We start from the raw sequence: 71,058 nt of genomic DNA on the forward strand, positions 1-71,058 counted from the left end.
GCCTTGCCGGAAACAGCTCTAACACAGGCATCTCTGGCACTTTGCCACCCCTACCTCATGAAGGCCAAACTGCCACAGCGTGAGCTCCTTGGTCATGAACAGCAGGGTGTTTCCCCAGCTAGACGCCATCTTATTGAGCGGCGAGAACTCTGACTCAGCACAGGAAGTTCTCTCTCACCCATCCAGAGAGCGGCAAAGACCAGGAACCATGCGGCAGCTACCCCAGCTCTGCCTTAACTACAGTCCTTGTCAGTGGCTCACCATGCAAGGGCCAGTAGAGCACAGTGCAGCCCCTGACCCTGAATAACCAGAACACAGGTCGGAGAATTGAAGAACTGCCTGACAATGGAAGATGTGTGCTCGCACAGACACAGTTTGTTAGAAAGTTCAAGTCTGATATGCATGAGGCCCTGGCACTGACAGTGGCATTCACACGGATAGGACGTGTTGAAGAGCCACAGTTACTAGAAGTTAAGTGACTGTTCTTTCTTGTGTGTGAGGCTGTTGCATGTCCCTACCTCTGCTGTGTGAGGGCTCTGGCTTCATTAGAGTCTGTTGGGGTTTTAGACAAATACTGTCTCTCTGCATTCATTCAGATCCCCTGATGTCACAGTATTTATTGTTATTATTTTGGCTGTTCTTGTTGTTCACGGCAATGTCTGATCCTTTGTAGAATCCTCAGGATCCTTTACATCAAAGAGACACTCAGAACTAGGAGCTGGATATTGCAATTCTTACTTGGAACACGGAAATCTGTCCCCTTAGTGGGAGCTGTGGTCCAAGGTCAGCCAGTCCTGTTCCAGTATGGCCAGCCTCTGGAGATCAGAAATCATGAGTCAATCCCCGCGAAAGCACGAGCTTCATCCAAAAAATCATAAGATTTTAAAAAAAGACTATATTGTGTTATCTGTTTTTGACTGTTGAACTCCCTCTGCCCATCCCCAATGGGGCTTGGTGGGGAGGGTTCCAGGTGTGGGGGGCTCCCAATGCAGGGGAGGGTTTGAGAGGTGGGGGTTTGGGTGTGGGTGTGGGGAGCTCAGTGGAGGGTTCTGGGTGCAGGAAGGTCTGTGTGCGGGGGGGCTCCTGATGCAGGGGGTGAGGCTCGGGGGGTGGAGGTCTGGAGAGCTTAGTGGGGGGGGGTCTGGATGCGGGGCACTCCTGATGCAGGGAGGGGCTCGGTGTGTGTGTGGGGGGGGGGGTTCTGGGTGTGCAGTGGGGGGAGGGGTCACTATATAGGGAGCTGTTCCCCCGTCCGCCCAATCCCCCTCCCCTGCTGAGCTTCACCCCTCCACACTCAGAACCCCCACCTCACTGAGCCACCCCCTGAACTCTGTCTCTTTACTCTTTCCCCCTTGCACCCCGCCCAGCCAGGACTAACATCCCTGGGCAGCCGGGGCATCCCCAGGCCCCCCTCAGTGATTTACCTCTCCCCTGGCTGCCCGAACAGACGCGTCTGAGCTGCCTGGGAGGGCTGAGTGAGCACTGGTGCAGCTTCTCTTTGCTTCCGCACAGAAAACATTTTTGGCAGAAAGTAAAGAGAATCTGCAGGGGGGCATTTTTCTGCTGAGCTGCAGAGACGCAGAATTCCCCCAGGACTAACAGAAAGGAAGGAGGGACTGGAGCTGCCCTGAGCTGCCGGGCTCTTTAGCTCCACTCCCTGCTCCCTTCCCATAAGAATGGCTTCAGGTTACTTCAGGGAGGAATTCTCCTTGCAGCAGGTCTGATTGGTTCCTTTGCCGCAGGAGGAGGGCAAGTGGGGCAGGCAGCCAATCAGAGGGCCCAAATTTGCTAGCAGGCAGGAGCGTCTCACTCACCTTATTGCCAGATTGGGTCCTACCTCACAGAAATCCCGTCACTGGGAGCAGATCACCAGAGCTGGCGGTGCTGTGACGGCTGCTCCCAGGCCATCCCCTTCAGAACAGGTGTCCTGGGTCCTGCAGCTTCCCCATCAGGAGCAGAGGAATCGGGTGACCATGTCATTTGGCTGATCCCAGGAGCAAGGCAGAAACAGCCAGGCAGTGTCTGTTGCCCAGTCAGTGGAGATCAGGGTCTGGGAAAGACCTGGAGCAGGTTTGTGCTCAGAGCCTAGCATCTGGAATGTGGCCGGCAGAGCTCCCTGCCTGAGGAAAGCTGGGGCAGGAACCAAAGGCAGGACTGGCAGGTGAGACAGTGGCTGGGAGATGAGAAGACAGGATCTGAAACCTGGACATGAGGGGTAGCTATGGAACCCTAGGAAAGGGGCCACACGGGCTGGTGAAGTCCTGCCCCAAGTATAGCAGGACAGGGCTAAAGAGATTGGGTGGGGAAGCCCTGCTGTGAGGGTGAAGAAGGGAATATGTTTCTGTGCTGTAGCTGCCCCAAGACAGGGGAACTTAACTGCCCCCTACCAGGTGTGGGGACTTTATGGAACTATCAGAGAGTAAACTGAGGCAGGGTGACAGCATGGGCCTGTGCCAGACTGCACCTTAGGACATTGCTGATCTGGGGTCGAAGTGTGGGAGAAGTCCTGAAACCTTCTAAATCCCACTCCCAGAACACACAAAATATGTATAGGTTCCTGCTACTGGGCTCTCATAACTCTCATGAGTCTAGGGTATGCCTTAAGCCAGAAAGCGTACTGGGCTTTGTTCTATATTGACAATGTGTGTGTGCTTACATTGGGGGAGGGGGAGGGTTGATAATATTTTTGCCTCTGTCTCTATGTGGCTAGTTACCTTAATCATTTCCTGCTGTTTGAATTTCCCATTTACTCCTGTACAATGATGTATTTTTGTATTTGCCTTGGTTTGCTCCCCCAGATAGAGAAGAACCTTTTCCAAAGGCTTTGTCAGTCTCGGTTTATTTCACAGTCAGAAAAACACCAGAGAAGAGATCAGTATAATTTCCCCATGAAGAGAGACCACAGTGTGGGGTCCGTGCTGTGTTCCAGGCCTGGCCCATCCAGGAGGAAGGCAGGAAGACTCCTCACATTTAAAGGTGCAGACCACAGGAAATATAATTGTAACATTTCCTCAACATTCACTGCAGAGGAGGGTCGGGGAGGCTCAGGCAATGCAGCATCATCCCCCTCATTGTGACATCTCAGACATTCCTATGCTTGAGCGCCTCTTGTTTGGATCTCTGGTGCTCTGGGGACTGTAGCTGAGGCTGCAGGGGGTGGATCCTCTCCCTGTGTCACCATTGCCCCATAATACTTTGCGGATTTCACTGCATAAGAAACTCCCACCAGGCAAAAAGCTCAGTACAAGACCTGAGCTGGATATTCTGGGTCCATTTCTTCTTTGGTGGTTCTAAACTCCTGGCAAGAATCTGTGGGGTGGAGGAATCTGGAAGGGGAAGTCCCAAGGACATTGCAGCTGTCAGCAGGGAGTCAATCCCAGTTCTCTCTTAGCCAGATCTTGATGCCCAGACTCTCCCAGGCTCTGTTGAGCCATGTAAGCTCTTCTTTGGACCAGCTGATGGTTCTGGGGATACGGGAAGGTCCCCATCCTTCCCTTCTTCCTTCAAGCTGGGGGAAGTGGTAATATGCCCAGATGGGAGCTTCTTGCCCCTCCAGACCTGCAATGATAATAACAAGACATCTCTCCTGCCCCACATCACACCTCACCAGCCCAAAACATTTAATGCTCTTTTCTGATCCCCATTATTCTTGTTGTCCCCCAGCCCCTATTTCTGCTCTCTGTTTGTTAATGAATCAAGGTATGATGGTGGAGAGGGGCACATATTGACAGTAGCTGTCCATTTGCTATTGACTGAGGCCTGAGTGACATGTTTCCAAACCCAGCTGGGAGTCTGAACCAACAGGGCCTTTCCTGAAGGAATGGGACCATCAGTCTCAGTAAAGTACAACTGAGAAGTTGAATATGGTCAAGGAACAGCCTCCCTCTCTCCACAAGAACAGGGGGCCACCACTAGAGGGTGATGTGGGAGAAGTGCCCTCAGTGCCTTCCCAGAGCATGTACTCTCATTGGTGCACTCCCTCTGCTCCTCCCTAGACCCCCTCTCAGCCTGACCTGGCTCTCAGCATCAAGTGTTATCACGAGATCCCTGGGGGCCCATTGCTAGCTGTTTAATGCCAGAGCCCCACCCCAAGCTCTCACTACCTGATGCAGCAATGATCTCACTGGCCTGGAATGGTCCTAACAAGGGGGCTGCCGGCACTTCACAAATATCACTTGCCTGTGAGCATCTTCAGCATAAACTTGGGGTTCCTACAACAGGCCTGGATGAGAACTGGGTGTCACAGTTCAGGGGCACCTGTATTCTCCCTCTATGGTCCACCAATCTCAGACATCCAGCTGTCACCTGAGTGGAAACCCATGTGTCTCTCCCTTCTGACCAGGGCATTTATAGGTTGCACAGTTTCCTGACTACACTGTGAATTCCTCAGCAAAACAGACTGCCTAAGCCTGCCTGTTTTGCCTTCTCTTCAGAGACTGTAAACAGCATAATTACCTCCAGTTAAGCTACCATACAGCCCTTTCTAAGCAAGCACATTTATTCTTAAAGTAAAAGCATTACAGAAAAAAACATATTAAAACAATAACAAATTAACATGCATGTTAATAAGCTTACCAGAGACCACCCCAACTCTAACATGAGCTCTGGCAGGTGAGCAGTCTTTCAAACACCACCAAGGTGTTTTCTGTGGTTATTAGTTCATAACCACTTAGACTCAGAAGAGGCACCCCCATGAATCTGTGAGTATCTCCTTTATCCAGTTTGGGTCTTTGAAGAGACCGTGAATAGTAATCAGCCATGTGTTGCATTAGTTTTTTTTTTTTTTTTTTTTTTTTGCAGCATCACATTGCTGACTCATTTTGAGGTTCTGATACCTCACAACTCCCAGATCCTTCTCAGCAGTGCTGCTGCCAAGACAGTTTTCCCCATTCTGTTTGTTTTTTCTTCCCTAAGTGTAGCACCTTACACCTGTCTTTGTTGAATTTCATTTTGTAGACTATAGCCCAGATCTCCAATTTATCATGGGTATGGAACAGCTAAGGTATTATGTATGTTAGCTGGGCTTCTGGGTAGTGTCCAGGCTCCAAAGCACAGAATATGGAAGGGAGAGAGGGAAGGATTCCCATGATGGAGTAACAATTTCCCCTGAAGAGAAGGGTTACTCCCTGCCTTTATGCCAAGCTCCTGGCCTGTTCCCATCTCTGCCCACCCCACCCCTAACCTCAGCTGCTCCAGCAAACTAAGGCAGCAAAGACCAGAGGCCACTCTTGCTCCTAGGACTGAGGAGTAGGCTGATAATCTACCTGGATGTGGGTGGTGTCCTTCCCCATGCCCATGATCAACACACTATGCAAGGCAGCCTGCAGGAGGCAAGTTTCCAGCTCCTGATCCAGGGTCAGCCAGAGTTCGTTGGCAGGAGAGAGGTGCCTGCTTTAGACTTCCGAGTATGGGGGTAGGACAGGCACTAACAGAAGCAGGAAACTGTCAACTTGTTGAATGCGGTGGATGAGACTTAAGTATATATGACACAAACACACATGTAGAGTCATAGATGTGCTTTATTTGTATAGCAAAGAGACATCTATGTAGAGCAGTTAATGAGATTAATGTGCATAACATAGGGACAAACATGACCTATTATTTTGGAAGCCATGAACACTATTTTTTATGCATTTGGAAATCGGACACAATAGATCAGCTGACACTTTCAAAGATACTTTTTGTTTTCACAGCAGACAAGCATTGGCAAGGAACAGAATAAACCACTGCCCACATCCCAAGCTGGACCCATAGAGCTGCATGTCTTAGGTACCCACGTGCCATGATCCTTGTAAAGAAACATTTTCCCTTTGCCTTGAGGTTTTTCTTGAGAAAATTAAGTTACCATAATTTTCAGTCCCCAAGGCAGGGTTCCTCTGGGATTTCAGCCCAGGACCTGTGCCTTTGTAATGAAGGCATACTTTTAGGCCATCTGACCACTTTGTGCTTTGGTTTTCTCACTCACGAGTAGGTCTTTGCCAATTAGGTGTGAACTATTATTTCAAAACTGAGCAGCACCCGAAGTTTCACAAGACTAAAGACCACAACTCCCAGCCTGGGAACTCCCCTAGAACACGTCCTGTCTATGAAGAGCTGGACCAGGTGCTCAACCCTGCCTCGAGCATGGAGTCTGCTTTCATGCTGGACCAGCTTCTGCATACGGATGGTGTTAATACTGGACTGGGGCAGAGGGGCTGGAGGAGACATCAGAAGCCATCTCACCCCGATGCTGCAGCACTGCACTCTGGATGCTATACTTCCAAGGTGATATTAAACTGAGCTACTTCTGCTTGGCTGGGCAGACCAGCGGGAAATTAACCCCATTGCCAGGCTGCTGCAGCGGACACCTGAGGTCTGGCTCCATCCCCAAAAATGACATTTTAGCCAGGCTGCTCTATAGCCCTTAAGGGAAGGGCAATCTGCTGCTGCTGGGGAGATCCGAGGCCTGGCTCTATCCCCCAGATTAATACCATTGCCCAGCTGCAGTACACACTGCTAGGAGGGCTGCTCTGCAACATCTGTTACTTGGGACCTGCTCCATCCCAGAATTAGTACCTGGCCAGGCTGTTCTATTGCCTGCAGGCAGGGACAATCAGCTGCTGCTGGGGACACGAGTCCTGGCTGAATCCCCCAACCAATGCTCTTTCTGGGTTGCTCTATAACCCTGCAGGGAGAGGAGTCCTTCTAGCTCTGCCAGAGAAACACCAAGACCTGGTTCCACCCACTACTGACATCACTGCTGACCTAAAACACAGCTCTGGATTTTTGATATTAATTTGCTTGAGCCATCAGGTGATCAGGCTGAGGCCGCAGGATCGTTTGGGGAGGAGATGACGGCACACACCAAGTGTCTAATTATAAAGCTTTATTAATAAAATAATGAAATAACAGTGGAGAGTGATGGGTGCTCCCCATGTCACTCAGAGGAAGGAAGAAAGCGTTAGTGCCCCAAGCCCTAACCCACTTTCATACTCACACACTTAATACCCGAGGGTGGCCAGGCCTGGGTGTAATGTAAGAAGAAGAGGGGGAAGGGTGGATGGGAGTTCTGCCCTGTGCGCACCCAGGTCATCCAGGGTCCACTGTTGATTCCGATTTGCCTCAGCTCTCGGGAGGGTTTTAAGGCCTGGGGTCTCTTGGGGGCATCTTCTTCAGAGATCTTTGTTCCCCATACTCTGTGTACCAGTCCAAACCGGCCTTCCATGGCTTCTTTAGCTTTTTTAAAACACACTGGTTTCAGGGCCGTGAGACAGTTCTATTTGTTCCTGGCTGGCCTTTGCCGTCTCGCTTTTTTTCGCGGCCCCTGCATTTTGTTTAATAATTTTTTTTTTATGGCTGGTTGTGGGGGTTGGATTTTTTATTTTTTTTTTTATTTTTTTTTGTCTTGGCAGGTAGTAGCTGGCCTTGGGCTGTAGTCAGTTTTTTATTTTCAGACTGAGCTTGCTAGCTGCAGTGTTGAGTTAACCCGTTCTCTGCTCTCTTCCTCCTTCCCCCTTTGGCCTCTCGCAGCCTGCAAAGGAATCTTCCACTCCACACTTACACCTTTGACCCTCCCCAAAATGCCCTGCAATGCTTGCAACAGCATTAGCAATATACAATGCTGATCTGCATCCCGCAGGGGACCTCCTGTGGGAGGAGGCCATTGGGGTGTGACGGTTGCCTCCTACTTCTGCAGAGTGACCATGAGGCCTAGCTCCAAACTCAGCATTAATCTCATTGTTGGGCTGCGAGATAGCACACCTGAGACCAGGCTCCAACCCCCAAATTAATGTAATTGCTGGGTGGCTCCATAGCTCTGCACTGTATTACTATCGCTTCTCGGGAGACCCTAAGGTCAGGATCCAACTCTAAAATTATGCATGTACCATGACTGTCAGTTGACTGTGAGTTGTAACATTTGTTCTCAGTATCTCCAGCTTAGGTTGTGATCATCACTGGTAGGGGTAATGGTACATCACAGAGCATCCTTCTAAAGCACTGAGGCTCAATGGTAGCAGAGTTTCTTAGGGCTTCCTGCTAAAAACTAGATGATTAGTGTTAGAGGAGATTCTAAAGGACCACGGTCATCATCATTATCAGATGTCCTTAAGACTTCTGCTTCATTTCCTTCTCCCTTTCAGCTTTGTGCCTTGTGTCATGCTGCCCCTGATGCCTTGAACCTTCTCCCTGTTCTCATACACTAATAGCCCTTCATCTCCTGCTTCAAATCCCTGCTGAAAACCCACTGCACCTCACCAATAACCCCCAACTTCTCTTATCCTGTTGCCCAATATCATCTTTTTATTTCACTTGTCCTGCTTAGATCCTCAGCTCTTCAGGGCAGGGAACTCACCTTATCTGTGTTTGTAAACACAGTATAAATTTAGGGCATTGTAGAAAGCATGTTTAATAATAACTCATTCTACGCAGCACAATATTTATTCATGTCCCTACAAGTCCCAAATGTATGCATGTTCTGTATGATCCTAATTCCAAATGACTCCAGCACAGGTTGGTAGGAGTTAAACCCACATCTACGAAAGTTGAGATTCTCCTGCAACCACATGGATCCAGGCAACACCAAATATTGCAAGACTTGCAATAACGTAACGCAAGCTGGTACTGCTAACTCCCTTGCACCCCTTTGGAAATTCCAGCTGAAGAGTAAAATTTTCATTCCAGGTTGAGAGAGAGACAGAGAGAGAGTATAGTGCAGTGATTTGCTAGGTAACATTCTGCATCTGAACTGAAACACAACATGGCTGCTGCCTCACAACTCCCGCTATATTAGAGAGTGGGTTTGTCTACACTGCAGTCTTAGGTGTGATCGCAGCTCTGGTAGGCAGGCCACACTAGCTTTAATCTAGCTAGCACAGCTAAAAAGAGCATGAAGACATGGAGGCATAGACCCCAGCACAGGCTAGTGATGTGAGGACATACTCAGGATCCCGGTCAGGCTGGTACAGCCCATGCTGATGCCTGTGCTGCCAGCCCTTTACTAGATCCCTCCAAACGCCAGACTCTCTTCCTCCAGTTGCACTCATCACAGTGCACCTCCCCACACATCTCTGTCTGGTAACACACACCAATCAGATTCCTTCAAGTCGAGGGTTGTGTTCATTTCCTGGATGGTCTTGTGGTACGTGCCCTGGGCTGGGGCTTAACAGAGATGGATTCAGTTGCTTGCTCTGTCACAGGTTCCTGTGTGACCACCTTGAGCAAGTTAGTTTATTTCTCTCTATCTCTGTTCCCTCTCTGTAAAATTGAGATAATACTTTTCCCCTCTTTTCCTGTGAGTACAATGGGTTTCTACTCCTTGATTGTGGCTCCCACGCACTCCTGTTAAATAAATAATAAGGAACTCTGCATTTTGGAACAACAAGGGGGTATTGACTGGAACTTGTTCCCTAAAAGAAGACAATATTTCCCCCCTTATCTGAACACACATATTCTTTGGCCTAGTGTCACCACAACACTTTTCTCCAATAAAAAATGGAGTTCTATTAGCTGTGTTATCAGTGCTCTTGTCTCACCAGCAGGTGGCACTGTGAAATATTAAAAAGAGTCCAGTTGGGCAGTGATAGTATCATTGAGTGCTTGGAGTTTAGACAGCCACTTACGGTGTTGCACACACCAGGGTAATTAAAGGGGTGTAAGTGTGGGGCTTGTATGGAAGGGGAGAAATAGGCAGATCAACCTGGACATGTTGCTTTTGCTGACTAGAATGAGAGGAGGTGACATACCTGATTTTTCTTTTGCAAGGATGTGGGACTAAAGATTATCAACTCTCGGCTACAGAAGCCAGTCATGTGCCAGAGTCATAATGTCCAAACACCCCTCTCTCTTTCTGTGGTGATGATGTCTGTGGAGGATCAGAGCCCCAGAGTAATGCAGGAAGGAGGGATGGGTGGGAGACATATAATTGATTGATTTCTAATCAATCTGTCTCTATTATTGTATGGGATGTGGATGTGATTTAGGCTATCAACTAGTGGGGAGTTGGGGGAGGGTTTATGCAGATATAATGACTTAGTTTAAGTCACAACACAGGAAATGTTATAGGGCAGGTAACACTGAATGCCAAACAGAATCCCCAGTGTTAAACTGATGGCTGGGTCCTTGCTGCTTCTTAACATTTAACCCCGACGTCCCTAACCAACAGAACTTGACCCTGGAGATAAACCCCAACCACTCTGTGTGACTTTTATCCTGTAAATACCCAGCTAATCAGTAGCATCTGAAGCTATAAATAGTTCACAAAATGTCCCTGTATAATATCTATAGCTATCTATCTATCTTATCCTGCAATCCGTGTCTTGGTTTGGTCACATACTTAGTTGAGGCAGAAGTAATGATCATGTATTCCTCATGGATATTAATACTCAGCACTCCCATCCCTGTTAAATCTTCAATCACTACCTAGCACTTGCTCCTATAAATACCTTACCCTGATCCTTAAAGGTGCCTAAACACCTTTAGGATTTAGGCCCTTGCTATTTCATAACATTTAACGCTAACGTCGCTACTGTGTAATTTTTATCCTGTAAATAGCCAGCTAGTGCCTCCCCATGTGCAGTACTGCCTTGCCATGGCAGTGCTGGGAACCTGCTGGACATGAGTGAGAGGGAGCTCAGTTTGTCTTCTCTCAAGACCTTTGCTTCTAACCCTCCCTTTCTCCTCCTCCCCTCCCCCGCCCTGACATTACTGTCCTGTAGGGTGACTACTGAGTTCCAGCCGAGATGGGGGTGACGGGAGCTCCTCCAATGCTCACCCCTTGAGCAGAGCAGCAGCACCTGTGTCACATACAGCCTGCACCACACCACTATGTCTGTCCTGCTCTCAGGTCAGATCTGTTCTTTTGAATAGTGAATTGTGGAATATAAATGCTGGGATGTGTTTGTGGTCTTTTCCCCCAAAAAACAGCTTTAAAAATGTTTTGAATTTTCAGATTGTATGTATTTGATTGGGTTTTGATTTGACTGGAATGCAAATACGGGCTTGATCGACTAGGGAAAAAAGGGGTACTTACTTAGATTTGGTCAGTTGTTTATTTTGCTTTAAATAGTGTGTTGTTTAATTTCTTTTGTGTGTGCAAATGGCTAATTTTAAAATGTAATACAGTACACTCTCTGATTTAAAGTAATTAGAGATTAGTATCATTTAACCAGTATTTTTCCCAAAGTTTGCATGTGTTTATTGTTATTCTTGTGATTTTTAGCATTATTAATTTATATATTTGTTGACTTAGATTTTTTTCTATTGATTTTCTGTGAATAAATGTTGCATCAGTGAGCTGCCGTATGCAAAGTTGAAAACTGATCTGTCTGTATATATTTTTATTCTTCTTTTCAGAATACCATAGATAAAACACATATTTAAGTGCATATTGTTAAAAAAAATAATTATGTATGGTAGGGCTCTACAGACTACCAAATCAGGAGGAGGCATTTCTAGAGAAAAATGGAAAAAATATCCAAAACTCAAGACTTAGCAGTAATGGGAGACTTTAGCTACGCAGGCATCTGTTGGAAAAGTAATACAGAAAAAACACAAAATGTCTAATAAGTTCTTGCAATCTGTTGGGGATAACTTCTTGTTTTGGAATGTGGAGAAATTAACTTGGAAGATGGGTGGCCATTTTACACTTGATTCTGATTTACAGAGAGGATTGATTGCCAATGTGAAGGGGGGTGCAACATGGGTGAAAGTGATTATTAAATGATAACTTTCATAATTCTAAGGAACAGAAGGAGTGAGAGCAGCAGTCAATGGACTTCAGAAAAACAGATTCAGTGAACAGGTAGATAAGGCCCCCTGAGAAGAAAATGTAAGGGAAAAAGGAGTTGAGGAGATCTGAAAGTTTTTTAAACAGACAATACCAACAGCAAAACTGCAAACTATCCCAATGAAAAAGAAAGGTAGAAAGAATAGAAAGAGGCCAATATGGCTGTATCAAAAGCTCTTTAATGACCTGAAAATCAAAAAGGAATCCTACAAAAAGTGGAAACATGAACACATTGTGTGGCAAGGCACCTTCTTGGTCTCACCAGCCTCAGCTGTTTTTAGCCTTGGCAAGATGGCTTGGGTAAAACAGTCCCTCTTAGCTGCACAGGGTCAGTCCATTCCTTCTCTCCGCTAGTCTTTTGGGCTTGTTTTTCTCCCTTATGGGAAGGAATGCAGCCTCCCCTCCTGGTGAGGCTTACTGTCTTGCTGCTCCTAACCTACTGGCAGCTTGACTCCTTCCCTCCCCCTCTCTCTCAACAGGGGAGGGTTTAAAAAGGTCTCAGGCAGCCCTTAGTTGGAATCAGCTGATCCCAGTTGATGGGGGGAGGGCCTTTTAACCTTCTGGGACTGTTTTCTACCCCTTCCTTTCAGCTGTCTGTCCTGAGTTTATCACAGTTGCTAAAGGTGAATAAAAAAACAACAACAAAAAATAACCACAAGCATGTAGGGAAAAAATCATAAAGGCTAAGGCAAAAGTGAGTTACACCTAGTAAGGGACAAAAGGGCAATAAGAGAGGTTTCATTAATACATTAGGAGCAAGAGAAAGACGAGGGGAAGCGTAGCTCCACAAAGGAGAGATCTTAATGGATGACACCAAGAAGGCTGAAGTATTTAATGTCCATTTTTGCTTCAGTCTTCACTGAAGAAGTTAATTGTGGCCTGGTGCTTAGCACAATATTAACAAAAAGGGGAAAGGAACACACACCAGAAGAAGGAAAGAACAGAATATTTAGATAAGTTAGATGTATTCAAGTCAGCAAAGCTTGACAAATTCACCTTAGGGCACTTAAGGAACTAGTTGAAGCAATCTTGGAACCATTAGCAATTATCTTCAAGAACCCATGGAGGATGGGTGAGGTCATAGAGAAGTGGAGAAGGGCAAATATAGTACCTAACTTTATAAAGGGGAACAAAGAAGATCCAGGGAATTACAGACCAGTCAGCCTAATTTCAATACCTGGAAAGATGGTGAAACAAATTATTAAACAACCAATTTGTAAGCACCTAGAGGACAATATGGTGATAAGTAATAGCCGACGTGGATTTGTCAAGAACAAATCATGTGAAACCAACCACAATGTTAGCAAACTAAGGAAATATGGTCAAGATGAAATTACAATGAAGACAGTGTCACGGAGTTACAGGGTCTGGTCTATGCCCAAGCCTGTCACCAGGCTTCTGGGAGTGACACTTTTAGGACCCACACAGTTCCATAGGGCAGGCCCCTGGCCTCCAAGACTGGGCCTTCAGCACCAGTGTTCCCTGCCTCTGTGGGTCCCTGCAGTGAATCCAGCCAAGACAAACTCCTCTGGGAGGCTTGTACTGTGCCCCTTCAAAGTGTGCAATGCTCTCAGTGAGTTTACAGCGATGCAGGCAGCCTTTTCAAAGCAAGGTAATCATTTATTAGTCATTTAGCACACAGAATTTTAAAGACCCTCGATTAACACAGAGAAGCCAAAGTTAATCCATAGTCCACCTTGGTCCAACTAGTGCCCTGATGGGCCAGCCAAACTGTGATGAACTCCATCTCTGTCTCTCTCTGTTTACCCCTTTGTCTCCCCAGGTCTGGCTCCTGAATCCCTTTCTTCCAGTCACCTGACACCTTCTCCAGCTCAGTTCCCAAATCCTAGCTGCTGGAGTTTTCTGCTGTTAGGTGTGGATTGTTCAGTTGTTGGAGCATCTCTTTGTCTTGCTGGACTCTGCTGATTTGGATCAGCTTGAGCCAGTTCTTTAGTGACTGTATTCATTCCCCCCAGTGAGGTGAAACACACAAACCTCCTGTCTATTGCACTGTTCCAGGAGTAGTGATAACCCTTTTTACCCTCTGGCTAGCAATGACATGAACAGAAGGAAACTGAAGCATGCCTAGGATTCATAAAAATAGTACAGAAAATCTCCACTTTGTCACAAAGGGTACACGACAGGTTGAAAGACCATACACAAAGTGTGGTTATCAATGGTTTGCTGTTGAACTGAGAGGGCGTATCTAGTGGGGTCCTATAAAAGTTTGTCATTTTCATTAATGAATTGGATATGGAGTGGAGAGTATGCTTATAAAATCTGCAGATGACACCAAGCTAGGAGGGGTTGCAAGCACTTTGGAGAACAGTGTTAGAATTCAAAATGACCTTGATAAATTGGAGTAGTGGTCTGAAGTCAACAAGATGCAATTCAGCTAAGACAAGTGCACAGTCCTACACTTAGTAAGGAAAATTTAAATACACAGGTACTAAATAGGGAATAATTGGCTAGGTGGTAGTACTGCTGAATTGAAATATGAGTCAACAATGTGGTGAAGTTGGAAAAAAAGGCTAATACCATTCTGGAGTGTCATGTGTGGTAAGGCGTGGAAGCTAACTGTTCTGCCCTACTTGGCACAGGTGAGGCCATAGTTGAAGCACTGTGTCCCGTTTGGGGTGCCACATTTTAAGAAACATGTGGACAATTTGGAGAGATTCCACAGGAGAGCAACAAAAAATGATAAAAGGTTTAGAAAACCTGATCTGTGAGGAAAGGTTAAAGAAACTGGGCATGTTTATTCTTGAGAAAAAAAGGTTGAGGGGAGACCTGAAAACCATCTTCAAATATGTTAAGGGCTGTTAGAAAGCAGGGGTGGGCAAACTTTTTGGCCTGAGGGCCACATCTGGGTATGGAAATTGTATGGCAGGCCATGAACGCTCACAAAATTAACAACGGAAAATTAACACTACTAAAACATCATAGTCACCTAAGACAACAACTAGCAGGCACATGGGCTTGCACGTTCCAGGCTCTAATGGCATGTGAGGCACAATTGGGTTGTGCAGCTGGAGTAATATGCAGGCCCTCACGCCTGTCATGCAGGTCCTGAACATGCAGGAGTGCCAGGTGGGCAGAGCAGGGCAAGCCCCTGACCCCGCTCCGCAGCTGGAGCGCCGGAGCAGGGCAATGGAGCTTGAAGGCTGGATTAAAAGGTCTGATGGGCTGGACGCGGCCTGTGGGCCATAGTTTGCCCACCCCTGTTATAAAGAGTATGGTGATCAATTTTTCTCCATGTCCACTGAAGGTAGGACAAGAAGCAATGGGCTTAATCTGCAGCAAGTGAGATTGAGGTTAGACCTTAGGGGAAACTTTCTAACTATAAGGATAATAAAGTACTGGAATAGGTTATTAAGGGAGATGGAATCTCTGTCATTGCAGGTTTTTAAGAACAGGTTGGACTGTTACCCCAGAATTTAATAGTACTGCCATCAGCAATTTTGCATGTTCAGCCACTGCCAGCTGAAAAGCAAACATCACATACTGTAACGATGCTGCCTCTGGCGGGACACAACTGAGACTGTCAATTCTGGACAAATTGCTTAGAGCAGGGCAATTACAGCCCAAGGCTGGGGTTTCTCCACTTCTAAGGCAAACCAAACCAGCCAGACAGGGAGGACTTTGGTTTTACCCCACTGGCTGACTACAAGTCACACAAGCAATTCCCTCAGACACTCCAGTTCCCCAGTACCACCACCAGCAGCCACTTCTTATGGGGATGAATGTTATGAAAACTAATGCCCCTGTAAAAGAAAAAAGGTTTTCTCAATCCCAAAGGACCAAGCCCCAGACCCAGGTCAATATACAAGTTAGATCTTACCCACAAATTACGCTGTTGCCAATCCTTTAGAATCTAAAATCTAAAGGTTTATTCATAAAAGAAAGAAATACAGATGAGAGGTAATATTGATTAAATGGAATCAGTTACATACAGCAATGGCAAAGTTCTTGGTTCAGGCTTGTAGCAGTGATGGAATAAACTGCAGGCTCAAATCAAGTCTCTGGAGTACATCCACAGCTGAGATGGGTCATTCAGTCCTTTGTTCAGAGCTTCAGTTTGTAGCAAAGTTCCTCCAGAAGTAAGAAGCAGGATTGGAGGGGTTTCCAGGACCTTTTATATTCTTTGCCCTGTGGAAGGACCCCCGCTTTGTTCTTACTGTGGAAAATCCCAGCAGCAAGATGGAGTTTGGAGTCACATGGGCAAGTCACATGTCCATGCATGACTCAGTTCTTTGCAGGCCCACACCATTGTTTACATATTAGTTTGAATGTTCCCAGGAAAGCTCAGATGTGGATTGGCATCTACCAAAGTTCATTGTCAGTTAAGTGTTTCTTGACTGGGCACTTACTGAGAATAGTCCCTTCTCAAGAAGCTGACCAAATGCTTCAGTGAGGCTACTTAGAATAAAAACACATTGATATACAAGTACATAGCCAATATTCATAACTTCAACTACAAAAATGATACACCTATACAGATAGCATAATCATAATCAGCACATCATAACCTTTCCATAGACACTTTACATGACAACTTTTGTACAATATTTGCTGCAAATATATAACAGTGTTTGCAACAATGATCTATACGGTTACAGGTTATGTGAGTAATATCACAAAGCCGCCTTACATTGACCTAATAATGTATGTGTCTACACTACCAGGTCCCTTCCACTGACCTAACTCACCTGTAATGTTCACTTAATTACTCTGCCCCTGCGAGAGACTTAATTCAGTGTTGATGAGTTGACAGAGAGGCAGTGAAGACGCAGTCTTATGTAAGTTGACTGAATTGGCCTCCAGGAGGTATCCCACAATGCTCCACTGTGACTTCTCTGGACATCATTATCAACTCCACTGCACAGAATCCAGATACCCAGGAAACAGCCCCTCCCCGTTAAAGCCCCAGAAACTTTGAATTCCCATTTCCTATTTGATCAGCATGGAGAGCTTGGCAGCCCAGGTGATCCTGGTGACTCAACGCCTCAAATGTGCTCCAGTCTGTAGTACCCAGGAGATGGTGGGACTTACTGGTCTGTGAGGAGAAGAGTCTGTGCAGGCACAGCTCCAATGCGGCACAATAAACTAGACATTTATGAAAAGATCACATGGGGCATGGGAGAGAAGGGCTACGGCAGGGATACGCAGCAGTGCCACGTGAAAATCAAGGAACTTTGGCAGGCATACCAGAAGACAAGGAAAGCAAACAGTCATTCTGGTTCTGCATCACAAACATGCTGCTCTACAATGAGCGGCATGTGATTCTTGGCGGCGACCCCACCACTACCCCCAAACACAGCATGGATACACCCCAGGAGTCTGAGTCTCGGGCTACCTCAGGCAACAATGAGGAGAACATTCTAGACGAGGAAGAGGAGGAGAATGGGAGACAAGCGAGCTGTGGGTCCATTCTCCCCAAGAGCCAGGAGCTATTTTTAACCCCAGAGTCCAGCTGTTTGCAGGACAGCATGGTGGCTGAGCATGATGCTGGGGAAGGCACCTCTGATAAGTATGCAATTCCAATCAAACTGTAGGGGTTACATGCTCTTATATTCTATGTTTAATGTAAAGAAAAAGTGAAGTGTAGTGAGTATCTGCTTTCCAATGGCTGCTCCAGCTACGCAGAGGGTGGCCCCCTGGAAAAGACCGTTTATGTGCACAGGGATGCCCAGGAATCCTCCATGGAGACTTCTAGGAAACTTTCATGGAGCACTCTGCAATCCTTTACAGAAGGTTTCTGAGGAGGGCTGCCTTATTTCTTCCACCACGGTAGGACACTTTCCCGCGCCACTCCAGTATTAACTCTCCTGGTATCATTGTGGTACACAGCATAGCAGCATAAGGACCAGGTCTGTACCCAGACGCTTGCAGAATCCACTCCCTTGCCACCCCTGTAACCCTCAGGAGACTGATATCACATAGGGTCACCTAGGGGAAATGGGGGAAGTTTCCATTACAAGTGCTCGTACTGCAAACAATAAAGCATGTGATCCACCACCCATAGTGATTTCAGGGTCCCTCAACCATGTTTTCCCTAACATGTGGGTGGTTTGGTTGGCAGGGATTGGCATTGACCTCAGATTCTGCACGTCTAGGGCATCTACTACCTCCGGCGTGGCTGTACTGCCCCCAGCCCCATCCCTGTCCCTTCCATGAAGCTGTCTGCATGACTGCATCTCCTGTCTGGGGTCTGTACAGCCCCACCAGAGGACAGGGCTGGGGGCAGTACAGTGGCACCGGAGGAGTTGCCAGTGTGGGGCGCTGGCTCCTGAGAGTGGCGGTTCCATGTTTTGCTCCTTTCGCCACTGCAGTTCCCAGGAGAGCCCTGCGGGTTCTGTGGATACCGATGTATATCTGTGTATATCCGCATCTGCAGGTATAAATTTGTATCCGCACAGGGCTGTAATTAGAAGGGGGGGAAAGAGGATGTGTGTGTGACACTCTACACCCCAGGGAAATGCCCTGTAACCCCCATATTCATCATTTGTATATAAATTGTGATATTTTATGCAGAGCATACCATATGAGGTATCGTGGGAAAGATTATGATCTGCTCAAAGCCACTGTTCCATCTAAATATGCATATCATTAATGCATTTGAAGTTATGAGAATTGTGTTGTATGATTGTCACAAATATCTGGTGTGGGTTTGGGAAGTGCCAGGCTACTAGCTCCCCAAAGACAATAACCAGGGGATAACCAACACCCAGGTGGGTGTCGAACAACCATCAAAAGCCATTGTCCAGCGAAAGAGCTACAGTGCAATGACTCAGCTGCGCAAGACCACACCAGGGGAATTGCTCAACCTTGCCTGGTGACTCAGCAATGTACCCTGACATGCCTGGACTTGTGTTCTCCAACCACAGGGTGGGACTAAGGATATAAAACAGAACACAGTGACCCTATACTTTGCCTTTTCTCCTCCCCCCACAAATGTAGTCAATAAACTTGTTTTACTGTTTATCTTTACCAGTGAGTTTGCCTGAAGTGTTTGGTAAATCTGCACAGGTTTACAGAGGCTGGTGTATATCCACTTTCCATTGATGAAGCGGTGAACCAATTAATAAACTTGCACTGCTCATCAGACAGTATATTCCTGAGGTACAAGGCTGGGAGGATTTGTCTGGTGCCTTTCTCTGTGTGATTCATGAGTGGGTCTGGGAGCATTCATGCAATCTACCTGGGTGTGGGGCTCCACATGCTGTTGTGCTGAGTGATAACAGCACCTGGAGGGGTTTGCTGCTTGTCACTAGCAAAGCATTGTAAGAGATAGCCCAGTGTGGAGAGTTCAGGGGGCACAGCGGTCCCACAGTCCCAGGCTGCACGCCAGGGATCCCATCACAGCATGATGACATGTTTAGAAAGACAATAAGGCCTCTGAGACAGCTGAGACAGGGCTAAGAGCCTGGAGGATTTCATTGTCTGAAAAACTGGACATGGACATGGAGAGCAGGAGAGCATCCCATGCAGGATGAGATGCTGTGGATTATGAAGGACCAATTAGACATGTTGAGGCATCTGGTTGAGCTTCAGGAAAAGCAGCTTGAGGCCAAACTCTTTCTGCAGCCCATGCAGAACTGCCTGCAAGCATTGCCCTGTTCCCAATCCCTCTCCCACAAACGTTCCAGGAGCTGGGAGTGGGATGTGCAGTATCCCTTCCACTCAACACTGGGGAGGGTACTAAGAACAAAAGGCAACCATTCAAAGATCTTTGATGGGCAAGACTTCTGTGCTTTCACAGACAAACTGATCTGGTTTCTCCCCTCCCAATATTATCCCACCATTTGCCCAAGGTTAAAGAAACAGAAAGAACAGGAAAATAATGTATGTGTGTGCAATAAAGGTAATTGTTTTGAGAATTAAATGCTCTTTATTTATTCCAATCATTGGGGTTGGGGGGGTGGGGTGGGGGGGAGGGTACAGAGAAATTGATGCAATGGAGGGGATGGTAGGGGAAGGCACAACACAGATAAGCGGTGCACATTACTGAAACAAGTTTTCAAAGCATCTAGGAGATGCAGAGCTCCTTGGTGAGCTCTTCTTATTGTCCTGGTATCTGGCTGCTCAATATTAGCTGCCAATCTATCTGCCTCCATACCCCACCTCTGCAGAAACGTCTCTCCCTTTGCCTAACAGATATTATGGAGCACACGGCAGACAGTGATAACAATGGGGATATTGCTTTCATTGAAATCCAACCTAGTAAACAAATTGTGCCAGCAACCCTTTAAACGTCCAAAGGCACATTCCACCACCATTCTGCACTTGCTCAACCTTTTGTTGAAATGCTCCTTACTGCTGTCCAGGTGGCCAATGTTCGGCTTCGTGTGCCATAGGAGCAAGGGGTAGGCTGGGTCTCCCAGGATCACGATTGGCATGTCAACATTGTCAGTGCTTATTTTGCGATCTGGAAAAAAGTCCCTGATTGCAGCTTTCTGAACAGACCTGTGTTCCTGAAGATGCGCGCATCATGCACCTTTCCTGATCCTCCCACATTGATGTCGATGAAACCCCCCCTATGATCCACCCGTGCTTGTAACATCATTGAAAATTATGCCTTACAGTTTATGTACTCTTTGGCAAGGTGGTCTGCTGCCAAGATAGGCATATGCGTGCCATCTATCACCCCACCGCCGTTAGGGAACCCCATCGTGGCAAAACCATCCACTATGTCCTGCACGTTGCCCAGAGTCACTATCCTTCTTAGCAGAAGTCGATTAACGCCCTGCATGCTTGGATCACAATGGATTTACCATTTCAAGCCTCTACCCAGTAATCTGATAAAACTAATTAGCACCCTTGGGCACCTCTAAGAGTCAATACTTACCCACTCAGAAGCATTGAGTCTATGTATAACACAAGAAAACTTTTGTTAAAAGGGAAATAGAACCCAGCATTACTTTGGGAAAACACCACAACCATGATTCAAAAGCACGTAACCATAAGCAACACGCACCTCACAGTCCCTTCGGGCAGTGTCCTTTGTTTCAATTTCCCATCTTGCAGCATGGAAGTCTGACAAATAAATGTCCCTTTAACATACCACTCCCCTCTCCCTGCACTGCACCCTACTCACAGTTGGCTGTTCTTAGTCAGTGAAGACCCTTAGTTCAGAGGTGCACTCCCCTGGATTCACCTCCCACCCCTGAAAAGGGAGGGGGAGTTGTCGAGCAGTGTCTCTGCTGCTGCTTCCACTGTACTCTGCCACCGTTAGCTATGTGCTACTACCTCTGTGGCTGTTACCTCTGCCGCTGTTCAGCAATGCTGCTGTCATCAGTGCTGCTTGCCACTCACTACCACTTCTGCAATGCCCCACTTTGAGGTTCCACCACTTAGCCCAGCTCTTAGCTCTGGTCTACACTGGGGGTGGGATCGATCTAAGTTACGCAACTTCAGCTGTGTGAATAACGTAGCTGAAGTCGACGTACTTAGATCGACTTACCGTGGTGTGTTCACCGCCGTGAGTCGACTGCTGCCGCTCCCCGCCGACTCCGCCTGCGCCTCTCATGGCGGTGGAGTACAGGAGTCAATGGGAGAGCGCTTGGGGGGTCGATTTATCGCGTCTAGACTAGACACGATAAATCGATCCCCGCTGGATCAATCGCCATCCGGTGAATAGTGTAGACATACCCTTAGTGATTTCCCTGGACAGCGAGAAACCTCTCTACTGTTGCTTCTTGTCTTTCATTACAACACTGTCCTCACACCAGGTTGAAGGCTTAGAGCTGCTCATCAGTGATTTCAGCTCTAGTAACCACCCAACAGAAACAAGAACTTTTAATTGAGTTTACTCAACTCTCCCTTTGAACACTAAAGAGAATCAAATAGTATCTAGAACCCTTTAAAGCAGAGCCCCCCCACTAGATAAAAACATCTATCCCTAACCCCTCTAACTTTCACTGGGATGTGACATCCCTACCCCCTGCTTAGCAAGTGGGTTTGAGGTTAGGGTGACCCCTTCAATCAGGGCATGCTAAGCACAGTTCTGCTGCCCTTTATTCATACAGTAAGGATAACAACATTTCATTATCCCTGCATTCAAAGTGTTTTGTATCCCAAAACCAGCCAAAATTGATCATTTTGGCAATGCAGCTCTGTCTGCTGAACACCTAGGTGTGTGTATGCAAATATAGTCCGGTCCTGAAGTCTTCCTCCCCTCCCCCCATTTCTTTTTGCTGAGTTTTCTTTCTGCTGTCGTGGTTGAAACTCCTGCATGGGGATGGGGATCATTACTGAGACAGCCTTTACCCCAGTTTGTTTCCTATCAGTTACACTTCATATTGCCCTTTACAGAATGAGGCTGGGAATTAAATACTTCTTTTTACCTTATTACTTCTGAAGAAAAGGACAAAGAAGAGAATTGTATAATAACCAGTAAACCTTTACTGTGATCTGTCACTGCAATTTCACCCTTCCACCCCTCCTGAGAAGTGGTGGCATGATGCTTCTCCCTCCCCAGACTTTCCAATTCAGATGAGTTTGGAGTTAAAGTGGAAATGTATTAGAAAAATAACAACACGGTTTTATTCAGAGGTCAGATTCAAACTAGCACAAAGTGCAGTGAATACCGTATCTTGTTTGAGCCAGTTACAGAGTGAGCCCCAATTCTCGCCCACTCCCTCTCCACCCTGAGCTTCCCAACACAGCTCTTCATCAAGATACTAACAAGGGATGTAACTGGCTCTCAATCTCTCCTGCTGAAGAACCTCTTCATTATAAATAATTAAATAATTATTTAAGAAAGAGGAGTCAAAGCAGGAGTTTGACTCTGTAGCTCAGTGGTCAGGGCAATCCCCTGAGATGTGGGAGAGGCCCGGCTCCAAAAATATTTCATTTATATCAAGTGGAACAGCTGCAGCAGGGGAGACTGAGACATAACCACCCCAGAATATTCAACGACTCAGTGGTTAGAGCACTCACCTGGGATGTGGGAGAACTGACTTCAAGTCCCTGCTCCAACTCAGGCAGAACAGGGATATAGACTGGGTCTCTCACATTATAGGGGAGTGCTCTGTCCACTAAGCTAATAAGGTTATTAGTTGCATTACTGTAGCACATAGGATCCCTAGTTGTGGACCAGGACCCCATTGTGCTAGGCACTGTACAAACAGAACAAAAAGACAATTCCTGCCCCAAAGAGCTTACAATCTTGAGCGTAAAGCAAGAGACTTGTAGGGGAATAAAAGGAAGCAATGAGACAATAATGGTCAGGACGATTGGCATTCTAACCATTGTCAATATATTACAGGCATCGCGCCAAAGGAGAGTTTTGTGGATGTATTTGACGGTGGATGCTTTATGGATGTTTTCAGGGAGCCCCTCCCAAGTGTGCTGAACAGCGTGGGAGAAAGTAGAAAGATGCTTGTCTGAAAATGTAACCTGTGGCCAATGGAGGCTGGCATGATGGGCCCATCAGAGATGAGCATCAACAGTTCAATAGCAAATGAGAGATGATAGGTAGGGTGGGAAATGGCCAAGAAAGGACTAGAAGGTGAATATAAGCAGCTTATATTTGATGTGATAGAGAAGGGAGAGCCAGTGGAGGGATTAAAAGCTAGGGATGACATGGGCAAAGTGACAGTACACACATATGTGTATATACACACACACCAAATTTCTGACCTGCTTGCTCCTAGCTGTCTCTGTTCAAGGCCTGCTCTGATAGGTACGCTCTGAGCATGCCTCTGGGATCAGGCCCTGCAGGCGACAAAGGCAGGGTATTGCCTAGGTTGACAATCCTACCAGGGGTTATGCATGAGCTAGGGAACCAAGCAGCTCAATGGCATCAGGAATTAGGTGATTTTGTGTATGTCCACGGGCAGAAACTTAGGTACTTAAGGAATTTAGGTAGCTAAAGGGTTAGGCACCAGCTGAGCAGAGGTTTGAGGATCTCAGTGGTGCCTAAATGTTGGTCTTAGGCACCTAAAACGTCTACATCCCTTTGTGTATCTAGCTCTGTGTACCTGAAAGTGTGAGAAGAACAGTGTTCCAGTGAGGTTAATGGTATTACCCCCACTCACATGATGGAGACACCCCCTTTTCTCTGACTCCACCTTTCCAGGGTCACAAGGGTCCTCCAATCCCTTCCTATAGAGCTGCAAGAGGGTCCCTAGAAATGGTGATAGCTCCATTAATGTAAAATGGGAGGTTAATTTCTGAGTGGCTGGATCTTCATCTGGTACGGGGTCTGTCAGAGGGGGCGCAGGAATAAGGGTAACTGAGTTAACTGTCCCTTTTACCCTGAAGTCTCCAGAGATTCCTCAGATTTTGGATCAGCTGAAAAGAAAGAAAAATAATTGATTCAGGAAGACAAAAACAATCAGTAAAATGCCATTCTCTTCCATGATCTGCAGCTACCAGGCGATGGTACTACTATTAAGAGCTTTCCCTTCGCCCTGCCCTGGTTCTTGTCATGCAGACAGAAAGTAGAAGAGCAGAAGTAGTGCACCTCTGATCCTACCCCTTATAATGTATTGTCATTTTGGAGGGTTTTGGGTCTGGGGGCTTCAGTACCACCTCTTTCATATCCCATGGGAGGAGTAAGGAGTGAGGTTGTGCTCCAGTCAGGGACAGGGATTTCTTTGGCTTTTAGTGTTTCTTATACCTTCCCCTCCCATCCCCCTTGCCCTCCCGACTGGTTGCTTGACCTTATCTCGGGAGAGGAGTTGAGGCAGGACTGTCCTTCAAGTGACTGCTTTTATATTACACACCCATTCTGCCCAACAACACTTTAGCACTATCTCTTATCTCTTTTCACCTGATCTGCTTGTGGGCAGATGTAACACCCAGTATCTTTGTTCATACATATTAGTAAGAATATAAAAATATCAAAAGTCAAATGAGCAAACAAGACCCAAAATTCTATCTCAGGTAAATATACAGGTCTGAGTACTACATTATCATCACTAACACTCCTAAGAGCTACCCCCTCTCCTACCCAGCAAGAGACACTGTAAGAAGAGAAGCTGGAGAACTAGCTATGGAATCATCTCCCAGTTACTCCATTTCCAGCTTCTCCCTCAAGGAGGCAAAATGGAAAGGAAGTAGGCGCACGAAGTACGAGGGGAGCTCCCAAATACTCCGGTCCAGGCTTCTCCCAGCAAGGCTGCTGTAGGGAAGGAGGCAGGACAGCTGGTTGTGACGGAGCTTCCAGCTATGCGACTCCCTACAGGAAGCACTGTAATTAGAGTGGCAGGAGTGCTGGCTGTAGCAGGTGCTCCAAGCTACTCCAGTCTCTGCGTCTCACAGCCAGCGGCACCATAGGGAGCAGGAGATGAGCTCTGACTGTGGAACCTCAGTCTAGGGAGAGGGCTGAAGTGCTTTACACTCTTACCTGCTTTTCTTCTCCTGAGCATGAGGCCAACGAGAGCAGCAAGGAAGATGAAAGTAGCAATGAAGGTTCCCACAAGCCCATTAGATGTTTTTTGCTCTGTTGGAGAAAGAGGGGGAGTCAGTGATGTGAAGCTCATCTGAGTCTGTTTCAGAGAGCTAAAATTCTTCACACAGATCACACAAAGGGCAGGGCTGGGATCCTATTGGAGGAGAGATGTGCAAGGTTTCTGGGGAAAGATTAGGATCTCATTAGAACAGTGCCACAGGGAGCAGGGACTAAGCTGAGTTCCTATTGGGGAAGGAAGGGGGTGGGGGCAAAGAAGGTCCTGGTTCCCTTGGAGACAACAGTGTATAGGGGTCCTTGGGGCATGGTTGGGTTCCCAATAAGGAGTCCGTGTGCTGCCTTTTTGCTCCCTTGAAACCACTGCCCCCTTAACAGTGTAAGGTGCTGCACGATGCAGAGAACATGCTTTACAAAGAGCTGTAGAGGCTGTAATGAGAGCTGAGGAAGTGCGATTGCCAGGAGAAGCCAGGAGAGGAAAGAACGGATGGGGAATGAGGGCAGGCAGTGGAAATGGGAGGGTGCTCCAAATGGGATGGGGCTTCAGTACCCCAGAATTGAGAGGTGAGGGAAAAGCTGGAGCTAGGAGATCAGAGGGTTGAAGCAAAAGCTGAGAGGCAGGGGCAATAAGGAGAACTCGCTCTCCTTTCCCCCTGTTTACCTGGTGTCCTGAGCTGGGCACTAGCTGTAATTGGCTCTTCAAGGGCCAGATGCGAGACATGGCAGCTGTAGGTGACAGGTCCCAGCTCTATGGCTGTGTTGATACTCAGGTATGAATTGATGCCATAGGTGCCATCCTGGGCTTGCCTATGGCTGGAGAAGTATGTGCTTGAGCCTGAGATAGGGATCTTGTCCTTGTCGTCAGGGGCCTCCCGTGTCCACTTCACCGACACATCCAGGGGGTAATAGCCAGAGATCTCACAGGTCAGGGTAGTGACTCCATCCCCCTCACGTGACACCAACTCTGGGAACAAACGGACTCTCGGGGGCTCTGGAGGGGGGCAAACAGGAAATTAAATCCAGCTGGTGATAAACTGTGTTTGAGGGAATGGAGTAGTACAGAGGAGTCCCTCATCCCCACTGGGTGGGGCTGGGGAAGCAAGGAGGGGAGCAGAGAGATACGGGGAATGGTCAGGTTCCAGTGAATGGGGCCTGTCTCCCCTATTGCCTCCTGACTAGGTATTCTTAAAGCATCATTGCCTCACCGACCAACTGCAGCTGGATGATGTTCTGGGCCTGGTGCTGGGGGGTGGACACTAAACAGATGTATGTCCCTTCATCCCCCACACCCACTCCTTGCAGGCTAAGCGATGCATCTCCAGTCTCCAGCAGCTGCACCACATCCACGTGGGCCGTTGACTGTTCTGCTTGTGCCACGTCCCCCGCCTGGTAGTGGAAAACTCTACGCCCGCTGCCTCGGTGCTGCAGCCTCCACTCCAGCGAGGCCAGCGGAGAGCTGGAAGCCAAGGCAAAGCTGCAGTCCAGGGTGACGGAGGTGCCAAGTCGGGTACGCAAAGTAGGGGTGCGAGATGACAACTGGAATTCAACTAGGAACAAAGAGAAGGAGAAAGACAAATAGACTGAGAGAATGTTAAATATATGTGGTTATGGAAGACTCCCCCTGGCAGGACATCAGGGACTGGGTCACAGCTCCACCCACCTGGAGGAAGCATGCTGTGGACTGACTGGCCATGCTGGGTTGAAGGGTTGGACATGTGTCTCCCCACAAGAAGATCCCATCCTGCAGGCTGCAGAGCTATTAGCAGGATACGGGGAGTAAGTGCATATTGCTCTCCTTGCTACACCGAACTCTTGGAGAGCAGACATAGCACTTGCCAAGGGTCACAGTGGTGTGGCAAATAATGAACATAAGAACATAAGAATGGCCATACTGGGTCAGACCAAAGGTCCATCTAACCCAGTATCCTGTCTTCTGACAGTGGCCAATGCCGGATGCTCCAGAGGCAATGAACAGAACAGGTAATCATCAAGTGATCCATCTCCTGTCACCCATTCCCAGCTTCTGGCAAACAGAGGCTAGAGACAACATCCCTGCCCATCCTGGCTAATAGCCATTGATGAACCTATCCTCCATGAACTTATCTAGTCCTTTTTCAAACCCTGTTATAGTCTTATAGTGACAGTGGTGGGGAGAACAGTAGGGCCAGAACTGGGGAGTCAAGGGGCACAGAAGTGCAAGGGCAGAGTGATCAAGGGGTCACACTGGTGGCCCAGCAGTTACATCCCGCAGATAGCAGGAGGGTCCCGTACATTTGAGCTTCCCTCAAGAAGGGAAGGATTATCTATCCTGCTGACTCACAGCATGTGCAGTCCTTTTCTCTAGTTCCCTTAAGTCCCAGACTACAGAGTGGGGTGGTATTCCTGGGGTCTCTAGTTCCCCTAGCACTCCTTAATGTGGAGGCTTCAGCCCTGGAGTGTCTGGCTCCCCTAGTGCTCCCTGGTGCAGTAGGTGCATTCCAGCACTAAAGTCTTTTCCCCTCATTCGCCACTTTCTTTACCTGTGGTCAGCACTGTGCCCTCCTTGCTTATAGGAACCTTCAGTCTTGGGTGCAGTACGGCCATTCTCTCATCTTCTTCCCTGACACTGCTGACCTTCAGCACCAGGGCTATGCTGATCCCACTGGATAACTTCAGGGTCCCCATGAACCAGGAGGCCTGGCTGGGCCCCTCATCTGTCAGGTGTAAGCTGTATGGAGAGATCTCACAGGTCACTTTCTCCCCAGCACAGTCTGCATGCAGCAGGGATTCCGCATATGGGATGGGTACCAAAGTTTCTGTAATGAGAAAGAGAAGACATGTAGTTTGATGAATGGAACAGGAAAAACAGGATCAAGTTTAAGTAGGGACCTAATCTGGTGAGGCACCAACGGCTGTGTCTACACCTAGTGTAAAATGGGGTCAGGCTGCTGCTATGCAAACACAAGAGCCTTAGCATGTAACATTGGTCTCCCAGCTTGTTTAAAGAAGTTCTTGTGGCGAATGAGGAAGTCATATGTATTATTTTTATGAATATCATATATTCCTCAGTTTACCTGTTTGCTTTAACTTTGCAGCCAGACTGGATAAGCTCAAAGGCTGTTGGGGAAAAACAACAGGGAACAAAACAATAACAGACAGACGATACCTTAAGGGAACAATAGGGAGAGCTATAAATTGGGAAATACCTACCTGCCTACATACCAACCATGCTAGCAAGGTTTATTCTTCCCAAGCCTAAACCTAGGAGCAAAGGGGATGCTGAAACATTAAAGGTCCCAGCCTAAAAAAGGAAGAGGTATTGAGGGTGCAGCAACAGCTAGAGATGAGTGTCTGTCAAAGAGAAAATCTACCTGCCAAATCCATTATTGTTACTGAAGCACATGCCAATCTTTCTTGTTGCCCTGCACTCTCTTCAGCTATACTCCCCATGACAAAATATGGGAGCACTTTAAATAATTTGTTAATACTGTATATTGGCCTGGCTCTGGTGAGGTGGTTTTTGTGAGAATGTCTTTGATTAAGGGCTTCCCAACAGGTAACCATCTGGGATGGTCCAGGCAGAAAGGAGAAGATGGCTCAAGATGATCCTGTAACAGCTTTGCCAACTTTTTCTTATAGCCCCCGCTGAAATCAAACAATTGCATGAGAATTTCAGCTTTGATTAAAAAAGTAAGTTTCTAACTGTCATGATTGAGGAGAAAAACTTTGTTTCAACTGCTAAGTAAATATTCTTTGAGCAGGGGGTTGGACTAGATGGCCTCCTGAGGTCCCTTCCAACCCTTATATTCTATGATTCTATGATTTTGTTTTAAAATATTTGATTATTTTGTTGGTCATTATCACTGGTCACAGGTTCCCATGGGAAGGAAACACAGGTGCCCCAAACCTAGCTGGACCTGCACGGTGATAAGCAGTTGTCATACATGGGGCAGTGGTCCCAGACCTGATCCAAGTATGGAAGAGTCACAAGGGCAAGAGGCCCAAGACCTGATTTAGGTTCTCTGAGAGAGACTAGAAAGAGGACTGAAGTGCAGCTAGTCCTGTAGCTGTGATACTCCCTTTCTTGCACCCTCTCCTCTCCTTGTATCCCTCCCTTATATCCCTGGCAAGTTGCAGATCCAGGGTGAAGTGTACATTCTTCCACGAAGGAACTCTATCCTCAGTTGAAGGCAGCAGGTTCTGCTGCTTGGTGTCTAGGTGGGACATGAGGGCAAGGAAATGTATAGTACAGAGCATGAGCATACCGAGATGTTTCACAGATAGTCCAAATGTATAACATGCAGCCAGTTTGAAAGGTGCACAGTGAGGAAGGTGCTTGCAGAGTCCGGGGAACAGGGTACCTGTAATTCTGCTGCTGGGTTTGATGCATATTCATTACGATGATATGATTACATTTTTAAATTACATCATTACCCATGATTTTTCTCTGCATGTATCATCAACTGGTTTGAACTCAGGACTTTCAGATCAACAACACAGACTTCTACCACTTGATCTCACTGGGTATGTTTATGCTGCAAGTAGACACCCCCAGCTGGCCTGTGCCAGCTGACTCAGGCTCATGGGGATCAGGCTGCAGGGCTATTTAACTGCAGTGTAGACATCCGGGCTTGGGCTGGAGCCCAGGCTCCAGGACCCTGCAAGGTGGGAGGGTCACAGAGTCTGGGCTCCAGCCCAAGCCCAGAAGCCTACACAGCAATTAAACAGCCCTGCTGCTTGAGTCCCTGAGGCCCAGTCAGCTGGCACAGGCCAGCCATGGGTTTTTAATTGCAGTGTAGACAAACCCAAGGAAGCAGTAAGTGGAAGCAGAAGTATCCAGTCGAGCCCACGGACCAGGCACGAGAGGGTAGCGTGACATACTTTGCTAGCAGGTTACATAGCTGCTTGCTTGACAGCACAGAACTGTGGGTATCAGGATTCTCAGGCTCTCTCCTCCTACATTCTCTCTAGCCAAACAGCACTTCTGCACTCTCATTGCAGACCATCCTCAAATCCCCACCACTTCTTTGCCACTCTCATGTCCATCCTTAAACTCTCCCCTCTCCTGCCATTTCCACTTTTCCATTCAAAATCTTGCTGATTTTTTCAGCAAGATTAGAAAAGGCCACCCTTTCCTTTTGCTATCTTCTCCTCCTTTTTCACTATCACTGAAGCCGGGATCTCTCACCTGTAGCTTTCCTCCACTAACCATTTCAGCAGCCCCACATCCCATCCAAGTGTGTCATAGAATCATGGAAGATTAGGGTTGGAAGAGACCTCTAGAGGTCATCTAGTCCAACCTCCTGCTCAAAGCAGGACCAACCCCCACTAAATCATCTCAGCCAAGCTGGGCGTTAAAAACCTCTAAGGATGGAGATTCCACCACCTCCCTAGGTAACCCATTCCAGTGCTTCACCACCCTCCTAGTGAAATAGTGTTTCCTGATATCCAACCTAAACCTCCCCCACTGCAACTTGAGACCATTGCTTCTTGTTCTGTCATCTGCCACCACTGAGAACAACCTAGCTCCATCCTTTTTGGAACCCTCCTTCAGGTATTTGAAGGCTGCTATCAAATCTCCCCTCACTCTTCTCTTCTGCAGACTAAATAACCCCAGTTCCCTGAGCCTCTCCTCATAAGTTATGTGTCCCCCTTCATCACGTTGTTGGGGACACTGGGGCATGGCCACTAGGTAACTCGAGGGGATGGAAGACCACGAGTGTCGATGAAGCCCCCTCGCACTAGGCCCAAGTGTCCTTGGCCCCCCCCTCCCGCCTGGAGGCACTCACAGCAGCTCTGCGTACTAAGCCCAAGTGTCCTTGGCCCTCCCGCCTGGAGGCACACACAGCAGTTATGCTGAGAATCTGCAACAATATGTTGCAGAGTCAGAATGCCTGAAACTAAACAAGGCCAAACAGGGCAGATATGGAAGAAAAATGCTGAATAAAGCAGCTTAATGTATAGTTTAACAAATGATACAGAGAACCAGGGAACTAGCTGGGAACTGGATTGGCTGGCTATATGAATACTTAGGGCAGCTTGCTATTGGATAAATATGCTGGGAAAAAAGGATGTATAAAAGCCTGTGTAACTTCCTGCTCTGTATACAGGATTTGAGATTCTGTTTTCCCTGTACCTTTTTGCAGCTGCAAATAAACTTTTCTGCTTCTCCACCCCGTTGTGATTATTGGGTGTAGCACACCGGGTGGCGAACCAACCCGAGCTGTTGTTTAGCCTCTCGGCACTGGGTGCCGGCAACAATGTTCTCCTTTGCCCCACTCTCCCCCTTCCTATCCTCCCTCATTCCCACCTTCTTCCTTACCTTCATCCCACACCTTCCCTCTTGCTCTTACTTATCCCTGCTCTCTACCTCTCTACCATCAACTCCACCATGCAACTTTGCACTCTCTCTCTCTCTCTCTCTGAGTGTGCCTCTGTCTTTATCTATGTGGTTATGTGATTATGGCAGTGGTGGACTAGAGGTCAGGAGCCCACGGTTGCACACTGCAAAATTGCCACGCAGTAGCAGCTCCTGGGGTCCAGGAGTGTAAGTACACCTACAGAAATCACGCCTGGATATGCACTGACTTGCATGGGCAGGACCACCTGGGGCAGAGTGTGCAAAAACATCCATCCCAAGATACCCCACACCTGGCCCCCATTTTTTAAGTTCTCCCGCGATCCTGTATTACCCTTGCAAAGTCCCAGCGCCGACTACTCCGCCTAGCAATAGGTCTCACCCACCAATAAAAAATTCAGGCAGGGAGGGCAGCAGCCAATCGAAATATGATTTTGCCCTGGCCAATCATTAGGCTCCAAGCTCAGCCTTCTCTGCCAATTACAGTGCCAGAGAAAGAGTGTTTTTTTCTACCCAGCAACATGGAACATGTGGCAATCACAAAACCACACCAATGGAAATATCAGGTGGGCAGAGCCAGCCCTCACTGCTATCCTGCCTACCAATGTCTCACAAAGGGCCTAAGGCGGTAACATCAGGACAGATTTAGCCAATCAGGAAAGGAAGCAAGGTGATTGACAGACCAATATTAACCCCTTGAGGAAGCCAGTGCTGCAGGCTGCTGGTTTGCTGTCCTTGCCTAAGTAATGGAATTTGGGTGAAGACAGCTCCCCCACTGCATTGAGAGGGGGAGACTAGGAGTATTCAGCAGATCTTGGCTGGATCTAGGATGCCCTCACTGATCAGGAGGGCAATTCTTGCAGGTGCTGAGGCTGCTGAATACCTTGCATTCGTTTTCCTGGACCACAGTGTCCTGTATCCACTGTCCTCCAGAGTATCTCCTGGGATGCCCAGCTGAAGTCATCAACAGCTGGTATCAGAGCCACTGTAACTGTCTTGTCCAGGGACAAAGAAGATTCTTCTGGTGGTGAAGGCAGCTGGAGCATTTCCCTCACTGCTTCTATCACATCTTCAGAGACTCCCTCCAGTTCTGACGGGGGTGCTCTGGCCAGCAACACCAGAGGCAACTGAAATCTTCTCCTCTTTGCTGAGACACGGGAGGGGACCCTGCTCCAAGATCTATGGGAGGGCAGGCCAATGAGGCCATGGTGGCAGGTTGTACTGATACTGGCATAACTGGGTATGCCCCATCCAATGCTAGTTCTGCACCAGGACTCAGTACTGCATGCTTCAGAGTACCCTTGGCGGAATCAACCTCACTCCTCAGGTGAGGGTCCCTGCTCAGTGTGGTAGAGAAGGAGTATACTGGTGACAGGGATGAAAAGTAGCTCTCAGGAAATGGCAATGCTGATAGTTGTGACAATGACTCCAATGCTAGGGCCGATGGTGCCAACATCAATGTTGATGCCTCTACGAGCATTGGGTCTGGTGCCAGTCAAGGGCATATTTTGAAACTCAGAGGGGCTCCAGTTTTGAAGTTATGAAGTGTAGAAAATTGATAAAGAAAGTTACAGACATCAAGAAAAAATGCATGGCTGGCAGGGGCAAGGACAATAAGGAGTTTTGTAAGTATATGAAGAACAAAAGAAATCCTAGCAATGGTGTAGGCCCATTACTAGATGGAGATGGTAACATTGTTAATAATGATGCTGAAAAGGCAGAAGTGTTCAATAAATATTTCTGTTCTGTATTTTAAAAGAAGCAGGATGACATACTCATATCACATGAGGATGACAAAGTATTTTCAAGAACTTAGTAACTAGGAAGTATGTTAACCAATATCTATAAAGCACACAATAATTTAAATCACCAGGTCCCCAGCACCCAAGAGTCATAAAAAAGTGTTGGCTCAGGATATCTCTGGCCCACTGATGTTCATTTTTAATAAAGCTTGGAATATTGGGGTGCGATGGGGTACTCATCTCCTGAATGCCTCCTATTGGCTGGGTGTGGTACTGCAATCCTCTCTTCCCTCACTCGTGGTACCCTCTATAGGTTGTCAGCCACACTAGGCAGGTCTTCAGTGGCTCAGCCCTCTGGCCAACTCACTGTCCTCAACAGATGAACCCCTTCCGGGGTAGCAAATGTCCAACAAACTATCTGCCCACATGAGGGTCTTCAGACCCACCTCTGGGACCTTTAAATCCAGTCTCTTCACTCAGGCTTCTAAAGGAAACTTGTCCCCTTCTTGGGGCTTAGGCCACTTTGCTAGTGGCCTGTGGGGGAACACAGGCCCACCCACTACTCCAGGTCCCAACCCAGGAATCCTATAAACCGCAGCCACATACTGCTGCCTCCGGTGTGCTGCTGCTGTTCCCTGGGCCTTTTCCCACATAGCCCCCTTCTCTTCACCCTTCCCTTAGGGCTGAAGTTCTCAGATCTTCTTCCTCCTCACAGAACACAAATAGCACCAGAACCCTCCCTCTAGTTCTCCCTCAGGCTCCTGTGACCAGCAAGGCGCACCTGCCTTGCTCCTCTGGGCCCAACTAGGAACTGACCTGCTCAGGCCCAGCAGCAGCTTTTATTTGATCCTGCAGGGCTCTGATTGGCTGCTTCTGTGCAACCCCTCGAAGCAGGCCTAAGACCACAAGGCCTCCAGCAAGGGGCCTTGAAAGGCCAGGTACATCCTGTCACATGGGAAATTCCAGAAGACTGGAAGAGTGCTAATGTTGTGCCACGTTTCCAAAACAGCAAGCAGGATAACACAGGCAACTATAGGGCAGTTAGCTTGATATTAGTCCCCGGCAAAATAACAGAATAGCTGATACAATTAATTCAATTAATAAAAAAATTAAAGGACAGAAATATAATTAATGCCTCTCCAGAGGCTTTTATTTTAAATAGATTTTGTCAAACAAACCTGAATTCATTCTTTGATGTGATTGCAAGTTCGGTTGACAAAAGCAGACGTAAGACATTTAGACTTTTGTAAGGTGTTTGGCTCAGTACTGCATGCCAATGTGATTCTAAAAATGAGCATGAACACAATACCAATACAGCACATGTTACATGGATTAAGAACGTTTTTGTCGATGATATGGAATTAAATACGAAATCACTGCTGATAAAATTTTCAGATGACACAAAGACTGGGCAGAGTGCTAAATAGCAATGAGGATAGGACAATCATACAGAAGGAACTGGACCAGTTGGTAACCTGGTGTGACATTATCTGATTAAAATATGACCATGTAGATTAGGGGTGGGCAAACTACGGCCCGTGGGCCGGATTCGGCCCTTGGGATTGCCACCCCCGTGGGCCCTGCACTGCTTCTGGGAGCAGTGCGGGGACAGGGCAGGCAGGCAGGGAGCCTGCCCTGGCCCCACTGTATGCTGCTGCCACCCCGGAGCCGCTCCAGGTAAACAGCGCCAGGCCGGAGCCTGCACCCTAAAACCCTCCTGCACCCCACACCCCAACTCCCTGCCCTGAGCCACCTGCTGGACCCTACCTGCACCCCTGCCACACCCCGCCTGCACCCCAACCCCCTGCCCTGAGCCCCCTCATATACTCCGCACCCCCTCCTGCACCCCAACCCCTTCCCTGAGCCCCCTCATACACTCCGCACCCCTCCTCTGCCCCAATCCCCTGCCCTGAGCTGCTTCCTACACACCGCACCCGCTCCCACACTCCGCACTCCCTCCCGCACCCTAACCCCCTGCCCCAGCCCTACATTCATGGCCCTGCATGCAATTTTCCCACCCAGATGCGGCCCTTGGGCCAAAAAGTTTGTCCACCTCTGATATAGATCATTGTTGCTATCACTGTTATATAACTGCAACAAATACTGTACGAAGGTTGTCAATTAAGGTGTCTCTAGAAAGGCTATGATTTGCTGAATATGATTATGCTATTTGTATGCATGTAACACTTTGTATTTGAAGTTATGAGCATTGGTTCTATACCTGGAATTCAAATGTTTGTGCCTGGAGTAGTGCCCACAAGGTAGCTAGCCAGCACATCTTGGAGGAACTATTGAAATTGAGTGGCCCATCAAAAGAACATTTAACTTACAATGGAAGACGCCCACCTACCCTGAATGGACTTTCCTGTGAACATGCTGTTTGAGGTATAGGTAATGGCTTCTACTGTGTCTAATCATGCATGGACATGTGACTTGCCCATGTGACTCCAAACATTATCTTGTCACTTGTGATTTTCCACTAGCTGTGCTGAGTTCTTTGTTTGAAACAATGGGTTTCCCTCCACATGGCAGAAGCTATAAAAGGCCCTGGAAACACCTCCATGTTGCCTCTTTCCTGCTCAAACCTCTGGACTATGTATGGACTTATACTAATGGGAGCATTCTAGCCAAGGGATCGAGGACCTTCCATTGATTTGGAAGCATCCAGAGACTTGACTTAAGCCAGCAGTTTATTCCATCACCGCTACAAGCCTGAACGAAGAACTCTGCAATTATTTTATGTACTTGATTCCTTTAACCAATTTTAACTTTCACCTTTCTTTCTTTTCATTTATAAATAAACCTTTATATTGTGCATACTAAAGGATTGGCAACAGCGTGATTTTTGGGTAAGATCTGAGTAATATATTATTGACCTGGGTGTGTAGCTGGTCCTTTGGGATCAGAAGAAGCTTTTGTTTGATTAAATTGGTTTTAAAGAACCACTCATCTCTAAGTCTAGTGTTTACAGTGGTGATACAAGGACTGGAATGCCTAAGGAAACTGCTTTTATGACTTCTTGTTACCCAGTGTGGTGAAACAGAAGTTTACTTTTGTTGCTGGTTTGGTATATCTCATGGGAGAATAACCACTAGTTTGGGGTATGTCCGCCCTATTTCTCAGCAGTTTGTCCTGAATTTGGTATTCTCAGTCGTGACCCACAAAGGCACTGTTACACCTGGGTGCATGCAAACAATTTGCATTTGAATACAGCCAAATGCAAAACTGTACATCTAGGAACAGGAGATGCAGGCCCTCGTTATAAAATTGAGGCTGTATCCTGAAACTAGTGACCATCCAACAGATTTAGGGGCTATAGTTGACAAACATTCAATATGAGTTCCCAGTGTGATGCTGTGGCAAAAAGGGTTAATGTGATCCTTGAACATATAAACAAGAGTGTAGTGTGTATGCCCCTGGTGAAACTGATAATGGAATACTTGTACAAACGTGATGTCCACATTTTAAACAAAACATTGAAAATTTTACAGAGGGTTCAGAGACCAGCCACAAAAATTATTTGAGGGCTGGAAAAAATGTTTACAATGAGAGGCTTAAAGAGCTCCACCTGCTTAGTTTATCAAAAAGACTGAGAGGTTACTTGATTCCTGTGTATAAGGGCCTCCACGGGGAGAAAATATCAAGTGTGAAAGATCTTTTTAATCTTGTGAGAAAGGCCAAACAAAGAACTAATGGCTGGAAGTTGAAGTCAACCAAATTCGAATAACAAATAAGACAGATTTTCTAACAGAGAGGGTGATTAACTCTTGGAACAATTGCCATCTCTTTAAGTCTTCAGATCAAGATTGGATGCCTTTCTGGACAAACACCAATGACTGGGCTCAATACAGGGATAAAGGGGAGAAATTTTATGGCCTGCACTATATAGGATGTTAAACTAGATCAGCTGTTCTCAAACTGTGGACCAGGACCCCAGAGTGGGTCACAACCCCATTTTAATGGGGTCGCCAGAGCTGGCTTCGACTTGCTGGGGCTTGGGGCTGAAGCCTGAGCCCCACTGCCCGGGGCCGAAGCTGAAGCCCGAGGGATTCAGCCCTGGGCGGCAGGGCTCAGGTTACAGATCCTCTGGCTGGGACTGAAGCCCTTGTGTTGGGTCGCCCACAAAGTTATACAAGTATGATAGAATTATAATTATGTAGTAGTAGAAATAAAGATAGACAAAAGAGTATATAGGTATTGTAAAAAAGTATGAACATCAGTTCCATGCTGTTGAATTTCACGCTGTAACAAATGCAAGGCCAAAGTCTAATTATTTCAGGCCGGTACAGGAAAAAGAGTCTGTGCTGGAAAGTGACAAGAACTTTGAGGAAACAATGCTGTTCTTTAAAACAACACCCTGATGCTCTTCCCCCGCGGGGGCCCCTTGTCATGCCTATGTAAATCTTGGTATCCAAAGAGGGAAAAATAGATAGTGGGATAAAACTTGTTAAATGAATCAAGAGTCATAGATTGTGTTGTTAAGTAAAAGAATGAATGATGAGTGCATGGAATTGAGAGCCTGAAGCAGGGAAATAATTGGTTAGTAAATGGTGCCAGCCTAATCCTAAGAATTTCAACCTTGATATCGATGGGCCGAAGAATATGCAAAGTGGAGATAACCGGATGACCCCCGGAGGGCAAACCGGAATCCACCCAAAACGCATCAAGGAAGAACAAGAAAATAACACCTAGCCATCACGGAGCCGTCATGGATGTACCATCTGCTGATTGAGCTGATTGATGGTCATCTCAATTGTAAATTCAGCATGATGAAGCAACTTCCATAGACTTGTACTGAACCAGAGACCTATAAAAATTGGGTCCAGGGACTGTGTTCTTTGAGTCTGGTTCTACGACCACCCTCCAGGAGCATCGGATGCGCATCTGACAACGACTCGGTTCCACTCTCGTGTCCAGGCCACCTGGCCAGTGACTTGGCACGAGCAACATCTAGGCTGGTAACTATAACAACCTTTATGTAGAACCTGTGTGTGAATGTCTGTTTGTGTGAATGGATCAATATAGAAATTGCATATAGGAATATTTTGTTGTATTTACAATAAACATGGCAATTTGCCTTGTCCCTCTTACAAGATCCTGTTGGTATCATTTTTATTCGTGTAACACTTGGGCTTAGGCTTTGACCCCTACCCTTTGCAGGGAATTGTGGCTCAGGCTTTGGGTCCCCACTTGGGACAGTGGGAATCATACAGACTCAGGCTTCGGTCCCCCCTCCTGGGGTCATGTAGTAATTTTTGTTGTCAGAAAGGGGTTGCGGTGCATTGAAGTTTGAGAACCCCTGAACTAGATTATCTAATGGTCCCTTCTCGCCTTAAATAGATGAATATATTAATTAAAATCTATGAATATTCTGGTCTACGGCCTTGTCTATCTTGAGACTTTAGCTACTGATATAACTGGGATTTTAGCCACAGTGCAAACTCCCTTCTGTATGATACAATTTATACAGGTGAAGCCTGATTATCACCAGGGCAGTTTATTCGGGTTTCAATCTCCATCAGTGAAAATAATGGCTTTGCCTTTTTTCATTAGGAGTACCAATGCAATTATCTCAGAAGGGCATTGTGATGGTAATTCATTAATAAGTATGCGGTGCTCAGATATTGTGGTGGTGGGGTCATGTGGGTAAGTAGTGTTCTTGTAGCCATGCTGGTCCCAGGATTTTAGAGAGACAAAGTGGCTGAAGTAATATCTTTTATTGTAGCAACTTATGTTAGTGAAAGAGACAAGCTTTCAAGCTACACAGAGCTCTTCTTCGGATCTCAAGGAGGGCTGAAGAAGAGCTCTGTGTAGGTCAAAAGCTTGTCTCGCTCACCAACAGAAGTTGCTCCAATAACAGATTTTACCTCACTCACCTTGTCCCTCTAATGTAAGTAAGTTGATAGATAGTGACTCTGTCTCTATTTACACAGTGCCATTCATCCTGCTATCCCTTTGTCCATCACATGTCCTGTGAGCCCCTGGGGCAGGGCTCTGTGTTTTGAGTCTGTGCAGATTTCAGTTCACTCATGGCTTACTGTGGCTGGCATGGCAATTCTCCTATCCCCAGCTCCTCACTCACCTGAGACTTCGAAGATGATGGGAGAAGCGGAGTCAGTATTTGTGCCTGGCGCCTCATAATTGGTGACACTGTCCAAGCTTCCATCATCGGCAACGCTGACACCTCTCAGCACTAGGGTGGCAGGGTCTGAGGAGAATGATCCGGCAAAGGCACCCGGAAATCCACCCACAGCTTCCTCTATATAATGACAGTCCAAGACCACATCCACAGAGCGTAATTGGGACCCCGGGGCCAGCTCCACTGGCAGCTCTGCTGAGAAGGAGAAGAACCAGCTGAGAGGTGGGGTGCACACACACACATACACATACCTGCTGCCCCATCGGGACAAGACATTTGGCACTGACATCTTGCCCTTTGCTGGGGCAGCCCTATAGAAACAGGGATGATCCAGGTGAGCCCTGGGGCACGCTACCACCACATAATTCCCCTCCTTCCCTGAAACACCTCCCCTGAAGTACCTCTTCCCAGTTTGGTATTACGTCCCCGTTCCCCACTGCTATCATCCTTTTGGAAGACCCCAGGCACTCCCCCATGATTATCAGCTTATACTATCACACCTCCCTCTGGTCCATTCATCTTGGGGGGGGGCACGGGGGCTCATTTGTCTAATCCCTTCTGGGACACAAGCTGCTAATCAAACTGTTCCCCCTCTTGCTCCCTGAGCCTATAATGCAGGGGTGGCCAAACTGTGGCTCATGAGCCATATGCGGCCCTTTTACCGTTAAAGTGCGGCTCATGGAGCCCCCTCTCCCTTCCCCCCATTCTCCACTTAACAGACTGGGGGGTGAGGAGGAGCTCAGGCCCTCTGCCTTGCAGCAGGGTGGTGAAGTAGGGGCTTCTGCCCAAAGGGGAGGTGGGTCTCAGGGCTTCAGCGGAAGCAGGGATGAAGGTCCAAGGGGAGCCCTGGCAGGTGCGCCCTGGCTCTGGAACTTCTGAAGATTGTGCTATGCGGCTGGAAGAGTTTGGCCACCCCTGCTATAATGGGCCTTCTGAAGAGGCATCCCTGTAGACCAGCCAGAATCCCTGACACCTCCTAAACTCACCAGCCTTCAGAGCCAGCACTCCACAGATGAGGATGAGCCCTAGATTCATTCTGTGCCCCAAACAAGGGGTTCCAGACACCCTAAAACATCAGGCATCTGTGCTAGAATCAAACTCTGAATGAGTCTTCAGACTGCCAGTGCCTTTGGTTTCACTTTCACTCTGAAAACCAAAAACAGACTGGAGAATATTAACTCCTTCCTTACCTAAGAGAGGAGCCGGATAGCCTGAAACACTTGGGAACTAGATAATGGGAGATTGCAGGTTAGGATTGAGGGGCATCAGCAAAGCTGGGTGTGGGAGGCTGTTTTACTCTCTGAATTGGTTTTTTAGATAAAACTCTCCTGTGTCAGTCTCTTTCAAAACCCATTTTGTGCCACGTTTCCTTTTTTTGAGAACCCCAAGCTTCTGTGAAGCCTTTTGAATCTGTGTTCAGATGCATTTTTAAAAGATTTGTGCTCACAAGAAAGTTTTTGCTGATCATTCTTCAGCTGAATAGAAGTGTTTGAAAGTTGTCTCCTCTATGAGTTATGTGTGACAAACTATCTGAGTTCAGTGCGTGTGACATGAATTCCAGAAACAAGGAGAGTTTGTTCTCAGAATGGGGAAAACAATAATCTAGACTTAGAAAGTGAAGGAAAAATCCAGCAACTCAACAGAGATGAGTGAGCAAGAGGCTGAGCATTTCTGATATACCAAAGTTTGACTAAGTTTCTCTGTGTCTCTCACATATACTGCCAGAAAATGGCTTTTTAAAAAACAAAATTAGGGAGGAGCATACTGTTATCTTCCCACAGACTTACAGTTGTAGAGCTATGCTGTGTTGGAAGTGTCACTTTAACTTTACTTTTCCTTGCTTTATGTTTGTTGTTTGATTGAGTTTGAGGGGTTTTGTTTGTTTGTTTGGTTAGTTTTTGTTTTTCTTTTCTTCTTTTGAGGCTGTAAAGAGTTTTGCATGTGAATTTCACTTGTTTTGGGAAGAACTGGGGGTAGTTAAGGGGGTGCGATTGAGGTGCATCTGTAGGAGGGCTTCCTGTATACAGTAAGCTGCTCCGCAGGTAGCCCCTCAGCCATGGCCCCCTTCATGCTGGAGCTGTGACTCTCATGAGGATCGGAATGGGTTTAAGGTTTTACAGTGTTCCCTTTTCCCCAGAAAACTATCCAGTGGAATGGCCTTCCATCCCAACATTACCGCAAACCCACCTACACCTTGGGAGTGTTCGAATGAACCCTTTGAATCCCAAGGTTCCTGCATCTTTTTCTGAATCTGCCATGTTTCCTTCTCTCTAACGCCTCTCCACAAGCAGAACCTCCCTACATCCATTCCCCACCCTAAGCAGACCCTTACACACCATCATCAGTCATGACACATGGCTTCAGAGGCAGATTGGTAGATGTTACAGTCTTCTGTAGCAAGCTGAGTTGAAAGAGAGAGGTTAGCATGCAAAATCTACCAGGCTTTGTCAGAGAAGCAAAATGGTGCAGAGCTTTCCTTCCTTAGTGAAACTCTGGATTGCTAGAAAAAGCCTCAGAATTAAACCTCCCACCTTACTGTGAACCCGTTTTCTCTCCAAAAGCACTGGGAGTCATGCTGAAACTATACCTTGTGTCCCAGAATCTGCTGCACCTCCATGCCTCCTCCCAAAATGATGTCAGGTGACCTTTAACACACAGCTTCTGCATGCTCTGTCCCTCCTCCCACCCAGGTGCAATGCGTTCCTTCCTTCCTGAACCCAACCCCCAGCCCTGCTCCATGTCTCTCCACATTGCCCTCACTTCTGCAACATACCCTGGTCTCCCTGGCCTGACACACTGTCCTCAAGTACCAGGAAAGACAGAACGGAGCTCAGAAAACGTACACTGTTATTTCTCCTCTGTCGTGAGTGGCGCTGTCATTCCAGCCAGTTGGAAAAACAAGGAGGCGTCCTTGGGGCCCCTTAGAGACTAACACATTTATTTGGGCAGAAGCTTTCGCGGGCTAGCCCCCACTTCCTCACTAGCACGGCTACCATCGGAAACCAACTGGAAAAGACACCCCAGCCACCTCCCTGGGTCCCACCAGACCCTTCTCTCTGGTGTCTCTGAAGCAGAAACATCAGAGCTCCTCGCCCCCACCTCCCAGCCGGGTACGGCTACGAGCGGCTGGGAGGAGACCCTGCCACGTCCCAGCATCCAGGCCCCGGGGCTCGGCGCGATCTCCCTTGGCCGGGGCAGGGGGGTGCAGTGTCCGCGGTGAATCCTTCCTCTCCCGGGCGCGTTCAGCCTCTTTCCCTCCGTGCCGCAGGGCGGCTGCGCTGTAGCCTGTGCCCGCAGCTGTGTGCGAGCGAGGCCCGGGGCGGGGGCGGGCTGCGCCGCTGCCTCTTGACAACGGGCCCCGCGGCCGCCTCCTGCCGGCGCCCGGGCGCTCTCACGCGGGGCAGAGACACCCGGCGGCTGCCCCGCTCCGCCTGCGGGCGCCGCCTTGCCGTGCCCGGGGTCGAAGCGCTGCGGCGGGCGCTGTGGGGCTCTGCAAGCGGCGCTGCCGGCCGGGGGCCTCGGGCTGCGGGAAGTAGCCGCTCCTGCCAGGACGCGGCGTATCCGCAAATGGTGCGAACTGCGCCACAGACACAGACCAGCAGAAGCTGCCGTGCACAGACCAGCAGAAACCTCACCGAAGGCGCAGAGAATAAAGACACAGTGAGTACACACAAGTGAGGGCCAACTTAAAGCCGTTAAACTAGAAAAGGCTATTTTCAATATATATATATATATATGTCTGGAAGAGGGAGGACTGTAAGCCAACCCCACCTGTATCTTTCTGTTGTAATCCTGCTGGAGATGGGAACAAACCTTCCAGATCTATATGAAAACTTCGGGAGCAGATACAAAAGAACAGGGGATAAGAGTAGCCATTTTACCGGAAGCTCTGGAAGTTTATAACATTCTCACAGCAGCCAGCTGAAAATGCTTCTCTTTTGGATGAGGTCTTCACAATGCTTAGGAACTAGGGTAACCGTAAGAAAAATGTTGTGTTTGAACGGCACCAGTTCTGTAGTGGCCTCACCTACACTTAGGGGAAGAGCAGATAGACAAGTATGTCACAGAGCTGAGGCAAAAAGCAAGCATTTGTGTTTGGAAACACTGAAAAGGATATTCTCAGCTACAGTACTGTGCTTAGGTTTCAGAGTAGCAGCCGTGTTAGTCTGTATTCGCAAAAAGAAAAGGAGGACTTGTGGCACCTTAGAGACTAACCAGTTTATTTGAGCATAAGCTTTTGTGAGCTACAGCTCACTTCACCGGGAGCTGTAGCTCAGGAAAGCTTATGGTCAAATAAATTGGTTAGTCTCTAAGATGCCACAAGTACTCCTTTTCTTTTTGCGAGTACTGTGCTTAGTGTCACTGATAAAGGGCTAAAGGAAAGGTTGTTGAGGAAAGTGGAAACCTGATTTGGGCTTGCAGAAAGGAATAGGCATTCGCAGAGCCTCCCAAGCCGCAAAAACACAACTAGAGATCCCGTCTGGGCCACATACTGGCAAGTTTGTAGAGGCTGTTACACAAAAGAATACTCATGGGGAGGGCCCAGCTGCTGGTGCGTCAGAGCAAAGCAGGCATACCAACCACTCACACAAAAACTCTGTACACACTGTGGTACAACACACCTAGCCTATGGAAAAATATGCCACAAATGTGGAAAATTAAATCACTATTCTATTTGCAGAGCAACACACTTACCCAAAAGGCAAAGCCACAAATCTCTGACTGAACTAGAATGTGAACAATCTCTTTTTGTGTATACAGTGTCACAGGGAAACAAATCCTATAGCTCTGTTAGAAATCATATAGCTTGCTCACAGAACCTTGGTATCCTACACTGTATGTAAGGAAGGTACCTATGAAGTTTTAATCTTGATATTGGGGTGGAAGCTAAATGTTTTCCAATTCAGTGTTTGAGAAAGATAGCAGGTCCCATCTAGATAAAGCAGTCTGATGATGTGCTTATAGCATATGGTGATTCCAGAATATACTCTGAAGGGGAAGTCACTTTAACAACAGCAACTGTTAAAGCTAAGGTCAGTCTTCAATTGAAGACTTCACCTTAGTGATGAAGACTTAATCACTAAGGCATTTACAACACTACTGATAGGCAGAGAAGCCTGCATACGGGTACACCTAGTATGTATGAATGAGTATGCTGCACACAAAAGCACACAGCACTAAGAAGAATTGCTTGCACAACACCTGGAATTCTTCAGGGGACTAGGAGAATTCTGTGGGAAGGATCGCATATATACAGACCCATCAGTCACCCTTGTCATACAGTGCATGGCTGCGGAACTACACCTTTTGCAGTGACAGACTCAGAAATTCACTCAGACAGTTAGAAAAGGAAAGAGTCCTAGCCAAAGTGAACTCACCCACTCCATGGGTTAACAGTTTAATCATAACTGGGACAAAATACGGCAAGATTAGGATTTGTTTGGATCCCAGATGCCTTAATAAGACTATACTGATACAGCATTATTCTATCCCCACACCAGCAGATGTCCTGACTAGCTGGTAAAAAAGCACATTTATTATGCTAGATAAGAAAGATGGATATTGATAAGTCACATTAGATAATGAGTCATTTGATCTTTGCACTTTTACTACACTCTGGGACAGATACAAGTTTCTCTCTTTACCTTTTGGAAGAGATAAGGTGGTTCAGTAAAGATAATGCCATAATAAATAGACATGAGGAATGACTAAGAGAACATGCTACTGTGTTCTGTTGTGTTCCAGTGGTTTGAGCTGCACCGTTTATCTGCACGCACACCAGCTGCCTTAGGTGTAACCGTATTGAATGGTGGAGCAGTTGGAGCAAATTGGCTGCTCTGTCACTGTGGTATGAGGAGAGTTGCATCTGTACGTTGAGGGATCAAGTATTCCTCATTTCAGCATTGAGTTTATAGGCTTTGTCAGTAGGGGGTGCCGGGCGTGTGTCTTGCTATGGGGATCGTCAGCCATCTGGTGGTCTATGTGACTAGTCTCCAGTCCTTAGTGAGGAGTCAGTGAAGGCAATGTCTCAGAAGGAATCCTCAGGGCAAGGGTGAAGAGGTAGTAACATTTAGCAAATCTGGGATGGTTAGTGTTTGTGTGTAGGTAGCTGCTGTTGGCTATGCCTGATCTAAACTTGAGTTTTGCCTGAGCAAAGAGTAGATGCTGGACTTTGTCCTACGGTGCGTATGTGCTCTGTTCCCAGAGTGTCTGTAGTATCTGTAAGGGCAGTGTGTTATTGGCATGTTGGAGTATCACTCAGAGGGCAGAGTAAAGGTTGCATTGCACAAATGGTTTGTACCTTAGCTTTTTATTTCCTTGTTTTCAGAGGTTTAAGGTTACCCCCGTCCACATTCTGGAAGGGCATTAGGCCGCACTGAGTAAACCTAACTCTGTATTAATGAAGGTTTGGGGCAGTTAATTTCCTTGGTATTTTAAGGGGAAAAATTCTTACTACCCCATAGAGTGGTTGCCCTTGCTGGACCCCTGAGGGGAGGTGCAGTTGCCCTGAATTGTGACACCTGCTACTAGAGGGAGCTGTGGAGACTGTTCTGTTGTTTGAATCCATAAAGAAAAATGCACCAAAATTTGAAAATAAACTCTCCCCATCATGCCAGGCCTGGAAAGAAGGGACTCAGCAGGGGAGGAAGAAGATGACAACACGGTTCAGCACATAACAGAGGGAGCCATGGTTTAGGGATATCACACCAGCAGGAGCACTATTTCTCTGCACCGCAAGAAGTGCGGTAAGAGGGAAAACGTCACCTGGTCATTCCACAGTGCCCCACAGAACAGCAAAGAATACGCTGAGCAGAAGCCATCAATGTCTGCAGATAGGAGCCACGGAACTAGTTAAGTGACTAGGAAGAGTCGGGTCCGGAGGCAGGTTGTCTCCAGATGAAAGGATATGTGAGCTGTACCATTTCACATAACTGTACATGGTGGAGACTGAACAGATGTCATCACCTGTATTATGTTAATGTAAAGGTTAATGATGTGATATTGACAATGGAGAGAGATAGAGGAGTGGCAATGACCATGATCTCTGAGGGCGCTTACAAAAAAAATGTTATCTGAGGTAAGAAACTATTGTGCTTTTACAGAATTGCAGTAAGGGCAGAGAGGGGTATTAAGCTGTCTCCCTGTCACTGTAACTTATAAAGGTGTCTGTTCACCGTTAAAATTAATTGTAATGGAAGGAAATGGCCTCCTAGTAATAGTCAGAGACTGGCTATACAAGAATAAATTGGATTGTGGTACATCATCTGCCAGACAGAGTGGGGGTACTAAAAGACCAGTGTAATTAGTACAGATATGGGTTTGGTTAAAGACATACACCAGCAAAGCAAAGGCCAGTCCTAAATTTCTGAAGACTACACCTGTTCCATATGCTCTGTTCCAAGAGCCCATGGAAAAGCAACTGGATGACTTGAAAAGCAGGGTATACTGTCTCTATGGAGTCCAGTGAAGGAACTGTACTAATTGTGTGTATCCCGAAAGGTGATGATAGTGTAAGAATTTGTAGGGATTATAAAGTCACTATAAACCCCAGGCTGGAGATGGATAAATATCTATTTCCTAAACCACAAGATTTATTTGCAAAAGCTGACAGAGGGAATGAAGTCGAGCAAACTAGACTTGCCCCAAGCTTACCAGCAGATGGCAATGTAGCCAGATGCAAAAACATTTCTGTCCACAAAACACACACAAGGGTATTTAGGTATGAAAGATTACCCTATGGGGAGCTAGCACACCTGTTCTGTTTCAATGAATAACAGATCAGGCACTGCAGGAGGTAAATGGTGGTGTCTGTTATTTAGAAGATCTATTAATAACTGGAGGACTTCAGAGGAACATTTAAAATATCTAGAGGGGACTTTAAAGAGATTGCAAAAAAATTGTAAAGTTAACAGAGATAAGTGTGCTCTTTTTCAAAATCAGGTTACTTGTTTGAGGCATTGTGTAGATGCAGAAGAGGTTTACCTATTAAAAGAGAATACAAAATCCATTGAGAACGCTCCAGTGCTATAGCTGTCTCAGAGCTTAGATTGTTTCTGACCATGTTAAATTATTATGGAAGATTCATTCCAAATTTAGCAACATTAATTGCAGAAACTATACAGTGGGTTTGGATGGAAAAGGAACATAAAACTTTTGAGGTAGTGAAAAAGAAACTAGTTCCAGTTTATTGGTAGATTGTAAAACTGAGCTTTCCATAATTAGGACCCTGAGAAAATTGTGACTGCACAGAAATTGTGGAATTAGCCCAGAACTGCAATTTTTCCTACAGTAGGAAAGTAAAAGTGGGCACCTGTACGTTCTCATGCTTGGGGAAATCTATAGCCTCACCTGAACTTCTGCTTCAACGTAAAACTGTCCATGGATGCCTGCTTCTGTCGCTCCGTTGTAGGGGAAATTGCAGCAGTTTGGGGTGATTCAGTGTCTGTTTTTATACAAAGGAATGCAGCAGTGACCTTTTACTGATGGCATTCTGTGTACATCCTGTGAAATTTGCTATTTTACCTGTGACTGCTGTAATTAAAAAACAAACAAAAACAAAAAAACCCAAGATTTTCTCAGGGCCCTACCCATAACTTAGCCTGTGATGCCTCTCCTGTAGGAATTGGGCCTGTCATTTCACACATTTGTAAAGATGGGAGTGAAAAATCCATAGCATTTGCTGGCAGAACATTATCAAAGGCTGAGAGAAAAGACTCTCAAATTAAAAAAGAAGCTTTAGCATCGTTCGGGAGGTTATTAAATTCCATGAATACCTGTTTAGGAAACAATTGACCTTAATCACTGATTTAGAAGCATAGGGTTGGAAGGGACCGCAAGGGTCATCTAGTCTAACCCCCTGCTAAGATGCAGGATTTGTTGGTTCTAAACCATCCAAGACAGATGTTATCCAGCCTCCTTTTGAAAACCTCCAGTGAAGATGCTTCCACAACCTCCCAAGGCAGTCTCTTCCATTGTCCTACTGTTATTAGTGTTAGGAAGTTTAATCCACTGGTAAAAATACTGGGTCCAAAGGCGTTCCACCATTAGTGGCAGCAAGGCTGAAGCGATGGGATTTGATCTTAGCAGCGTACCTGTATGCCATTTATTATAGACCATCAGAAAAACATGCTACTGCAGAAGCACTGTCCTGTTTGCCCCTTTACACAGGGAAACAGAGAGGAAAACTCTGTGTATCGAGTCTCTTTCCTAGATGACCTTCCTATTTCAGCTAATGATATTGCTCTGGAAATAAGAACCAAAATGGGATCTTTTAAAGTGATGCACTATGCACTATCAGGGTGGCCAAATCACATAATCGAAGAACAACTTAGCCCTTACTATTTCAGGGAACTGGAGTTATCCCTGTAGGATGGTTGTTTACTATGGGGACTAGGGTTGCCTGGTGTCCAGTTTTTGACCGGAATGCCCTGTTGAAAAGGGACCCTGGCGGCTCTCGTCAGCACTGCTGACCAGGCCTTTAAAATTCCAGTTGGCCGCCCACAGCAGGGCAGGCAGGGTGCCTGCCCGGATCCATGCAGCTCCTGGGAAGCTGCCAGCATATCCGTCTGGCTCCAAGGCATAGGGGTGGCCACAGGGGCTCTGCATGCTGCCCCCACCCCGAGCGCCGGTTCTGCAGCTCCTGTTGGCCAGGAACCCCAGCCAATGGGAGCTGTGGGGATGGCGCCTGCAGGCAGGGGCAGTGCGCGGAGCTGCCTTGCCGCACCTCCACCTAGGAGCCAGAGGGAGGAGATGCTGCTTCTGAGAGCTGCCTGAGGTGAGTGCCACCCGAAGTCCACATCCCGAACCTCCTCTCGTGCCCCAACTTCTTGCCCCATCCCTGAGCCCCCTCTTGCACCCAAACTCCCTCCCAAACCTCCCCTTCCCAAACCCCTGCCCCAGCCTGGAGCGCCGTCCTGCACCCCAAACCTCTCATTTCTGTGGAGCCCACACCACCAGCCCAGAGCCTGTACCCCCTCCCACACCCTGCCCCAGTCTGGAGCCCCCTTCCACACTCCAAACCCCTCTGCCCCAGCCCAGAGCCTCCTCCTGCACCCCAAACCCATCATCTCCAGCCCCACCCCAGAGCCCGCACCCCCAGCTAGAGCCCCCACCCCCTCTCACACCCCAACCCCCTGCCCTAGCACGGTAAAAACGAGTGAGTGAGCAAGCGAGGGTGGGGGAGAGCAAGCGACGGAGGGAGGGGGAAATGGAGTGCGGGGTGGGACTGCAGAGAAGGGGTAGGGCCTCAGAGAAGGGATGGGGTAAGGGCGTTCGGTATTGTGTGATTAGAAAGTTGGCAACCCTAGTCCTGTGTAAGGCAGTAATGACATTTCCATGAGAAGCAGGGAATGAAGAGGGAAAGCTGTCTGAAGCCTGAGTCCAGCAGAATGAGCCTTACCTGGATTTTAGCTTTTTGTCCATATTGTGTTACAGCCTATACTGGTTTCCTGACAGCCCCTCCCCCAGGTTTTTCTGTCTAGGGTAGAGAGTATTGGTATGAAATTACAAGGGGCGGATGAAGTGGGAAGAAGGTGTGATAAAGCAGATATTGGGATCAGTGACACATCTGGTAGAGGTAAAAGGGGGGTAGGGCGGGGTAATGAAGAGGCATTCATTGTTACCAGATAAAGGCTCAGTACAATTATAGGATGTGGCTCCTGAAGTTGATTTAAGCAGGGTCTGAATGAGCTCTTCTCTGACATCTAGTGATCAGCTGGGGGGAAAGACTTCAGGAACCAGCCTTGTTTGCATAGGCACGCCTATTGTGCTAAGGTGTGCAGCGTGATGGAGCAGCTTTGCCCAGATGACCACTTTTAGCTGGTGTAGGACTGCAGGTTACTGTGGTGTTGGGTGCAGGGGTGAGGAAAGGTTGTTGTCCTTGTTGTATGAGTGGGGGCAGCAGAACTGTGCTTGGCCTGCCCTGATTGAGCGCGGTCACCCTCAACTTTACTGCACTCACTAAGCAGGGGTAGGGGTGCCAAAGGCTAGCGGAGAAGTAGTTGGGGGTGGCTGACTGAGGTGGTATAGTAGGTATAGGCTTTGCCCAGAGAGTCCCAGACATTGTTCTGACCCTTTTGCTCTCTACTGTTTAATAACTAAGCGGATTATACTCATTTGGGAGTCTCTTGTTTTGTTACAGATCACTAGAGCTGAAGTGGCTGATGCCCAGGTGCGTGTGACCTGCTGTGGGGCAGTATCTCCCGTACAAGAGACTGACCAGTCTGCTTTAGGAGCAAGGCTGCTCTTCTAACGGCTGAAATTACTGAGAGCTGTGTTAAGGGGCGGGACGTCAAGGCATCGCAGAGGTGGCAGTAGAGCGGCACAGTGGTGGCGTGAACAACGAGGCGGCTGGCGGCCGAGGGACTGGCAGCGACGCGGCCAGCGGCAGGGTGAACGATGAAGCAGTGGCGGCAGCAGGCAGCAAGGCAGAGTGAAGGGTGGAGCAAGCCGCTGAGGCACTGTTCAGCCCCTCCCCCATACCCACTGTGGTGGGAGGTGAACTCACCCGAACGCACCTCTGAATTCTGCATCTTTGCTGACCAAGCACAACAACTGTGAGTGCAATGTGGTGGAGGGAGAGGGGAGTGGCATGTTAAGGGAACACTTGTTTGTCGGACTTTCACACTGCAAGGTGAGAACCTGAGGCAAAGAACACTGCCCAGTGTATTGTGGGCTGGGGGTTTTGCTCATGGTCACATGCTTGTGGTGGTTCCCCAAATTAATGCTGGCTTCCTTTCCCCTTTTTATTGAAAGTTTTCTTTTCTACACTCAGACTCAGTACTTGCCAGAGGGGAAGTATTGACTCTTAGAGGTGCCCAAGGGCGGTGTAATTTTTCCCAGATTACCGGTGGGGACTCAGGCCAGTTCTGTATTCTGTTGTTAAGAGGGATCCCTAGATATTGAACCCAACCTCACCTGGCAGAAGGGTTACATTAGTAAAAACAGTTACTTCTACTCTAAAGAGCTAATAGAGAGTATAGAGGCAGATCTGTCAGAAAGGTGTTTGAGAACTGCCAGAGTGTTAAATGCAGGATGGGAGTGATTGGGGTTTTATTGTTAGGATTATTTTCTCTTTGTTATAGACAGTCCTGAGATACAACATCCTCATGCCCAAAAAGATATCTGGGTTCAATCTCTCTCTGCAGACAGTGCATGCTTCCTGCACAGCAGCCTTGCAGCAAAGTTTGATCTGCTCCTTTCAGCCAGGTCACTTCCCACCATTGCCCCAGCTCCCTGAGTGATAAGAACCAGCCAACTGGGAAACAGGGGAGGAGAGGGTTTAAAACAGGACTATCGATTAGGAATATTGTTACAAATCTGGAGCACCCAAGGACTTCCCTGTTGTCACTCTGCTGAACTGCATGGCCCCTGAGGGCTGCACTGTGACTGTGTGCATAGGACTTGGCTTCTCCTGCCCCAAAAATCTGGGCCTCAATGACTGGAGCAAAAGGAGATTCTCCACTAGATGTTAGCAGTATAGAGTCTGGTGCACAACTAAGCATTTCTGATTCTATCCAGCAATGCCCTAGAGTGCACATATACACAAAATAGTTGAGTACAGTGTTAGTGCTGTTTTATAATGGGGATGATTCCTCCCTGGGCTCAATCGTTAAGTAGTCCCAGCCCTTGTATGGGGCCATATCCCCAGGGCTTCCTCCCTGGAGACACTATCTTCCTAGAGCTGGGCTCAGTCCTTTCTCAGTCCCAGCAGCCAACCGGGAGCTCCTTCATTGCTCCCCCACTCCCTGCTAGCAAATTGTCTTTGGCTCAATCCTAGCAGCCAGGCAGGAGCCTCTTATTCCCCCGGTCCCTGCCCCTGCTTAGCTGCCTGTGCTCCTGCCGCTTTTCCAGCCAGGCACGCCGTCCTTTCTTCTCCAGCTCCAAACAGCAACTAACTGATGATCTGTTCTGCAGCTCCTTTTATATGGCCCTGCTGGCCCCTGATTGGCCATTCCAGTAGCCCCTCTGATTGGTTGCTTCCTCGTAACCACTCTAGGCCTCTTGGAGGATCTCTCCACAGCTCCTTTCCTGGGATGGGTGTGGCAAACCCTGAGGCCTCCAGTCGGGGCCTTTGGGCCTACTCCACCCCATCACAGGCCCCCAGATAACAAAGTCCAATAATTTTGGATCGTGTCTCTGTACTATGGTCCTAGTCAAACACTTGGAACATTAGTTCCCTCACCCTGCATGGAACTTAGGGTGTTTCCATAAAGCACAGTTTCTGGCTCTAGGTATTAAAAGAGCACCAGCACCATAGAAACCAGGCACTGTATTAATAGGCCTCCTCTCATGCCCGGTCCTTCCAGGGGGCCCTTCGCTACCCTCTCTCTCCTCCATGTCATTAAGTAGCCACAGTGCAACAGGTAAATCAGAAAGGTCTTCACAGGCTATTCGTGCTCTGGAGCAGAACGTTTCCTCCTCATTCATGATGTAGACTGATCCAGTCTCCCTGGTTTCAGTAATGCCGGATATGCAATAGCTCCAGCATGGCCACTGTTGATGGCAAGATGCTCTAAGGCTTCATCTCTCTCAGATCATCCTTGCGGAAGGTAAACGATGGAAGCGACATGAATAAACCACCCCAGGGGCAGAGGGGGTTACAGGCTGTTATACCCTGAGCTGGATAAAAGGAGAGGACCGGGTCAGCCAACCAGTGTTCTGAGCATTGTGGGCATTCACTGGAGCCCACTTGGCTCAGGACACATTGCCATCCCCTTCATTACATACAACCAGTAACCCACTTAATGAAACAAACATTATACTCAAGTTGTGTGTAGATTTCCTGTCAAACTGCTGCAGACTAGCTTAGGCCACACACATACAACCTAGAGACCGATTTTATAGGTATCTAGGTATTTAAATACCTTTGAAAATTTGCCCCCAGTGATTATTTTGCAGTTCCCACTTTGACCACTAGATGCCATTGTTCTTTCACAGGAATAGAACTGCCACTACTCCCAGTAGCTAAGGAAGTGGTGGGTCATAATATCATCACATGGGCATTTCTGCAGGATCTGGGACACCTCTTATGTTTAATGCTTGTTAATAATGGATCCTCTTTCCCATTTCTTTGTTTAAAGCTTCAGGATGATTGTGTGATGATGCAGATGGAAACCAAGAACAACCCTTTTACATGGAGAACATAAATTCAAAGAGAGATTTTCCCCCTGGTGTTATATATGTCCACAAGCTTTAAACAGATGCCTTTTGAAAATTTTTAGTCTCAGGGCCAAAAATCTTAACAAGACAACTGTAAAGAAACTGATTGGATGAACAGGGACTCTCTGGGGTGATGGTGCCATGCAAGGTGGGAGCCCCGTGTATTTGGAATCCACCTCAGTAGGTCTTTGGTAGAGAGAAATTGATATTAAAAGAAAACATCTAATGCCCTCCTCTGTCCTCCCATTCCCAGGTCTCACAAAAGAATATCAGTTTCTCTTTCTCAGCTGAGCAAGAACTTTCTTTGTCCAACATCAAACCAGCTTCAGTGCTGATATGTAATTACTATAAAAGAGGTAGGAGGCCTGGCTGAGATCCTTGTCTATTTCCACTAAACTGGGTGATGTTTATTTGCCCTTTGCTGCTGGTACCTTACCACAATTGACAAAAGGCCACAACCAGTCTGTGTGTTGGATGTTAGCCCCATGCCCCTCCCAGATGCGACCAGTAGACTCATTGGAACTCACCAGACACTGCCTGGTTTTTGTAGCTCTGCCTTGGGAATGGATCAGTCCAAAATGGGGAGATTTCAAGAGAGTTTCATCAAATATTTAGTGACTTTCTGAACATGTCAGATTCTGCCCAAGAGTTTATAGATCAGCTGTGAAGACAGGTCATTCTGAAACAAGGGAGGCTGTGAAGCAGGGGGAACTCTTGGTGCCAACTGGTGGAAGACACAGGGATGCATAAATGTTACAGGGATCCCTCTGGGTCTGGTATTTACATACTACTTTGTCAGAGTCTGATGCAAGGTCTCTACTGAAATCTTGTCACACTGGCCATCATAATCATTGCAAAATATATGTATGGTTAATATGTAAGGAGTTATGCATATATAATGAAAATTATGTTTTAAGTTCTGTGAGTTGAATGCACCCACCAGCAGTGGATAAACAAGTTTATTTCAGCCAGAAAATGTTTATCTATTGGTCTGTCTACAATTCAATTGGGTATTGTATACTTCAGAATGAACACCTATTTACAGTCTGAGCAAAATGCTAATCAAGTGATTGCAAAGTCTCCAGCGAAGACAATGGATTTCTTTTTTACTACAGCTGTAGGGACAGAAACACACTCTGCACTTTTCCACTGAGGAGGCAAGAGGTCAGCATACTTGTATCATGAATGGAAGATCGCAGCCTAGCTTGGCTGTAATACGCTGGAAGGATTTTGGGTGAGTTTTTGCTCTGTCTGATATGACAAGTAAAGTATAGGCTCTAGAATGCATGTTACGATTTTATTTTATATGTAACACTTTGTTTCCAAAATGTCTGCTTATTATCACTTGACTCTCTGCTCTTTGTTTAAAAAACAAAACAAAAAACTTTCTCTATAGACAAATCTAAGTGCTGTGTGTAAAGCAGAGCTGTGCTGTACTGCTCTTTGGGAATGGCAGATCTGGAGAAGCTGAGAGCGTCCAGTGGATCGGGGGCTTCGCACTGCAGGTGGATGCTTGGAGGGCTCAGGGGTTGGAGCGTATCTATCATTAACCAGTACAGAGAGTGGGGCCTGGAAGGTAGTGCTTGTCTTGCCCCAGGCTGGTGGTGGTGGAGAACCGACCCACAGCAGGTGCAGACAAGGCTTCCTCATGCTCAGGGTGAGTGGTAGCTAGGTCCCTTATATCCATGGATACCCCTGGGAAGCATCACACAGTCTTCAACTTCTCAAAGGTTTTCGTGAGTTGGGAATATTCTGTAATGGGGGCAGGGGACATTCATATGGCGGTTACAGCCGTGGTTCGATAGAATGTGACATTTGGGTTTTTTCTTTTCCAAGCAAACACGTCTTGCTGAGTGCAGCACAGCCTGTGGTCAGACATCTCACCCGGAAAGCAGCTGCAAGTCTGCAGCGATTAGAGTAACGTGTGAGTGATACTTTACATAGAGAGCGATAAGAATAGGGAGAGGGGAAGGTGGGGGGAGGAGAGAGTGGGTGGCATGCAGAGATGTAGTTAAAAGAAAGGAAGAGTTGTTCCAAATCCAGAATGCTCTGAGGTATTTGAAAATGAGCCCATGTCACTGGAAAAATATACAAGATTTTGCAGATGTTGGGCTTGGAAGTGAATCCCTTTTTACAGTGAAAATAAACCTATTCCTGAGGAGAAAATGTGCCCATCAGGAGGGATTTTCAAAAGCAACTAAATGATTTAGGAGCACACGTGCTATTGAAAGTCAGTGGGCCATGTACTCCTGAGGCACTTTTGAAAATCCCACACATCAGCTGAAAGTGACTCTGGAATCGGAACTCTTGCATATTCAGGATTTGAAACGTCTCACAGTGCTGATGCTGTAACAGCCACTTCAGGGAACTTCATGGAAAAGTGAAACGTGGGGCATGAAATTGCCTAAAACATGGTGAAAATCTCTGTGCTGATTTCTACAGCTGCAGTGATTTGTAGAGCAGGAGGCGAAAGGAAGTGGGATTAAGTGTGGATTTTTCCCTCCTAGCGCAACCAGAATTCCCATTAAAGCCCATGGGGCAGATTCTGATTTCTCTTGCTCCAGCATAAATCAAGAGTAACTCCCATGAAGTCCACAGAGTTACAGCGATGAAAGAGAGAGCATGGGTGGGGATGTAGGATTGCTCTGCATGGGCCCAAACAGACTGTTTCATGTAATTAATAGAACCCCCCTTTCAGGACTGGCCTGTTTAGCTGTACAGAATGACGACATTTTCTGGGGAGAAAATTGGGCTTTTTTTTTTTTTTTTTTTTTTTTTTTTGGTGCAGACTCCCCCTTTTCATTGTGGTGACAGAGTGCTGAGGCTGAACAGCACCCTCATGGCTTTAGCCTCCATTAGTTCCCCCGGGGACAGCTGCTAGAGCAATTAGCTAATCAGAAGGGGAGGCTGGGGAGGTAAGGAACACATTAGCCCTTAGCTGGCTAACCTGATAGAAGCCAGGAAGGAAGTGCTACAAGGGAAGGAGGACTTGGCTAGCTGAGTCCAGGCTGAAAGTTCCCAAGAGAGGGAAATCTCTTTTCCTCCTAGGACCCTGGTAAAGATGGAGTGAAACATGTAGGATTAAAAACTGTGATGTTGCCCTGTACAGGTGTTGGTGGAAGGGTTTGGAACAAAATACAGACTGAACACTAAAAGAAAGTGGGTCTGAGCAGTTTCTGGAGCATCAGAGGATGGACAGAGCATCACCCTGTTATAATCACTCATGGTTTTTTACTCTGTGTTTTCTCTTTTTCACAGGACAAGCGTGGAATGTGAACTGAGGAAAGAAGCCGGACAGCTTATTTCCCTCTGACTATAGACTGTTAGTAAATGTTACACTTACAGTCTGACAGACCGCACGCTGTGACTGTGCAGTAGGTGACTTGGCTAGGTTCAGCTCTAGTGTGTAGGTCCCCTCCACGAACTCCCCCCAGATCTATAAGACCACACACTATCCTGGTTCCACGGTCAGACTGAGAACAGCAATTGGCCAAAGCATGTAACATTTCCCATAATAAACTTCTCAAATTCCACATGCCTGGGTCCTGGTTATCTTGTTCTGTCCACACACTTTAGTGGTATGAAACTGAAGAACATTTTTTGCTAGTAAACTCAATGGCATTTCTCTCTTGTAGTGCAATAACAACTTATAAACACCCCAGCTGACCAATTCCAAAATTTCAGGGAATGTTCTAGACATCGGTGGGCAGAACCCTGCAGATTTTGAAGAAACATGGACAACTGGAAAAGCCTGATTTTCCACTGGTACATGTGTGATTTAAAGTCAGGCATACAGGATGCCCATTTGGTGCTGCGGGCAGAGAAATCTCTGGTGCCCCCTGCTGCTGCATACACAAATCACAGGCAGCTGTTTAATATGCTGCTGTCTCTCCCTTAGGTGGATTGCTGGGCCTATGTAAGCAATGATGTGTGCAATTTCTAGTTAGAGCTAGAGGCAATCCCAAAAAGAAAGTAACAAAAGGGCAATGGAGTTATGCATGACTCTTTGATGAATCATCAGGAATATTATGGGCAAGGCAAAGTATCTGCTTCACAGCTCTGCCAATGCCCCTCAGTCCTGCCCTGCAACCCCCTGCTAGTCCAGTCCTGGGCTCCCTACACAGCTCTGCCAGTGCCACTCAGTCCTGCCCAGCAGCCCCCTGCTAGTCCAGTCCTAGTCATCTCTTAAGAGCACTATTCACTAGGTCTTCCACAAAATTCCATACTACATATAACCTGATCACTGTGGGGATAGCTCAGTGGTTTGAGCATGGGCCTGCTAAACCCAGGATTGTGAGCTCAATCCTTGAGGGGGCCATTTAGGGATCTGGGGCAAAAATTGGGGATTGGTCCTGCTTTGAGCAGGGGTTGGACTAGATGACCTCCTGAGGTCCCTTCCAACCTTGATATTCTATGATTCTATGAATTAAAAAAGACCCACACAGCCCCTCTTTTGCAAGTAAAGCAAGTTGAGGGGGAGGGATAGCTCAGTGTTTTGAGCATTGGTCTGCTAAACCCAGGGTTTTGAGCTCAATCCTTGAGGGGGCCATTTAGGGATCTGGGGCAAACACTGGGGACTGGTCCTGCTTTGAGCAGGGGTTTGGACTAGATAACCTCCTGAGGTCCCTTCCAACTCTGATATTCTATGATTTAAGTAAGAAGGGGACTGTGCCATTTAAAGGACAGAGCATCTCTCTGCCTTGTCCACCTCACAGCACCTTCCCAATTACTCAGCCCATTACAGGAAAAACAAAAGGGAAAGTTGGCACCATTCCATTTGGCCTCATTCAGTGCTGAATCAGTCACTCCTGCCACTCCCCCCCCCTTGATCCTTGTCCCTAGGATGTACCAGCTTTAGGTCAGTACTCAGTTCAGAGAAAACCGCAATTACCCTAATGCACAATAGGACCCACACAATCAGTGTGTTGCTTGTGTCTATGATACAGCTAGTGCCAACGATTAGGGGGCCCCTGTCATGTGACTGTCCCCTTGTCAGTCTGACCCACATCATATTTCTGGGACCAACAGATACTGTCTAGTTTGTTCCCAGTATCCCTTCACATCAGAGCATTAAAACAAGGAGGGGAGGTCCTGACTGACCACTAGATAGTGTGGCAAGGCATCTCCTTCACCCCAGCAGGCTCACTGCTTCCCCCTCTGGCAGTGGAGGCCTGGAGTAAGTCAGCCCTGCTCCGGATGGTGTTTATTCTCCTGCTTGGGATTTATTTCTCAATATTTTCCAAGTAGGTCTCAGAGCAGGCTCAAGGAGTGCCCCGCCACCAAACAAAAAGAAATATGTTCATAACACAAAGCAAAAGGGAATACCCTTTCCTATCCTTCTCTGGGGGCGTGTTTCCTCTTATTGGCCCTGGAGTACCAGTTCTTCCCCTAAACAGGCAGGCAGCTTCCACTGTAAAGAGAAGAGCAACCATACAACCTGGCAAAGCCTTTCTCCCTGCTGCCACTAGCCCTGCAGCAGCTTGTGTCTCACCTGAGGCGGCATTTTTGAAAGTCTCAGGTAGCCCTTAATTGGGCTCAGGTGTCCCTAGTTGACCTGAGGTAACCCCTTTTCAGCTTCTTGCCTTTCTCATTCTGGGGCTAATATACCCGCCCACTTCCCAGAACCCAACAGGACCCCAACCTGACTTTGTCATAATAGTAACAAGCTAGCAAGGCTGACTATAGGGTTAAATGCTGTGGGCATGCCTACATGGCCCTGCAGTTTGAAGTACAGGGGTGTAACGGTGCATACTAATGTGCTACACTATAACTGCCCCGTGTAGACCCTGTGAGCCAAACTAAAAGTTACATCGTTTACATTAATGTAGTCCTGTTTCAGGAGTATGGCAGTGCAAATTATGTACCTTTTATTTGCACCTGTAGGGTTTATATGGGGCAGTTACAGGAAAGAATACTAGTGCACAGTGCAGTTTGCACCCCTCCAGTTCAAATTGCAGGGCCATGTAGACAAGCCCTTAGAGAAAAAATAATGAAAATACAGTAATGATTAGTGTAGACAGTATTTCCACCAATAGATGGTGCTGTATCTTTATCTTAGTGTTAAGTTGTTGTCTTGTGTGTTGTGGGGAATTTCGCTGGGAATTCAGTCCTGCCTGTGGTGCTGGAGTTGTTACTGGCCGTGTCCCAATAAATACTTTGGGTTCTAGAAGCAAGTATTACAACTGGTGGCACCAGCTTCAAGATGGCAAAATCAGTTTTGCCTGAGAAGAAATGTGCTGATCGTGCAGATGAAACTGGAGTCTGTGAATAGTTGGCAGACTTTCAGCTGTTGCTCTCTGTTACTGAGTGGTCTGGTGAAAAAGCAGCACGTACCTAGCAGTGTGTTTGGATGGTGACTCCAACTAATTTTACCAGCACCTTCCCAGTGTGGATCATGGTTTTTATAGACAGTAACAGGAACATTTGTATGACCACCATGGTGGTGGGGGGGGAGAGATTCATCATTTTGAAATACTGGAAGGAATGGTAAGCCAGGAAGTGGCAGGGAGGGGAACATCTGTGTAGGTATTGGAGTGCATTGCAGACACTGTTCGAAAGGACTTTCCCTGCACCACCCTGCCTGGGAGATGGCTCAAATGAAGCAGAATCTGTTGCACCGAATCTGGAACTGGCAATGCAGAGAGGGGGCCTATGCCTAGTGGCAAGCTGTGAGAGAATCCCCTGTGAAAAGTAGTTTATAAACTGTTCAACAGAGGATCTTCATAAGCTGATGGTGAAGAAAGATCACATGCTGGACAAACCTAAGGGCCAGATTATACACAGAGTTGCAAATGTGGAAGCAGAAAGTGATGTTTCCTTAAAGGTATCAGCTGTTAATTTCCAGCCCCGGTGTGACTCCTGTGCAGCAACTCTGGGAAAGATTGCAAGGGAAATGGCTAAAAAAGTGGAGGCCCAGGTGCAAGCTGTGCACGGACATCTGGTGGGTCAGAGAGAGACTATTTCTCGAGTGGCTCCCAGGCCAGATGACATTTGTGGGTGATGTAGAGGCAAAGGCCTTGGGAGATTAAATTGTCCAAACAGGGGGAAGCCATACCTAGGGAAACTAGAAGTTGCTGCTACAGTAGGGCCACCCTACTAAATGGGCTCTTCTTCTGGTGACCAACATTTCCAGTGATGTTATACTGGGAGTAGATTTCATCTAGGGAATCAGAAAATCCTGGGGTGGATGCTGGGGGGCAACTCTTGGACCTTTGAGATGCCTCTACCATGCCTACAGGGTGATACCCTGTGGTAGCTCAGAATAAAGCAGCCGTAGAAGGCAATGAAAGGACAGGATTAGAAAAGCTACCTTCATGGCATGCTCATGTGTTTCCCAAGTTCTTCATTATTCCTGGAGGATAGGATTGGGTGCAATATCAGACTGTTCTTAATCCTGGGATTGTTCCAGTGGGACATCATACTGGAGCTGAAGTGGGAGCAAAGGTGAGGTGGGAGGGCAGAACTGATGTGGGAGCAGGATTGAAAAGCAGAATGAATTGCTGGGCAGGGGACAGGCTGATGTGGGGGTGAGTCCCTGTAGCAGGGGCCAAAAATCACCTTAATAAATTCAGGTGAGGGGGCTACACTAAATTGTCACATGGACACACACAAACACACAGATGGACAGACACAGACCCACTGGGTATAAGCAGGGGTCATTCAACAATCAAAAGTTAGGCAAAAATGCAATACAATCTTTTTTAAAAAACTTGGTTTTGGGCCAATGATTGGGCCCTGACTCATGATTTTTGAACTTCTGGGTTGGCAATACTGAAAATGTCACAGCTATAACCCCTATGGAGTGTGAAAGGGTGGAAAGAGGGCACGAGGGTGGGAGAGAAGGAAGAGGGGGGGGGGCTGATGTGAAAGGATGGGGAAAGGGCACGGCTCAGCAGCCCAGCAGAGAACCCTGCCAGCAGATGCCCAGCTCCGCAATGTTTAAGGCCTGTCTAGAATCCAGGCCTGTGTAATGACAACCCTGGGCCAAGCAGCTGCAAAGAGTGAGGCAATCACCAGCCCCCAAACTTTTCCTTTGCTCCAAAGATTGGAGGGAGTGTGGCTCAGCTGCCCTATAGGGAACCCCACAAGCAGATGGTCAGTCATTTACTGTGTGTTGGCCGAGCCCCAATGCTCATCACAGCCAGAGCAGCAGCAGTTCACCCTCTGTGACCTGCAGGTCAGCTGAGCTGATCCCACACGCTCCCAGTATGTGGGGGGCATACTTACCGCTCAAGGAACACCAGCAGGCAGCATGGGACAAAGATCAGTCACCAAACAGAAGGAACAAGGAGACAAAAAAAAATAAAAATTAAAGTGTGAATTAAAAAAAATCAAATATTTGAAAATAATTAAACAAAAATTCTAATTGATTTTTTTTTCACAAAAAGGAAATTTCTTTGGCATCTGTAGTCTTCAAAACAGCAATTGTGATGAATAACTTTTCATTAGAAAAATATTTCATCAGCTCTCCCCTGACATGTTTGGCCCTTGCAGGAGTTAGTACATTTCTGACTAGCAGAGGAAGCTTTTGAAACAGACTGGTGCGTACAGGAAAGCACACACACCCTGATCCAGAGAGATTTGTCTCAGGTGTGTGTTTAGAAAAAGGGTCCCAACATTCTCTCATTTGAGATACAGAGATTAATCCTTATAAACTCAGACTGAACTGCAGAAACCACAGTACCTCGTCTATACAAGTCTCAAACTCCCTCAAGGCCTGAGTGAGGAAGAAAGTGGTTTCTTTCCCACCACTCATTTCCCCTCAAGCAGTGTTCCTCCTTCCTCCCTGCTATTAGTTCCATCTCTTACATAAACATCCTTATAAGAGATAACAGCTGCTGAAAATCAAACGTGCACTCATAAAAACATACAGCTGTAAACAGAACTATGAAACCCCGGAAATTTGGCTCTTGGGGAGTGTGTGCTCTCCCTCTCTCATATATATTTTTAGACTGTAAGAGTTTGCGGGGCAGGGGATATCTTTTAACATATATGTCTGTACAGTCCTCAATGTACAGTGGGACCCTAATCCTGATGGGGGCGTTTGAACACTAAAATTATCTGTAATTATTTGTATTACTGTATTAATAGGTCATTAACAAAATCCATTTTTTAAATTCTTAGCACTAGACCAATTCTCTAAAAGATTTTCTGTGCTAAAAGCGTATCTGCAACCATTCTGAGAAACTTCTAGTTTCTACACCAAACCCCGGAGATGCTATTGCTGTTCAATTGAAGGTGGTGGTGTTTTTTTTTCTAAACAATGGTAAAATTGTATTTTTTTCTTTTTCTTCAAACGTCTGGCCTGTTTTGGCTGATTTTGTTCTTTAGTCACCTTAAGGAGAGTCTAGGTTAGAAAAATTTCCGCCTTAAAGATAAAAAGTTATAAAGAGGTGGAAAGGATCCCTTTAAAATGGAAATGCCCAGGCAACATTAACTGTAGTCTGGAGCACAGGTGTTGCTCTGCACTCCACCTACAATACACACAAGAAGACGACCATCCCCCACACAGCCAGATGTGGCTCTCAGTAGTCAGCTCTTGTTATGAATTCACTCGGTTTTGGCAATTCTCTTGGATAAATCTGATTCAATAAAACTGGTGACCTCATGTGACCTTAATTTCTCCAGAGTGCAGGCTTCATAGTAGAATTGGTTGAATAATAAAAAAAGATGTAAAAAATAATCTCAAACTGCTCTACCCAGCTCATACCCAGCTCCATGAAGGAACTTAAGTTTTATAAATTGTTAGATTAAGCTAGTTCAGAACAGCACATGAATAGCTGAAAAACCATTAGTGGAGAACGAGTGGTTTTTAGGCCCGGATTTGTTCCTTGGTGAGGGTGTCCCCACACAGGGGCGCTTCGGGCTTGGCAGCTGCAGGGACCAGGGATCCCAACGCCTGTTCAGTGTGGGGGAGGCATTACAGGGTGATCAGCAGCCCCTCTCGCTTGCACCATGATTTCAGGAGGGTCACATGATAGATTTGGCACTCTTTTCGCTGATCCGGCTGATGGACCTCATAGATAATGGGGCCTGCCTGGCGCATTACCTCATATGAGCCCTTCGACTGCGCTAGAAGCTTGGTCTCCTCGGAGGGGACCAGTACGTGGCCCTAATACCCTGGTTCAAAGGTCCGAGTGCGCTTCCCGGTTGTAAATCCTGGCCCAGGCCCCCTGGATGGCCTGCAAATTCTTCCTCACTAGGTCCCCGGCCCAGGTTAGGTGTTGTTGCAGTTGCATGACATACTGTAGGAGCCCCTGGGTCTGGGTCGGTGCCTGTTCCCAGGTCTCCCATATTAGGTCGAGCAAACCCTGAGGTTGACGCCCATACAGGAGGTCAGATAGCGAGAACTAGGTGGAGGCTTGCGGTGCCTCTCTCATGGCAAGCAGTAGAGGGGGAGGATCAGTTAGTCCCAAGAGTGCAAGGTGGAACTTTCAGAGCATCTCCTTGAGGATCCAATTGAAGCGCTCGACAAGTCTGTCCACCTGGGGGTGACAGACTGATGTCCGCAGCTTCTTGATCCCTAGGAGGCCGTAAACTTCACTGAGCAGCCAGGAGGTGAAGTTTGTCCCCTGGTGTGTCACAATCTCCCAGGGTAAGCCCACCTAAGCAATGATCTTAAGGAGTTCTGCCACGATGCTGCATGTGGTGGTGTTCCATAGGGGGACTGCCTCGGGAAAGTGGGTGGCCTAATCCATCACTACCAGGATGTAGTGGTAGCCAGCAGTGCTTTTAGCGAGAGGCCCCACCAGGTCCATCACAACCCTCTCAAAGGGTGTTCCCACCACCGGAAATGAGACCAGGGGAGCTTTCGGTACCCCCGGAGGTACTGGCAGTTGGCACTCCAGGTAGGAAGCGCAGTAATCTTTGACATCTCGGTGTACGCCCAGCTATACGAACCAGGCCAAGACCCAAGCCAGGGTCTTCACCTGACCCAAATGTCTGGCTGTGGGGACATCATAAGCCATCCTATGTACAGTCTGACAGTGAGACTGGTGGCATGACTAGCTGGGACCAGGGCTTGCAGGTCTGAGGATCCTGGGAAACCCTTGTAGGCGCTTCCCTGTCAGCTCAAATCATGGCCACTGGGCTGTGCGCTATAGGTTCATTGCCGCCCTGGCCATGTAGGCCAGCTGCTTGTAAGTCCAGCTGAGGGTGGAGTCCTCCCTTTGGTTCCGGCTGAAGTCAACCCCCATGTTCAGGGGGGCTTCCCGGTCGTCTGACTAGGTTGGAGTGCTGAGCCCCCCCACGTGGGGCTGGTGGGTCACCTGGGTGAGCCTCCCTGCGTATCTCAGCCTGCCCTCAAGGGGGTCTCCCTCAAGGGCCATCTGCTCTGGCAGGTCCCAAAGGCTTGTGGTGTGCAGAATCCTGGTGAACTCTGTCCAGTCAAGTCCAAGGATGATGGGGTAAGGCAGCTTCAGGGCGACCCCTACTGTTATTACCCAGGTCACTCCATCCACAGTTAATGGCCCTCAAGTACTCGGATACACCTTCACAACCCCATGGATACAGAGGAGCCAAATCTGGCCAGGTCACTTGCCAGGGCAAGCCCCTGACACACTAAAGTCTGCCCACAGCCAGAGTCCACTAGGGTGTGTACCTGTTTCCTGACAAGATCCATGGGAATCATCACCTTGGCAGTCGGGCACCAGCAGGCATGGGTCTCCCCTGTGTAAACTTGCAGAAAGGAGCAGTCCATGGTTGGGCACTGTCGCTGGAGGTGCCCAAAGCTGCCGCAAGTGAAACAGGGCCCAATCTTGGCAGGGACAGTCTGGGCCTTGGCTTCCCCCTTCCGCTGTGGCTTGCAAGCATCCCATGGGACTTTGGGACGGGTTGTGGCAGGGAACCATTGTGATGGCCCTTGTCATTGTTCGAGTCCCAGCGGGCTGCTATCTTAGGACTGGAGGGTCTTTCTGAGGCGGGGGTTGGGAGGCTTTGAGCCGCCACTGCAGTTCCAGGTGTAACTTTAGCGCCCTTGTGGCCAAGATGGAGTCTGCTCTGTAGGCAACTCTGGCCAAGAGACGATGCGCGCAGGAATGCAGAAGGAAAAATCCCTTCCACTCCAGGGGCACCTGTTTCAAACCCGCCAGAGTGAACACACCCACCCACCGGAAAAGTACAATGGATATAACAACGGGAGATATTTATGTACAGAGGCATGAGGGGAGAAAAACAACAAGGGGAAGTATAGGGGGAGCAGTAGAACAGGGTTGCATTCAAACCAAGGCCCCTCAGGCCCAGTGGTAGCACAGTCTGAAAGGGCAGACACTGAGCAATGTGTCTGCACACAGTCTGGAAGTCCTGAGCAAAGTTCCAGTCCAGTGCTGAGTCTTGGGTGCTCCTGGTCGTCTTCACCACCAGTGAACTCTCCCCAACAAACCCCTCCGGTGCCCTCTTCTGCCGCTCTTTGCAAAGCCACAGAGCGACCACCTCCCCACTTAACTAGCTAGCAGCCTCCCTCCTTATTCCCAGTGCAGAGTCACAAGCCCCAGTACTCACGGCCCCATGCAGCTCTGGGCAGCAGTGATACTGGATCCAGCTCCGGCCTGTCCTTCTCGGGCGATTCCTCCCTGGCACAGTGCTCCTCCTGGCTCCTGTCCTGGGGTGTCCCCGATCAGCCGCCCTGTCCCTCTCAGGCTTCAGGCAGGTTCGCTGCTGCTTTCCTTTTGTCCAGGGCCTCCAGCCTGCAGCCCCCCTCTCCCCAGAGCTCCAGATCCACACCCCAAAGTTTCCCATCTTTCTCTCACTGCTCCCCCGCCCCCCTAGGAAAAAGATTTAAAGGGGCCACGCGCTCTAAACCTCAAAGGGGTTACACAGGCATCACAGGATCCTCTGTGGCCAGGAAGTCCTCCATGAGGCCAATTGCCACCTTTAGGGTGGTGGGTGGATGTCGCAGGCACTCCCTCGGGGCGAGAGGATATACACAAACTATTCAACAACCACCTGCTCGGCTACTCTGGTCGTGGAGTGCCACTTGGGTTGGAGCTACCACCAACAGGTGTCCTTAAGAGTGGATAGGTCTTTCCCCAAAACTGGCACTAAAAGGTTTTGTGGGTGATGTCTAGGTTGTCCAGGATAGCCATCCTTACCGCCCTGTTGTCGTGGGTCTCATCATTGGGGAGGTTACGATATATGGCCTGGGCTTCCCCGTTAGGTAGGGGGCCAAGAGTGTGGCCCATTGGTTTGGGGCCCACCTGTCAGCCGAGATGACCCACTCAAAGACGATTAGAAAGGTCTCTGGGTCATTTTCTGGTCCCATTTTTGTGAGGTGTACTGACAACACGGGGGTACAGAAGTAGTCGCTCCTCTGGGAGCTGGGCTGGAGGGGCTAGGCAGAAGGGCAGACAGTTGCTGGAAACACAGTTGCTGGTGCTCCAGCTGCTGGGCCTCCAGCTGCCAGATCAGCTGCTGCTGCTAGGCCCCCAAGTTCCTGGAGCAGCTGCTGTTGTTGTTAGAGCTGGGTGGCCTATTGCTGCTGCTGGCTCTCAGTTCACCATTTCATCAGCTGATCCAGTTCCAGGGGTAACACTCGGCCTGGTGGCGGGTTATGAACAAGTGCAGTCCCCCTCTGTCTCAAGGGGCGAGGGCTGCCCGCATTCTGCACCATGTGTAGGAATTTGTGGTTGTCCCTCCACATCAGCCACGGAAGGAGGCTATGCCCCATCACTCTCGGATCCCTAGGAAGGCAAGGATTATTGGACGATTAGCGGTCTCTAAGGCCCTGGCCCTCTAGGCAGGGCCAAGAGGCAAGTAATTCAGCACTCTGCCTCAGGCAGGGCAGAGCAGCAAATCTAGAAGCTCAGGCCCTCAGCCAGGGTGGAGCACTAAACAGTTTAGGGGCTCAGGCCCACAGGCAGGATGGAGCAACAAACAGTCTAACGTCCTAGGTCTGGCATACAGCAGACAAACACAGGCCTCCTAACCAAAGGTGGGTGGAGGCTGCCACCCCAGAGGTGGTGTTGGCAGCAGAGGGTAGGGGGGGACTCGGCCCATCCTATTCCAGTGGGTCCCAGCCCAGGGCCCTAACAGTGGTGGAGTATTCTGCCACTGGATCACCAGGGTTCCAGCCAAAACACGCTGACTTGGATTCAGGCAACAACACAACCAGACTATAGTCCGGTGTCCCTGGGCTACTTCCTACACTCCCCTCGCTGGGTACCTGTATGTTGGGGTTTTTCTCCATCTCCCCAGGGTACACCACCAGCGGCATTCCCAGTAGCTCCTCAGTGTCCAGGTCAGCTGGCAGTTCTGGTGATCCTGGCGAGTCCTTAGCACTGTAGAGGTCCTCTTCAGGCTCCCGCTCTAGCAGCGGGTGGGAGGCATATGTCTCCCTCAGCAGCTCCAGCCCAACTGAGATGCTGGGCCCAACTTTTATACTTTCTGTCCTGCCCCTCTGCTTCCAGGGGGTGGACAGTTGTTCCTCCCCATCAGTCTCAGAGGGAGGCCATGCCCCCTTGCTACAAGGGCCCTGAATCCATGCTGGTGTGTTTGGCTGATAGCATGGGGCCAAGCATATGTTAATAATTGACTTACTTCCTTACCTGCCCACTTTGCAGTGTGGAGACAGCAAAAGTACAGGCACCTGGCCTCATGTTTAGATAGTCCCCCAATGCCATTCCCACAATGTCCTGCTTCTGTATCTCCTGGCATATCTACCTACTCGCTTCCCACTTTCCCTCTATGCATTGGAAGCTACCTGATAGCTCTTCAAGTAATGTCCATAGGGGTGCTCCACTACAGGTGCACATATACCTCTCGAGGCCTTGATCAGAGATTTCTAGCAAGCAGCGCCTGTCCAACCCACACATGCGCCCTTTGCTTCCTCATGGCAGACACCGAGGCTATATAGGAGTGCGTGGGGTGAACCACCCGGAGTTCCTTCTCTACCACCTTGGCCCAAGGCAGCGCACTAGTGTGTCTATTTTGAGCATACTCAGCCTCTCTCTTCACTTCTTGTAAAGTTAGTTTAATTTAGCATTGTTGTTAGCATTAGTATAGTTAACGTAAGAGGATTGCTTTTTCCCCCTCTCTTTACTCCTGTGAGATTTGTCTTCTTCTGGTAGGATATGCCTAATTCCCCAGGCTACAAATGTTTCTTTCTGTTTCTTCCACTGACTGCTCCCCCATGGGAGGACGTGGAGGAAGAAGACTCCCAATTTGTCTCCTCGGTTTCTGTTAGGGGTTCTCCTACAACCCCTCCAGAAATCTGCCTTCTCTCAGGGAGGATGTTGCAGTGCATCAGGCATGGTGGAACCAGCCCTATATGCCATCTCCCTCTCCCTTATGGACCTCCCGCAATGGCAATCTTGGAACCACTGGGTTGCCTATAGGTAACAATAAACCACTGGTACCATCCTGGAGGGAGACCGGAGGTCCACATCCTCCCTTCACCCTTTCAAGACAGGCAAAGACATTTGAGGAGTTGGAAGCTAGGGTAGATGAGGAAGTTGCCCCTGAAACTCCTATTTCATAGTAATTGCCAGATAAGGTGCTTATGCCTGCCCCTCCTTCCATCACCGACGACTTCAGACAGTTCCAGAACCTCATTAGAAGGGTAGTGGGCACTCTGCAGCTCCCTCCTGGATCCACCTAAGATGGTATGGCAGACACTATTCCACCAAGTGTAAATGGGCAGACAAGTAGTAGTATGAGCCTGCTAAGGACTGTGACCTTTTCTTTTCCCATCCCCCACCCCACTCCCTCATGATGGATGCTGTGAATGAGCAGGGTAGATATCACTGTTTCAGGGCTACACCGTATCACAAGGACCAAAATGATTGGACCTCCTTGGACGAAAGTCTTACTCATCCACAAGCTTGCAGTTCTGATCGTAAACTATCAGGTGGTCATGGCTAAATATGACTTTACTAATTATAGCAAACTCCTGGCCTTTAGCAAACACCTGCCATAGCAGGGAACAATTCCAATCAATTGTTACTGAGGGTCAGCTGTGGGCCAGAATGGCTCTTCAGGCATCCTTAGATGCTACAGATACTGCTGCCAGGTCCATCTCCACAACACTAGTTATGCACAGGGCATCCTGGCTCCAGCTTTCAAGGTTTCTGAGAAAGGTCCAAAATACAGGAGAGGATCTCCCCTTTGATTGTCACAAGCTTTTCTTGGAGACCCCGAATGACTCCCTGCTCATGCTTAAGGACTCCAGGGCCATCTTATGTTCCTTTGGCATGTATACATCTATAAGTAATAAGCATTTCAGGAGGTCACAGACTGCTCAGAGATCAAGCCCTGCTCAGTTCTCGGAGTACCAGAGATCTACAGAACCCTCCAGAAAGAGAGACAGGTTTCAGAGGAGGAGGGCTGCCCATCTTCCCTCTGGGACATCCAGACATAATCTAAATAACAGTTTTGATGATTGGTCAGGGGTTCAAGTCCTCCTGCTCCTCTGATTTTACAGTTGAACCCTTTAGCCCATCTCCCTTACTTTGGGGATCACCTTGTCCATTTCCATCAGGATTGTGAGCAGATTACCATGGACCAATGGGTCTTGGAGGTCATAACTTTGGGCTACATCGTTTAGTTTTTGACATACTTCCTCCCTTCCACCACACTTCCCCATCCCTCTTCCCCGTCCCTCTCTCACAAGCTTCTACTAAGGCAAGTGGTCTCTCTCCTCTGGCTAGGAGCGATATAGATGGTTCCTTTCCCTTACAGGGGCAAGGTATTATACTTCCTAGTACCAAAAAAGCATAGAGGTTGGAGGTCGATCTTAGATTTAAGAGAGCTGAACAAGTCTGTGAAGCCCCAGAAGTTCAGGATGGTGATTTTCACAACTATAATTCCTGCTCTAGAAGAAGGGGATTGGTTTTCATCCCTCGATCTACAAGATGTCTACTTCCATATAGCCATTCACTCATCACACACAGGAAATACCTGATTCATTGAGGGCCAATATAATTTCCAGTACAGAATGCTTCCCTTTGGTCTTCAAGGCTCCAAGGGTGTTCTTGAAGGTTCTAGTGGTAGTGGTGTCTTACCATGGACAGGAAGCGATTCTCATCTCCCCATACATTGATGACTGGCTTCTCAAAGGCTACGCTTTTGAGGCAGTGTTGTCATCCACTCAGAATGCCCTTGCAGAATTCCAAGAGTTGGGCCTATAGCTAAACATAAAGAAATCCATGTTAGTACCAGTGCACAGAATTCAGTTCATAGGGGCATGCTTGGACTTAGTGACAGCCGAGCATACCTCCCTTTAGACAGATTTGTGATTCTGTCATGTCTGGTAAGAACAACTCAGGGAAGCCCTTGGACGTTGTTAGCCGACGGCCAAGGATGTTTGGTGAGGTGCCAGCTATGCCCGTTTTATACCATCCGTGACTTTAACCGCTAGGACGCACTGTCCCTTCGCGGCGGGCAGCCCGGGCTAGGCTGACGGATGCCCCAAGGTCCTAACCACCCGTGACTTTAACTGCTAGAGCTCAGAGCTCCTTCGCAGCGGGCAGCCAGGATTGACTGACAGGTGCCCCAAGAGTTTGCCCCGTGGAG

General features: G+C 47.8%; 1 protein-coding gene and 1 long non-coding RNA gene across 7 annotated transcripts; one reads left to right on the forward strand and one right to left on the reverse strand.

The window, feature by feature from the left end:
* Positions 1–22,283: 22,283 nt before the first annotated feature.
* LOC144269027 (tapasin-related protein-like) lies at positions 22,284–42,028 on the reverse strand. Of its 3 annotated transcripts, XM_077824498.1 has the most exons (7): positions 40,380–42,022; positions 39,337–39,588; positions 27,695–27,970; positions 26,381–26,722; positions 25,837–26,166; positions 25,116–25,211; positions 22,284–24,058 (listed from the first exon to the last, which is right to left on the reverse strand). In XM_077824498.1, the coding sequence occupies exons 1-7, from the start codon at positions 40,426–40,428 to the stop codon at positions 24,018–24,020; spliced, it is 1,386 nt and encodes a 461-aa protein (XP_077680624.1). In that variant the 5' UTR covers positions 40,429–42,022; the 3' UTR covers positions 22,284–24,017. The 3 variants fall into 3 exon arrangements, with proteins under 3 accessions (XP_077680624.1, XP_077680606.1, XP_077680616.1); XM_077824480.1 differs by lacking the exon at positions 22,284–24,058 and having other exon boundaries at positions 24,676–25,211; positions 40,380–42,028; XM_077824490.1 differs by lacking the exon at positions 22,284–24,058 and having other exon boundaries at positions 24,677–25,211; positions 39,337–39,585; positions 40,380–42,025.
* A 646-nt stretch (positions 42,029–42,674) lies between these two features.
* On the forward strand, positions 42,675–57,086 carry LOC144269061 (uncharacterized). Of its 4 annotated transcripts, XR_013346881.1 has the most exons (7): positions 42,675–43,053; positions 50,534–50,948; positions 53,475–53,701; positions 53,807–53,909; positions 54,669–54,787; positions 55,390–55,477; positions 56,812–57,086. It is a non-coding gene; the product is annotated as an uncharacterized LOC144269061 (long non-coding RNA). The 4 variants fall into 4 exon arrangements; XR_013346880.1 differs by lacking the exon at positions 53,475–53,701 and having other exon boundaries at positions 42,686–43,053; XR_013346882.1 differs by lacking the exons at positions 53,475–53,701; positions 53,807–53,909 and having other exon boundaries at positions 42,687–43,053; positions 50,534–51,025.
* The last annotated feature ends 13,972 nt before the right edge of the window (positions 57,087–71,058 follow it).

Source organism: Eretmochelys imbricata, chromosome 1 (assembly GCF_965152235.1).
Source record: "Eretmochelys imbricata isolate rEreImb1 chromosome 1, rEreImb1.hap1, whole genome shotgun sequence".
Lineage (NCBI taxonomy): Eukaryota > Metazoa > Chordata > Testudines > Cheloniidae > Eretmochelys > Eretmochelys imbricata.

What these genes read in the sequence shown, in the direction of transcription:
- LOC144269027 (XM_077824480.1), bottom strand. Translation starts at nt 40,428, where the DNA reads ATGAATCTAGGGCTCATCCTCATCTGTGGAGTGCTGGCTCTGAAGGCT. An exon ending in AGTGCTGGCTCTGAAGGCTG is followed by an intron (nt 39,589 to 40,379) that starts GTGAGTTTAGGA and finishes TCTCCTTCTCAG; the next exon opens with CAGAGCTGCCAGTGGAGCTG. An exon ending in GGGCACAGTGCTGACCACAG is followed by an intron (nt 26,723 to 27,694) that starts GTAAAGAAAGTG and finishes CTTTGTTCCTAG; the next exon opens with TTGAATTCCAGTTGTCATCT.